Source organism: Pseudophryne corroboree, chromosome 10 (genome assembly GCF_028390025.1).
Source record: "Pseudophryne corroboree isolate aPseCor3 chromosome 10, aPseCor3.hap2, whole genome shotgun sequence".
Classification (NCBI taxonomy): domain Eukaryota; kingdom Metazoa; phylum Chordata; class Amphibia; order Anura; family Myobatrachidae; genus Pseudophryne; species Pseudophryne corroboree.
This window is the reverse complement of record NC_086453.1, coordinates 65688303-65760391: the sequence shown is the minus strand read 5'-3', so window position 1 is coordinate 65760391 and position 72089 is coordinate 65688303. Positions and strand designations below refer to the sequence as shown.

Below are 72089 nucleotides of genomic sequence, written 5' to 3'. Positions count from 1 at the left end.
CCACTCTCCCCCCTACGCGCTGGGATCCACGGCAAGTGAGACATCAGGGAAGGGGTGAGTTATCTTGGTGTGCTGGCCTGCTGTGCAGAGTGGACACTTCAGAGGCTGCTCTGAGCTCGGATGAGACGCTGCAGGAGGAGGGAGGAGGAGGCATGGTTACGTGAGTGTCTGTTTGTGTATAAGCATACACTGATGTGTGTGTGACTGTGTGTGTGCAAGTTAGCACTAACCCATATGTAGTGATATTTGGCTATAACTGTGAATATTGTGTGTGCAATCTTCATGAATTGGTGTATTATCATCTAACAGTAGATTTAGGGTTGATATATGGAATGGGCAGTATTAGGGTTGTGAGTTGAATTTTTGGGACTTCTTAGTAGTCTAGAGACTTCACATAAAGCTAGCACAGGCATATGCATCTTTTTGTGCTAGACGCAATTAAGCTACCCATAGACTGTCTAACTTGGGGCAGTAATGATTAGCATTACTGCCTCACAGCACTGAGGTCTTGGGTTCGATTCTTACCATGGTCCTACCTGTGTGGAGTTTATATATCCTCCCCGTGCCACGTGGGTTTCCTCCGGGTACTCCGGTTTCCTCCCACAAGCCAAAATATACTGGCAGGTTAATTTGGCTACCAAGTGTGTGTGTGTGCGTGCATGTGCGTGCGTGCCAGGGACGTGCAGTCAGGGGAGGCAGGGGAGGCAGTGCCTCCCCTGCCATTAGTGATTCCATTAATGATTAAAATAATATAAAGAAGATACTTATGACACATTCTGTGTCATAAGTATCTGCTTCATAGTATTTAAAGCAATTTGGCTTGTAAATTGACTTTGGGAGGCACCGATAGTGGTGCCTCCAGCAGTCAATGGCACAGGGGACAAAGCGGGGGGCGGGGCCATGCTGCGGGCTGAAGAAGCTCGTATGAAATCAATGAAGAAGCGGCACCATTAGAAGTGCCGCTGTGACACAGGGGCGTGCTTTCACCCATGAAAGTACGCCCCTGTCAGTGAGGAGAGATGTGATTGGCAAGCGGCTCCGTCACTGGAGCCGCTGTCAATCATCACTGGGTGGTTGCGGGGCGGGCATATGCGGAGGCGGTGCGGGCATAGTGGCGGTCAGGTCCGGATTGGCGAGGGGAACTCCCCAGTGGGCCGAACAGTGTCACCTCTCTGAACTGTGTAATCAGTTAATTGAGTGCGCTGTGGCCAGCGGCAGCTGTTGGGAGAGACGGCGACGCTCAGTACATCAAACCCCTCCCCCCCCGTGCGGCCGCGACCACCCACCCCCTTTTAAGCCGCTTCCGCGGTACTGTGCGCTGGTCATGCCGGCGCAGTGGAAGGCTGGCTCACTAGCCTTGGCCTCCCTGCACCGCATACATAGTGTGATGTCAGGACGTGTGACATCACTGGAGCGCCACCCCGGCACCCATGCGCACCCTGAATGAAGCCCCGAACTGAAGGAAGCCACACAGAATAGTGTCAGCAGCACCTGAGGTGAGGAGAGTCCTGCTGGCTGCTGATCCACTGCGATGATATGGTACTATGATTTAGGCACTGACTCCAACACATGGCTATTCACATATATATATATATACTAGCTCACAGCCGCCCACCGAACACCACCTTCAGCCGCCCACCACCCGCTGCTCACCGCTGCCAACCACCCACCACTCACCGCCGCCAGCCACCCACCACTCACCGCCGCCAGCCACCCACCGCCATCTGCAACAAATGGCAGTCACCGTCAGCAGGACCTCACCGCCGCTGCCCATGGGTGCCTCCGCTGACCACAGTCAGGTAATGTTCCACTGCTGTCACCCTCTCTCCCTGTCGTTACTGTCACTCTCTCTCTCCCTGCTGTCACTCTCGTCACTCTCTCCCTGCTGTCACTCTAGTCACTCTGTCCCTGCTGTCACTCTCTCCCTGCTGTCACTCTCGTCACTCTCTCTCCCTGTCGTTACTCTCTCTCCCTGCTGTCACTGCCGTCACTCTCTCTCTCCCTGTCGTCACTCTCTCTCTCTCTCTCCCTGTCGTCACTCTGGCTGTCCCTGCTGTCACAATTTCAGCTCATTCAGTGTGCTAGAATGTGAATTTCAGCTCAGTCAGTGTGTTACAATGTGAATTTCGGCTCATTCAGTGTGCTACAATGTGAATTTCGGATCATTCAGTGTGCTACAATGTGAATTTCGGCTCATTCAGTGTGCTACAATGTGAATTTCAGCTCATTCAGTGTGTTACAATGTGAATTTCAGCTCATTCAGTGTGTTACAATGTGAAGTTTGGCTCATTCAGTGTGCTACACTGTGAATTTTGGCTCATTCAGTGTGCTACACTGTGAATTTCGGCTCATTCAGTGTGCTACAATGTGAATTTCGGATCATTCAGTGTGCTATAATGTGTGTGTGTGTGTGTGTGTGTGTGTGTGTGTGTGTGTGTGTGTGTGTGTATATATATATATATATATATATATATATATAAAATATGTGCCTCCCCAGCCAATGACCTCACCGCACGTCACTGGTGCGTGCGTGTGCGTGTGTGTGTGTAGGTGTAGTCTGGCACTGACCTCTGTATGTGTGTGTGTAGTCTGGCACTGACCCGTGTGTGTGTGGGGTGGCACTTATACCTGTATGCCCATTTAGGCGTGGCATGCCGCGCAAACTCTTATGCAATCTAGGATCTCCCTGAAACTAGTTTTCCAGAGTAGGCAAGTATGGACTACAGGTGTCGGTGCAGCGCATAAAGAATTGGGCGCCAGGCCATCTCATAAACAGAATAACGGTTTGTTTTAACATCAAAGCAGGGATATAGCAGGAATAACTTCTTAACGCACCTACTCCAGCACAAAGTATAATGGTTACATTAGATCACATATCAGAGCACCTCCTCCAGCGCATCAGCATTGCGTACCAGGGCATTCTGTGACCAGTAGTGCTACACATACCAGGTTACCGTCTCTCTCTCTCTGTCATAGCTAGGACTCTTGTCCATGGGGGGCTTCTAATCATGCCGCATGGCTTCCGACCACTCCCCAGATACCTCCTCTCTCAAGACTCACACCTGTAACACACTCTTCTCCTGGCATCACCCTTTCACTGGATTCTGAGTACTGCTGCTCTCACACTACGGTATCTCCCTCTGTCAGGTGCCTTGCTGTGGCTGGCATCTCTCCCCACATAAACATGTGAGGAGCGCTCACTGAGACTACATCTTCCCAGCTCACACACCACGCTTCTCTCCTAGCTAACACACGTGCTTCTGCTCACTAACTCTCCAGGCTTCTGGGCTGCAAAGACCATGGCATGCTGCTGCTGCATGACAGCCTTTTATAACTTTTTATTCCCAGGGAGACATTCTATCTGGGATTTCCTGCCCTGAGCTCATCTGGGATTTCCCGCCCTGAGCTGCAACTTGGTTAGTCCTGCATTTGCTTTTTGCAGGCTGATCTGTTGTGCTGTGAGTTGGACTGTTAACCCCTTCTGTGCTGCAAGCTGTAGGCTGCTGGCTCAGTTTTATGCAGCTATAACAAACCTTTTACTTTTATTACAGTCATGCTGGCACCTGTAGTGCCACAGTTGATCTGCACTTGCAGGCCCTTGCAGTTCCAGGGTATTACACTTACATACAGTATACACACAAACACACTTACACTGACACCTGGAGCCCAACCTGAGGTTGGATGCTGCAGGAGGAGATCACTGCTGGCAGTTCAGGGGGCCGGGCAGGGCCTGGTGTATTTTGTCATTAGGCTTGCCCCCTTGTGGCTATATGCCGCGATTCATGGGTCTTTGGGAGAGGGGGTGGAGTCAATATGACACCATTCCATGAAAAAATGTCATATTGCTGCAAGGGGGCAGGGCTCCAATCTCTGCTGGACTTCACCAGGTTAAAAAAAAATACATTCGGTCCACCAGTGGGGGGTTTCTGGGTACTCAGAACCCCTCCCCCCCCCCCGTGTGCGCTAGTGAACACCTCTGTGTTTGTTCTTTAGCAAATTTCCATATTTGAAAAAAAGCCCAAACACTCCTGTGTTTGCCAACTCTGGCAAGCTCAGAGCTTAGTGAAATTACCCCTCAGTCTCTATTTTCCAATTAATAATGTTGGGAGATATGCAATATTTTGGGAGATATACAATATTTTAGCCTATAGAGTATAGGCTATAGAAGGTTACAGTTTCCTCAGCATGCCATGGTCCTCTTGTAGAAATAGTGGTGCAGGGACATACATAAAACAGCAGTGTCCCGCTGTGGGAGGGGGGGCAGTTAGGAGGCTCTGTCACTGCTGCTCAGTGGAGAATAGATGCCTTGCACATGGGCACAGCGTCTATTCTGTGGAGACAGAGGGAGAGGGGGAGTGCCAGCAGCTCACAGAGCGCAGGGCATGCCCCTCAGTGACGAAAACGGGGCGTGGCTCGCGTTCACGGGCCCTTTTCCTCAGGCCACGCCCCCTTTTCTGGTGGGTGCATGAGGGTGTCCCTCTTCGTGAAGTCCTAATGTTGGGAGGTATGGCAGAGCGAGGAGGTTTCTGAAAACAATCTTATTACATTGTAGTAGTCTCAGTACCTGCAGGATCTCAGTGTCGGAATCACTCCAAAATAAATTATTCCTCTGTAATTAATGACTTTGTAAAACAAAACAAAGAAAATAGATTTTCTGACAAATCAAAAATCACCCCGGGGTACGGTGTGACTCCCTGGAGACATACTTTTATTCAAACACAATGTTAACAAAAATTGAGCACATAAATATACGTTATGGTAAGAACTTACTGTTGATAACGGTATTTCTCTTAAATCCACAGGATCCACAGGATAACAATGGGATATGATGAAGCGACAGCAGATTTGCACCAATCGGTCAAAGCTTTTCCGGCCTCCCAGCATGCAACGGGCCCGTCCATATAACCCCGCCTCCTTGCTCAGGCAAATCAGTTGTATTCCAAAACTCAAGGCAGAAGCATCATAGAGAGCCCTAATCAGGCGATAAGAACACACATGCACACCTTTCCGTACAAGAAGGAAGATGTTAGTGAGTAAAAGGGTCCTCAAATCAGGGGCGTCAGGGTGGGATCCCTGTGGATCCTGTGGTCTTAGGAGAAATACCGTTATCAACGGTAAGTTCTTACCATAACGTATATTTCTCCAGAAGGGTCCACAGGTTATCCACAGGATAACAATGGGATTTCCCAAAGCAATTTAGTGGTGGGGATGCTCCTGATTGGATAGCAGAATCCTTTGCCCGAATTCAGCGTCATGAGAGGCAAAGGTATCCAAGGCATAATGTCTAATGAATGTGTTAATGGAAGATCATGTGGCTGCCTTACATATCTGTTCTGCTGAAGCACCATGTTGTGCTACCCATGATGGACCTACCTTACGAGTAGAGTGAGCACAGACATTAGCCGGAACCAGTGGCGCCAAGAGAGGGGAGGAGAGGGTACAAGTTACCTGGGCCCAGGTCTGATGGAGGGGCCCAGTGGGGGCCCAGATCCATGCCTCCTGTGATTACTCCTTGCCCCGTGAAAAGTACCTGGGCACAGCCAGGCTATCTACTGCCCTGGCTGGGAGGCATATCATGCTCCTGTGAGTGGGTGCTTCTCTTGTGCTAGACATGCTCTCAAAGAGGTGTGGCTATGCCCCCAGCATGCTGGGGCCACACCCACTCCAGGAAGTTCTTGTACCAGGGCCCAGGATTTCTCTTTTCAGTTCTGGCCGGAACAGGGAGAGAAGCCTATATGCTTCTGAAATCTTCATCCGAAGCCATCTTGCCCTTCATCAGTAGATCTGGACGTTGAGGAAGCAGAAGTGGAACATCCATCGACATCCTCTGCATATCTGTGTACCAATGTCTTCTGGTCCAAGCCGGAGCTATTAGTATCACGGCAACTTTTCCTTGCTTTATCTTTCTCACCACCCTGGGTAATAGGGTGATTGGAGGAAACACATAAACCAGATGAAAATCCCATCTCACCGACAGGGCATCCACAAAGATTGCTCTGGGATCCTTTGTTCTTGACCCGTATGCGAGCACTTTGTTGTTCAGCCAGGACGCCATGAGATCTATCTCTGGCAACCCCCACTTGTCTACTAGAGTCTGAAAGACCTTCGGGTGTAGAGCCCATTCACTTTCCTGAATGGCGTGTCGACTGAGGAGGTCCGCTTCCCAGTTTAGGACTCCCGGAACAAACACTGCGGACAAGGCTGGATGATGAAGTTCTGCCCACTTTAGTATGTGACTTACCTCCTTCATCGCTTTTCGGCTGCGAGTTCCTCCCTGATGGTTGAGGTACGCTACTGCCGTCGCATTGTCCGAGCGGATCTGGACTGGTTTTCCCCGAAAATGTCCTTTGCCTGAACCAGTGCCATGTATATGGCCCGAAGTTCCAATATATTTATTGGCAGGCAACTTTCTTCCTTGGTCCATTACCCCTGAAAACACAACCTTCCTGACACTGCTCCCCAGCCCTGGAGACTGGCGTCTGTCATCAGAATTTCCCACTCTGATATCCAAAAGGGTCTCCAGGATGGGATGTCTGTAGTCACCAGGCTAATGACCTTCTTACTTCTATCATAAGAACCATAGTCTGTGTTTTTATCGTCTGATGCAACCCATTCCATTTGGCAAGAATCAGACACTGCAGAGGCCTCGAGTGGAATTGTGCATACTCCACCATGTCGAATGTTGACACCATCAAACCCATCATGCGCATTGCTGCGTGAATGGATACCTTTTGACTGTGTTACAAGTCCTGAATCCTTGACTGAACCTTTGATATCTTGTTCAGAGGTAAAATTACTCTCTGAAGACTTGAATCCAGTACAGCCCCCAAGTGAGTCATCCGTTGTGACGGAACCAGAGATGATTTTGCCCAATTTACGAGCCACCCGTGGTTCTGCAGACACATTATTGCTTGTTGCAGATGACGTAAGAGCAATTCCTGCGTCCGTGCCAGGATTAAAAGATCATCGAGGTATGGAAATATTCTTATCCCCTGCTGGCGGAGATAAGCTGCCATTACCACCATAATCTTGGTAAATACTCTGGGAGCTGTGGCTAACCCAAAAGGTAGGGCCTGGAACTGAAAATGCTGTAGGAGGATAGGGAACCTGAGATAGCACTAATGGCACAGTGCTATAGGAACATGTAGTTAAGCATCCTGTATATCCAGGCATACCATATAATCCCCTGGCTCCATGGCCAAAATTATGGAATGTAACATCTCCATATGAAACCGAGGTACCCAAATGTATTTGTTCAGTACTTTAAGATTGAGAATGGGCCGAAATGACCCATTCGGCTTCTGAATTAAAATCAGGTTGGAGTAAAAACCCTGTCCTCATAGTGCAGGAGGAACTGGAATGACTACTCCTGAGTGAGGCAATTTCTGAACTGCCTCTAACAAAGCCCTGGCCTTCGTCTCTAACCGAGATGGGCTGGTACAAAAAAAAACCTTCGAGGAGGGTGTTTCTTGAAGGCAAAAGCATAACCTAGAGATACCGCTTCCTGCACCCAGGCATCTGTTGTAGACTGCTGCCAGATCCGTGCAAACTGAAGAAGTTGGTCCCCTACCTTGGGGTCCCCCAGGCGGAGGCCCGCACCATCAGGCTGATGGCTTATTATCTGTTTTCCCAACCGGTCGTCCTCTGGTAGCCCAATGCTTTTTAGTCTTACCAGACTTGTTGTATTGGGGCTGCTTGCCATCACTTTTTCCTTTAGCTTTTCCTTGAGACCGAAAGGGCCAAAAAGCCGGAACTTTAGGTTTGAAATTGTATGTGGAAAGAAAAGTGACCTTCTTGGAGTCTGTTTCTGACTCCAGAATATATGTCAATTCTTTACCAAAAAGAATATCTCCAGAAAAGGGCAAAGATTCCAAAACCTTCTTAGATTCTGAATCAGCTTTCCGTGTACGTAGCCAAACTGCTCTGCAAGCAGCTATTGTTGAAGCTGATGACCTGGAGGCAATAGTACCCATATCCAATGCTGTTTCTTCCAAGAACATTGTAGCCTGTTTTAGATGAGCTATATGGGATTTTTGCTCTCTAGAAGCTATTGGAAAATCCCCTTCCAATGCATCAGCCCAGGCGGCCACTGCCTTTGCCATCCAAGCTGAAGCCATGGCTGGCCTTACGACTGCCCCAGACAGGTAAAAATTGTTTTTAGAAAACCATCCACTCTCCTATCCATGACATCATTTAATGATGTTGAAGGCAAAGCTACTGTAAATTTTCGTACTAATCGAATGTGTATCAACTTGAGGAGCCACCTCTCTTTTTAAACAATCCCCAGCTGGAAGAGGATAATTGGAATTCCATTTCTTAGGAATTCTAAACTTATTGCGCGTAGCCCAAGCCTCTTCCATAATTTCCGTCAGCTGATCTGACCGTGGAAACTCAGTCTTAACTGTTTGGAGACGTTTAAACACAGGTGCCTTGGTTTTTAACACAGGCTCTGCTGAATCCTCTAGGGATAGAATGGCTTTCATTGCTTTAATTAACTCAGCTATATCCACTGAGCTGAGACCTTCCTCCTCCTCTTCGTATGCCGAAGTAGAATTTATTGAGCTTTCATCTTCCGATGAATCCTCATCTGAATCATGTGTAGCCTGTGAGGGTGAAGGTTTACTATCCCCACCATCTTATCAGCTTGTTTCTTTTGAGAAGCTGCTGCTGGAAGTGATACACCATAGGTGGGGAACTGTATGTAAGGGTTAATAGTGTAACCTATCCCTGGTACAGGAGTTGGAGGAATTATCCGTTCAGCTATACTGGATAAAATCTGTGCAAACACAGCCCAAAGTGGATCCATCTGCACCTGAATCTGCCTTGTATTTTTCATTAACCCCTGGTGAAAGCTAAAACAATTTGCACACAAACCATCCTGAACCAGATCCTGAGAGGATAACACAGCTTTGCAAGACAAACATGATATGAGTGTTGGTGTTGCTGTGAGTATACCTTCCTCACTTTTGCCGCTCTTTGACATGATAAATAATCAACACTTCCACAGTGTACTACACAATTTGTGACTATATTTACTTTAAACTTCTTAAAGTGACATACAATCCAACCCTACCCATGCACCAGCATTGGGGATCGGAATAAACAAACTGACAGAAATATAGTAAAGTCAGCAATCACACTAGCAGTCAGTCACATGTTATACATTAGTATATTAAGCAATGTGAGCACATCATCAACTACAGCTACATTTTAAGTATGTAGGAGAACATATTACTGCATCATGTTTAAACAGATCTAACGTATTCAGACACAATTACGAGAGAAACAACAGTAAATGTTTTCAGACTCATATGCAATAGGCAATTATCTAACTATTCATACTCAAAAGGGTAGATAGAGACTTAGTGCTGTATTACCCGTACTCAGTAGAGTGGGATACAGGGAGACTCACCTCGCTTCCAGGACCGATCAATACATTAGCGAACGCTGAGTGGATCCAGATGCTACTAGTTTACACTGCCGCTCCATGAACCTATAGTGAACACAGACGCTCAGTGAACACCGACGCACCAGTCACACAGCCGCCTATGCTACGACTGGGTCACCTTCGTGTACAGCGTCTGAGACGGAAGCGGGAAACAGTTCATGGCGGGAGACTCGGAGGAAACTGGTCATGAACCTGGGGCAGGGGCGGCCAGAAGAGCGTCTGACTCCCCACTGCTGACATCAACCCTAGGGACCATGCCTCATATTATTCCTGGAGCCTCTGATCCCTAAGGCCTTGCGCTGGTGCACCCGTGGTGGCAGCCGCGTCAGCGACTATTTGGTAGTCTCCCAAAACAGTGCGGCTGTGTCCGTATTCCCCTGCTAAGTTGAACCGATGCCTTACCTTCTCCCCGTGCTCCGGCCACAGCCTGGTAACGTCTGCTGGACTTGCTAGTATAACCGACACAGACGCCCGCCGAAACAGCACTGTAGAGAGTTTTTGGAGCGACTCTTTCTAAGGTACGCATAAGATGCTTTTTTAGAAAGATCACTCAAGAAAAATAGTAAGACTATAAAAATACAATAAGAAAGCTTAGGGCTGCTAAAAACCAGCAGCCCTCTGACCATGGTCCGGCTCCCGCTACACCAAACAAAAAACAGAACTGATTTGCCTGAGCAAGGAGGCGGGGATATATGGACAGGCCCGTTGCATGCTGGTAGGCCGGAAAAGCTTTGACCGATTGGTGCAAATCCGCTGTCGCTTCATCATATCCCATTGTTATCTTATGGATAACCTGTGGACCCTGCCGGAGAAAATGGCTTTGAGGTCAGACAAGATAATAAACAAAAAAAGGTAATAAATAATATGTTATTTATAAAGTACTTCTCTCCCAATAGGATTCAATGGGCCTAATTCAGACCTGATCGCAGCAGCAAATTTGTTAGCTAATATGCAAAACCATGTGCACTGGGGGGGGGGGGGGGGGGGGTGCAGATATAACGTGCAGAAAGAGTTAGACTTGGGTAGGTTATTTTGTTTCTGTGCAGGGTAAATACTGGCTGCACTTTAGATTTCAGTTTGAACACCCCCCGCCCAAATCTAACTCTCTCTGCAAATGCTACATCTGCCACACCTGCAGTGCACATGGGGCCTAATTCAGACCTGATCGCTCGCTAGCGTTTTTTGCAGCGCTGCGATCAGGTCAGAACTGTGTATGCACCGCAACGCGCAGGCGTGTCGCACAGGTACAAAGCGGATCGTTGCTGTGCAATGGGTTTTTCGAAGAATCTATTCGCACAGCCGATCGCAAGGTGATTGACAGGAAGAGGGCGTTTGTGGGTGGCAACTGACCGTTTTTAGGGAGTGTTTGGAAAAACGCAGGCGTGTCCATGCAGCTGTGTGGTGAGTTTAAAGACAGACTTTATTATCAGCACTGCGCTCCCAGATAGCAGGTATCAACCTCCCAGGTATCAACCTCTGCTTTGCCTCCCAGATGGGGGGGGATGTAGTGTAGTGATGTAGTGTAGCGATCAGGCACGTGCAGTCAGAGGAGGCAGTGCCTCCCCTGTCATTAATGATTAAAATATTATAAAGAAGATACTTATGACACATATTCTGTGTAATGAGCATCTGCTTTATATTATCCTAATCATTACTCCTGGGAAAATGTGTTTGGGAGGCACCGATCGTGTGGGGCCTAGCAATGGGCATTAAAAGCCCATTGAAATAACATGGGAAAGCGGCACCATTAGAGGTGCCGCTTTCACACAGGGACGTGCTTTCAACCTATGAAAGCACGCCCCTGTCAGTGAGGCCACAGTGATTGGCCAGCGGATCCGTCACTGGATCCGCTGTTAATCACCATTGTGGGCGCGGCGGAGGTGCGGGTGTCGGCGGAGGTGCGCTGCGTCATCACCCCGCCCCCTCCGGCTGACTTATATAAGCGGAGCGGTTGTTAGTTCGATGGCGGAGGAGGAGCGGAGAAGAGCTCCTGAAGGCAGAAGACGCTGAAAGTCCTGGATGGGCGGAGGCTATGCAAAAGAGCTTAGCAGCCGCCGCCCGCCAGGTGAAGACGCTGGAAGCCCTGGGGAAGGCGGCGGCCATGCAAAAGAGCTTTAAGGCCGCCGCCTCCCAGGTGAAGACGCCGGAGGAAGACGCTGGAAGCCCTGGGGAGGTGGCGCCCCCCCCAGGTGAAGACGCCGGAAGCCCTGGGGAGGCGGCGGCCATGCAAAAGAGCTTAAAGGCCGCCGCCCCCAGGTGAAGACCCTGTCAAATAAACTTTTTTTTTTAAAGACTGTGTGGTGTTTTTATTTTAATATTTTCTTTACAGGTGGGCAACAGGTGCCAGCAGGCCATTTATGTCCGGGCATGCTGGCACTTATGGTTCTCCAAGTGTCACTGACACTGCACAGCACTCTCACCTTTTACATTGATTCAGTGAGTCAGTCAGTTCTGCCAGCCAGTCACTATTGTTAGCACCGGTCTTCCAATGCGCCGCATTACAGAGAAGTAGAAGCACTAAATAAACCAGCTCCGGCACTTAGGCCTGCTGGGAGCTGTAGTTTATTGAGTGTATCTTCTTCCCTGTAATGCGGCGCATTGGGACACCGGCGCTAACAATAGTGACTGGCTACTTGGCTGCTGTACGAGTCTCTGGGAGAGCCACTGCCAAACGGAGGACAGCATCTTAGCTGCTTCCAGGAGGAGAAGCAGGAGAAACATTACCCGCCATTCCCCCACTCGCAGTACCTCCAGGCCCCATCTGTGGCACCACCACACCCCACACCCCTCCACCACCCGTGGTGGCTCTGGATCCTCTCCCCCACCCGCAGCACCCCGCACCAGCCCCTTCCCCACCCGCAGCAACACCGCACCCGCCCCTCCCCTACCTGCAACACCCTCGCAACCGCTCCTCCACCACCCGCAGTGGCTCCAGACCCCCTCCCCCACCCGCAGCACCCACGCACCCGCCTCTCCCCCACCCGCGCCACCACCGCAACCACCCCTCCCCCACCTGCGGCACCCCCGGACCCCCTCCCCCATCCGCGGCAACCCCGGACTCCCTCCCCCCAATATTTAACCACTCACACAATTATGATTGGAGGTAATACTCCATATAATACAAATATTGCACGCCACAAGGGCTTGCAAGGTTTAAGGGGGCGTGGCCCCTCACGACGGTGTGAAGAGCGCCCGTAGGGTGCGATAAATCACCTAGTTTGTATATATTTTGCCAGGTCTGGCTGGGGATACGGTCATTAGGTCGACCACACTTAAGTCGACAGTCATTAGGTCGACCACTATTGGTCGACATGCATTAGGTCAACATGGTCAGTAGGTCAACATGGTCAGTAGGTCAACATGTACTAGATCGACATGAAAAAAGGTCGACATGCCTTTACAATCCACGTGGACTATGATTGGGAATAGTAACCTGTACCGAGTGCAGCTGTAGAGGAGCGTGGCACCTTGCCTGAAGCACGTCACTTTACGAAGAAAACGACACCAAAAACAGTTTAAAAAAACCCTCATGTCGACCTTTTACCATGTCGACCTAGTGACCACGTGGACCTAATGCCTGTCGACCTAAGTGTGGTCGACCTAATGACCCATACCTGTACATCTGTCAGTATGATGGTATGTTTGCAGCTGTACTGTCAGTGGGTGTGTAAAGTGCTGTACACTTGCCGGTATCACGTATCTGTGTTCCGGTACCTCCAATACATGCTGACTGAACCATGAATTGGGGTGGACGAATGACCTGCACGGCGGGAATGCGCAAACGGTCTTTACTTACTGGATTCCCTTCACAAATTATAATAATCTGTGTGACTTCTGACAGGAGTTCCTCCAAGTGTTGGTTACTCCTCTGAAAAATGTTAAAAGAAAAATCCTAACCTTTAATCTGCCATTTTCTAGAATTCTTTCAGGGCAGGTTTCTGTCCCCATTCTGCAGCAGACAAAGGTAAGAAATATGCAGCCAGTGCAGAAAGGCAGCAAATATCAGGTTAGGGAGGGGATGACCCCGAGGAAGACAGGTAGGAGGATCAGGTGCAGTCACACTGGTGAGGACTGAGGAGAGAAAGTTACACGGGAAAGATACACAGAAAATTTGGAGAAAAAAAGGAAAATGAGCAAGTGGCTGGTGGTCCTGTTCTCCTGTGTGCTCCTGCCTACAGGTGAGGGGCTATACTATACATATACCTATAACTGGATTATATCTGCAGGGAGGGGTTGATGTGATTGTTTCTCTAATGCAGAATTAGATCCAATTGAATCAGACTGTATAGATGAAAATGATTTCTACAGCTGAAGTATTTCTGTTCAGCAAACCCACTGTACATGTGAGGGGTTACCACTGTGTGTAAGTCATACATGTACAGTAACTGGGCTTTGTCTGTCTGCATTGTGCAAGTGTGTACATTTGTATCTGATACCTTCTTAATTCAGTTCGTCATTGTAAAACCTCATAAAGATCAGCCCTAATAAATAACTAGTCATACGTGAGTCCAGGATCTAGTCTGCAGTATAGTAAATGTCATTAGCAATGTGTGGGTCTGACATTACTGCGGGTTTAGTGTTCAGGGCATCTTTATCACACTCAGGAGCATTATATAATGAAATAAGTGTGTATTGTACACACTGGTCACCTGGGAATGGGCTCTGTATTGTACACACTGGTCACCTGGGAGTGGGCTCTGTATTGTACACACTGGTCACCTGGGAATGGGCTCTGTATTGTACACACTGGTCACCTGGGAATGGGCTCTGTGTTGTACACACTCTTCACCTGGGAATGACCTCTGTGTTGTACACACTGGTCACCTGGGAATGGGCTCTGTGTTGTACACACTGGTCACCTGGGAGTGGGCTCTGTATTGTTCACACTGATCACCTGGGAATGGGCTCTGTGTTGTACACACTGGTCACCTGGGAATGGGCTCTGTGTTGTACACACTGGTCACCTGGGAGTGGGCTCTGTATTGTTCACACTGATCACCTGGGAATGGGCTCTGTATTGTACACACTGGTCACCTGGGCATGGGCTCTGTATTGTACACACTGGTCACCTGGGAATGGGCTCTGTGTTGTACACACTGGTCACCTGGGCATGGGCTCTGTATTGTACACACTGGTCACCTGGGAATGGGCTCTGTATTGTACACACTGGTCACCTGGGAATGGGCTCTGTATTGTGCACACTGGTCAACTGGGAATAGACTCTGTATTGTACACACTGGTCACCTGGGAATGGGCTCTGTATTGTGCACACTGGTCACCTGGGAATGGGCTCTGTATTGTGCACACTGGTCACCTGGGAATGGGCTCTGTATTGTTCACACTGATCACCTGGGAATGGGCTCTGTATTATACACACTGGTCACCTTGGAATGGGCTCTGTATTGTACACACTAGTCAACTGGGAATGGGCTCTGTATTGTACACACTGGTCACCTGGGAATGGGCTCTGTATTGTGCACAATGGTCACCTGGGAATGGGCTCTGTATTATACACACTGGTCACCTGGGAATGGGCTCTGTATTGTACACACTGGTCACCTGGGAATGGGCTCTGTATTATACACACTGGTCACTTGGGAATGGGCTCTGTATTGTACACACTGATTACCTGGGAATGGGCTCTGTATTATACACACTGGTCACTTGGGAATGGGCTCTGTATTATACACACTGGTCACTTGGGAATGGGCTCTGTATTATACACACTGGTCACCTGGGAATGGGCTCTGTATTATACACACTGGTCACCAGGGAATGGGCTCTGTATTGTAAACACTGGTCACCTGGGAATGGGCTTTGTTTTGTACACATTGGTCACCTGGGAATGGGCTCTGTATTGTGCACACTGGTCACCTGGGAATGGGCTCTGTATTGTGCACACTAGTCACCTGGGAATGGGCTTTGTATTATACACACTGGTCACCTGGGAATGGGCTTTGTTTTGTACACATTGGTCACCTGGGAATGGGCTCTGTATTGTACACACTGGTCACTTGGGAATGGGCTCTGTATTGTACACACTGGTCACCTGGGAATGGGATCTGTTTTATACACACTGGTCACCTGGAAATGGGCTCTGTATTGTGCACACTGGTCACCTGGGAATGGGCTCTGTATTGTACACACTGGTTACCTGGGAATGTGCTCTGTATTGTACACACTGGTCACCTGGGAATGGGCTCTGTATTGTTCATACTGGTCACCTGGGAATGGGCTCTGTATTGTTCACACTGGTCACCTGGGAATGGGATCTGTATTAGATGCTCTGGTCACCTGGGAATAGGCTCCATATTATGTGGGGATGCAGTTAGCTTCCCGACGGATGGGATCCCTGCGGTCAATATATTGACGCCGGGATCCCGACGGAGGCCGCAATGCCGGCGTCTACATACTAATGCCGCTCGGGATGCTGGCATCACAATACCAACAGCCAGCATCCTGATATTCCTCACAGTGGTACGCACTAACGTCCTGCCACACAGGGTGGGGGGGGAGGTTAGGTTTTGGCAGCAGAAGGCGGGTTAGGGTGCAGGGACGGGAAGGTTATGGTTAGGGACCGGGTAGGGAGGGTTAGGTTTAGGTACATAGATGGGGAGGCTAGGGTTAGGCATCATGTGTGGAGGGTTAGGTTTAGGCAGCAGGGAAGGGAGGGTTAGGGTTAGGCACCACTGAGAAGGGGTTAGGGTTAGTCACCTACAAGGGAGGTTTAGGGTTAGGGCAGGGAAAAGGTGGGGGTTAGGGAGATTAATAGGGGTCTGTCGGGATTCTGATGGATGGGATGCTGCTGTCGGTATACTGACAGCCGGCATCCCGTCCATCGGCAAATCATACTGAACCCATTGTCTGCTCTGGTCACCTGGGAATGTGCTCTGTACAAGGCCGGATTAAGCCTTGGGTTTGCCCGGGGCACTTTAGACAGGGGAGCCCCAGTGGAGGGGGGGCTGTATTTAAGATTGTGCATACCCCCAACATGACCCATTCCACGAGGGACAAAATGCTCTTTACATGGACTTCCCTCTTAATATATGATTGTAGTCACCCGTGTTTGAACTATTTAATTGATAAGAAAGGTGTTTCAACACAGGTGATTGCAATCATAACTTAAGAAGGAAGTCCAGGTAGAGAGCATTTGTCCCTCCTGGAATGGGCCATGTTGGGAGGTATGGATGGTGTATATTATAGAGATGTGCACTTGAAATTTTTCGGGTTTTGTGTTTTGGTTTTGGGTTCGGTTCCGCGGCCGTGTTTTGGGTTCGACCGCGTTTTGGCAAAACCTCACCGAATTTTTTTTGTCGGATTCGGGTGTGTTTTGGATTCGGGTGTTTTTTTCAAAAAACACTAAAAAACAGCTTAAATCATAGAATTTGGGGGTCATTTTGATCCCAAAGTATTATTAACCTCAAAAACCATAATTTCCACTCATTTTCAGTCTATTCTGAATACCTCACACCTCACAATATTATTTTTAGTCCTAAAATTTGCACCGAGGTCGCTGGATGACTAAGCTAAGCGACCCTAGTGGCCGACACAAACACCGGGCCCATCTAGGAGTGGCACTGCAGTGTCACGCAGGATGGCCCTTCCAAAAAACACTCCCCAAACAGCACATGACGCAAGAAAAAAAGAGGCGCAATGAGGTAGCTGTGTGAGTAAGATAAGCGACCCTAGTGGCCGACACAAACACCGGGCCCATCTAGGAGTGGCACTGCAGTGTCACGCAGGATGGCCCTTCCAAAAAACACTCCCCAAACAGCACATGACGCAAAGAAAAAAAGAGGCGCAATGAGGTAGCTGTGTGAGTAAGATAAGCGACCCTAGTGGCCGACACAAACACCTGGCCCATCTAGGAGTGGCACTGCAGTGTCACTCAGGATGGCCCTTCCAAAAAACACTCCCCAAACAGCACATGACGCAAAGAAAAATTAAAGAAAAAAGAGGTGCAAGATGGAATTGTCCTTGGGCCCTCCCACCCACCCTTATGTTGTATAAACAGGACATGCACACTTTAACCAACCCATCATTTCAGTGACAGGGTCTGCCACACGACTGTGACTGAAATGACGGGTTGGTTTGGACCCCCACCAAAAAAGAAGCAATTAATCTCTCCTTGCACAAACTGGCTCTACAGAGGCAAGATGTCCACCTCATCATCATCCTCCGATATATCACCGTGTACATCCCCCTCCTCACAGATTATCAATTCGTCCCCACTGGAATCCACCATCTCAGCTCCCTGTGTACTTTGTGGAGGCAATTGCTGCTGGTCAATGTCTCCACGGAGGAATTGATTATAATTCATTTTAATGAACATCATCTTCTCCACATTTTCTGGAAGTAACCTCGTACGCCGATTGCTGACAAGGTGAGCGGCGGCACTAAACACTCTTTCGGAGTACACACTTGTGGGAGGGCAACTTAGGTAGAATAAAGCCAGTTTGTGCAAGGGCCTCCAAATTGCCTCTTTTTCCTGCCAGTATAAGTACGGACTGTGTGACGTGCCTACTTGGATGCGGTCACTCATATAATCCTCCACCATTCTTTCAATGGGGAGAGAATCATATGCAGTGACAGTAGACGACATGTCCGTAATCGTTGACAGGTCCTTCAGTCCGGACCAGATGTCAGCATCAGCAGTCGCTCCAGACTGCCCTGCATCACCGCCAGCGGGTGGGCTCGGAATTCTGAGCCTTTTCCTCGCACCGCCAGTTGCGGGAGAATGTGAAGGAGGAGATGTTGACAGGTCGCGTTCCGCTTGACTTGACAATTTTCTCACCAGCAGGTCTTTGAACCCCAGCAGACTTGTGTCTGCCGGAAAGAGAGATCCAAGGTAGGTTTTAAATCTAGGATCGAGCACGGTGGCCAAAATGTAGTGCTCTGATTTCAACAGATTGACCACCCGTGAATCCTTGTTAAGCGAATGAAGGGCTCCATCCACAAGTCCCACATGCCTAGCGGAATCGCTCCGTGTTAGCTCCTCCTTCAATGTCTCCAGCTTCTTCTGCAAAAGCCTGATGAGGGGAATGACCTGACTCAGGCTGGCAGTGTCTGAACTGACTTCACGTGTGGCAAGTTCAAAGGGCAGCAGAACCTTGCACAACGTTGAAATCATTCTCCACTGCACTTGAGACAGGTGCATTCCACCTCCTATATCGTGCTGAATTGTATAGGCTTGAATGGCCTTTTGCTGCTCCTCCAACCTCTGAAGCATATATAGGGTTGAATTCCACCTCGTTACCACTTCTTGCTTCAGATGATGGCAGGGCAGGTTCAGGCGTTTTTGGTGTTGCTCCAGTCTTCTGTACGTGGTGCCTGTACGCCGAAAGTGTCCCGCAATTCTTCTGGCCACCGACAGCATCTCTTGCACGCCCCTGTCGTTTTTTAAAAAATTCTGCACCACCAAATTCAAGGTATGTATGTAATGCACACACAATATTGCTGGCGTTGTCCGATGCCACAAATCCACAGGAGAGTCCAATTGGGGTAAGCCATTCCGCGATGATCTTCCTCAGTTGCCGTAAGAGGTTTTCAGCTGTGTGCGTATTCTGGAAACCGGTGATACAAAGCGTAGCCTGCCTAGGAAAGAGTTGGCGTTTGCGAGATGCTGCTACTGGTGCCGCCGCTGCTGTTCTTGCGGCGGGAGTCCATACATCTACCCAGTGGGCTGTCACAGTCATATAGTCCTGACCCTGCCCTGCTCCACTTGTCCACATGTCCGTGGTTAAGTGGACATTGGGTACAGCTGCATTTTTTAGGACACTGGTGACTCTTTTTCTGAGGTCTGTGTACATTTTCGGTATCGCCTGCCTAGAGAAATGGAACCTAGATGGTATTTGGTACCGGGGACACAGTACCTCCAACAAGTCTCTAGTTGGCTCTGCAGTAATGATGGATACCGGAACCACGTTTCTCACCACCCAGGATGCCAAGGCCTCAGTTATCCGCTTTGCAGCAGGATGACTGCTGTGATATTTCATCTTCCTCGCAAAGGACTGTTGGACAGTCAATTGCTTGGTGGAAGTAGTAAAAGTGGTCTTACGATTTCCCCTCTGGGATGACCATCGACTCCCAGCAGCAACAACAGCAGCGCCAGCAGCAGTAGGCGTTACACGCAAGGATGCATCGGAGGAATCCCAGGCAGGAGAGGAATCGTCAGAATTGCCAGTGACATGGCCTGCAGGACTATTGGCATTCCTGGGGAAGGAGGAAATTGACACTGAGGGAGTTGGTGGGGTGGTTTGCGTGAGCTTGGTTACAAGAGGAAGGGATTTACTGGTCAGTGGACTGCTTCCGCTCTCGCCCAAAGTTTTTGAACTTGTCACTGACTTATTATGAATGCACTGCAGGTGACGTATAAGGGAGGATGTTCCGAGGTGGTTAACGTCCTTACCCCTACTTATTACAGCTTGACAAAGGCAACACACGGCTTGACAAATGTTGTCCGCATTTCTGTTGAAATACTTCCACACCGAAGAGCTGATTTTTTTGGTATTTTCACCAAGCATGTCAACGGCCATATTCCTCCCACGGACAACAGGTGTCTCCCCGGGTGCCTGACTTAAACAAACCACCTCACCATCAGAATCCTCCTTTTCAATTTCCTCCCCAGCGCCAGCAACACCCATATCCTCCTCATCCTGGTGTACTTCAACACTGACATCTTCAATCTGACTATCAGGAACTGGACTGCGGGTGCTCCTTCCAGCACTTGCAGGGGGCGTGCAAATGGTGGAAGGCGCATGCTCTTCACGTCCAGTGTTGGGAAGGTCAGGCATCGCAACCGACACAATTGGACTCTCCTTGTGGATTTGGGATTTCGAAGAACGCACAGTTCTTTGCGGTGCTTTTGCCAGCTTGAGTCTTTTCATTTTTCTAGCGAGAGGCTGAGTGCTTCCATCCTCATGTGAAGCTGAACCACTAGCCATGAACATAGGCCAGGGCCTCAGCCGTTCCTTGCCACTCCGTGTGGTAAATGGCATATTGGCAAGTTTACGCTTCTCCTCCGACAATTTTATTTTAGATTTTGGAGTCCTTTTTTTACTGATATTTGGTGTTTTGGATTTTACATGCTCTGTACTATGACATTGGGCATCGGCCTTGGCAGACGACGTTGCTGGCATTTCATCGTCTCGGCCATGACTAGTGGCAGCAGCTTCAGCACGAGGTGGAAGTGGATCTTGATCTTTCCCTAATTTTGGAACCTCAACATTTTTGTTCTCCATATTTTAATAGGCACAACTAAAAGGCACCTCAGGTAAACAATGGAGATGGATGGATACTAGTATATTTATGGATGGACGAGCGACTGCCGACACAGAGGTAGCTACAGCCGTGGACTACCGTACTGTGTCTGCTGCTAATATAGACTGGATGATAATGAGATGAAATCAATATATATATATATATAATATCACTAGTACTGCAGCCGGACAGGTATATATATTTATTATGTAATGACTGATGACGGACCTGCTGGACACTGTCAGCTCAGCAGCACTGCAGACTGCTACAGTAAGCTACTATAGTAGTATGTATAAAGAAGAAAGAAAAAAAAAACCATGGGTAGGTGGTATACAATTATGTATGGACGAGCGACTGCCGACACAGAGGTAGCTACAGCCGTGGACTACCGTACTGTGTCTGCTGCTAATATAGACTGGATGATAATGAGATGAAATCAATATATATATATATATATATAATATCACACTAGTACTGCAGCCGGACAGGTAGATATATTTATTATGCAATGACTGATGACGGACCTGCTGGACACTGTCAGCTCAGCAGCACCGCAGACTGCTACAGTAAGCTACTATAGTAGTATGTATAAAGAAGAAAAAAAAAACCACGGGTAGGTGGTATACAATTATGGATGGACGAGCGACTGCCGACACAGAGGTAGCTACAGCCGTGGACTACCGTACTGTGTCTGCTGCTAATATAGACTGGATGATAATGAGATGAAATCAATATATATATATATAATATCACTAGTACTGCAGCCGGACAGGTAGATATATTTATTATGTAATGACTGATGACGGACCTGCTGGACACTGTCAGCTCAGCAGCACCGCAGACTGCTACAGTAAGCTACTATAGTAGTATGTATAAAGAAGAAGAAAGAAAAAAAAAACGGGTAGGTGGTATACAATATTATATATATATTATATACAATTTTATATATATATATATATATATATATATTAAACTGGTGGTGATTATTAAACTGGTGGTCAGGTCACTGGTCACACTATCAGCAACTTGCAAGTAGTACTCCTAAGCAGACAATCACAATATATATTATACTGGTGGTCAGTGTGGTCACAATGGCAGTGTGGCACTCTGGCAGCAAAAGTGTGCACTGTACGTTATATGTACTCCTGAGTCCTGCTCTCAGACTCTAACTGCTCCCCACTGTCAGTGTCTCCCCCACAAGTCAGATATACATTATACAGTCACACTATCTATCTATCACTTCAGCAAGTAGTAGTACTCCTCCTAATGCTCCCCAAAATTACTACTGTGTCTCTCTCTACTCTAGTCTCACTCTCTTCTCTATAAACGGAGAGGACGCCAGCCACGTCCTCTCCCTATGAATCTCAATGCACGTGTGAAAATGGCGGCGACGCGCGGCTCCTTATATAGAATCCGAGTCTCGCGATAGAATCCGAGCCTCGCGAGAATCCGACAGCGGGATGATGACGTTCGGGCGCGCTCGGGTTAACCGAGCAAGGCGGGAAGATCCGAGTCGCTCGGCCCCGTGTAAAAAAAAATGAAGTTCGGGCGGGTTCGGATTCCGAGGAACCGAACCCGCTCATCTCTAGTATATTAGATTTAAACCAATAGTTTAATAATGCCTGGGTACTGTTAATAGCTCCACCCAGGGCTTAAAGTGGTCCTGGAGAGGTGGGGGAACTCACCTCGCCCGCAACGCCGCAGAAAGGGGTGTGGCCTCACAAGGAAGGGGCGTGGCCACACAAAAGTACCACCAATTTAAAATAATGCTTCACAGTAGCACAATCTTATTCACATTTCCCGCCCCACATACTAGTGCCCTTTACACACACAATTCCCACAAAAGCAGAGTCCCCCTTTTACACAGTACGGCAGACAGAGCCCCCTTTTACACAGTACGGCAGACAGAGCCCCCTTTTATACAGTACGGCAGACAGAGCCCCCTTTTACACAGTACGGCAGACAGAGCCCCTTTTTACACAGTACAGCAGACAGAGCCCCCTTTTACACAGTACGGCAGACAGAGCCCCCTTTTACACAGTACAGCAGACAGAGCCCCCTTTTACACAGTACGGCAGACAGAGCCCCCTTTTACACAGTACAGCAGACAGAGCCCCCTTTTACACAGTACGGCAGACAGAGCCCCCTTTTACACAGTACGGCAGGTGGAGCCCCCTCCAAGGGCAAACACAGGATTTTATGAGGGGGTTTTCCAGATAGATATACTTATATATATATATATAGGCACTCAGAGTTTTGAAAAAGTGCAAAAACAGACAAAAAGAGTGAGAGTGAGAGAGAGAGAGAATTAAAATATCACCACCAGCAGCAGCAGCAGCAGCAGAAAGATGGGCACCCAGAGCTGTGATATGTAGCAGCAGTTACCTGGAGGTCTTCATGTGGAGGGCGAGTTGTCTCTCCTGTCAGACGCCATGGGGTGTGCAACGGTTAGGGCCTCGGACTGTAATGCACAATCACTTGCAGACAGCGCTCCGGTGGAGGTGGGGAGAGCATTACAGGCCGCTGGTCACTAAGTCTAGGGGTGGGGTGGGGTGGACTTTAAGCTGCTGCGCTGGCAGGGAGATGTGGAGTGGGCACGGACATTACTGCCCACCGCGCAGCCTCACAGTAAACTCCGGCTGCGGGGGGGATCGGGCATTACAGGCCGCGGCTCACACTGCGGAGGCTGCGGAGGCAGCGGCGGAGGGGGGGGAGAGAGGCTACTTTGAATCTGGAGCCGACTGTGCGCCATTTACGGCTCCTAGACCGCCAGCTAATGAGAAGCTGCCACTTGGCAGCTTCTCATTGGCTGGCGGTCTGCGAGCCGTGATTGGCTCACAGCAGATTTTAAAAAAGCCTTCCCTTCTTCTGATTGGTGCTGCAGCCGGTCCGCGAGCCATGATTGGCTGGCGGCCACTGCCACCTTTACAATGGAACAGGGACACGATGCTGTGGCCGGGCGGAGGCGGAACTGGTTCCGCCGGCAATTAGAGGTGACGGAACGCAGTTCCGCCCCGTTCCGGCCCACTTTAACCACTGGCTCCACCTAGTTGAAAGACAACTATTTATAAAATGTTCTTGTAGTGGAACAAAGACAACTTAAACAACCTTAAAATACACCTAAAAAAATAAAATCTATAATTTATCTTGTCACATGCAAAAATAGCAGCAGCCTCTGTACTACTTACACACTGGGACAGGACTCAGGAGAACTATGTGTGTGTGGGTGGGTGTGTGTGGGTGTGTGTCTCTCTCTCTAGACCATCATTAAATAACAAGTTATACAGGACTCAGACACCCAGGTGTGGAGAGAGCTGTAAGTGACACAGGGATCCCACCCTGTGTCACTTACAGCTCACTCCATCCTCCTATCTCTCCTCTGGTTGGGAAGCTCCATCGATAGTTCATGAAACATGATACTCCTGTGTCTTTGCCTGCACTGCATACTGTCCTGCTGACATTCTGGCTGTCTGGTTCTGCTGCTGCATAAGAGGGAAAGCTAGTGATGTCAATGTGTTCTTGCCGGGGGACCAACTGACAGAGGGGGGTCCGGGGTACAGTCTGACCTGCATCCCCCCTTTAATCTGGCTATGGCTATGTAAATATACACACTGGCCACCTGGGAATGGGCTCTACATTCATCACCGGAGATGGTCTCCCAAGGCACCCTCTGCTGGCCCTGCCCATGAACACATGACATCATGTTTGGAGGTGGCTGTCAGAAGGAGTAAGTGTAGAATTGGATGGACAATCCAGGCGGCTATAAACACTTCAGGGTACCTGCCAGGAACGGTATCCGGACTCCAGGTCGACAACAAAAAGGTCGACACACCTTAGGTCGACATGGACAGAAGGTCGACATGGACAAAAGGTCGACAGGAACAAGGTTGACATGGAAAAAGGTCGACATGAGTTTTTCACGATTTTTTTTCTTTTTTTTAACCTTTTCATAGTTAACGATCCACGTGGACTACGATTGGAACGGTAACCTGTGCCGAGCAAAGCGGTAGCGGAGCGAAGGCACCATGCCCGAAGCATGGCGAGCTAAGCGAGCCATGCGAGGGGACGCGGTGCACTAATTGGGGTTCCCGGTCACTCTACGAAGAAAACGACACCAAAAAAACATAAAAAACTCATGTCGACCTTTTTCCATGTCGACCTTGTTCCTGTCGACCTTTTGTCCATGTCGACCTAAGGTGTGTCGACCAATTGGCGTCGACCTAAGGTGTGTCGACCTTTTTGTTGTCGACCCTGAGTCCCAGACCCGCCAGGAACATCCTATGGAGTTAATGTCATGTAAAAGTATTTGAGATGAGTGGTTCTGGTTTTCAGAAAACTGAGCCCACCTGAATTTTGCATATTCAATTACTTCTGAGCCCGGGCTCCGGTTTTCCCACCTCATGCAGATTCCAAAATGGGGCAAAACATAATCTTCCTGGTACTGGATCTTGAGTGTTTTGGATTCACTATAAGTTCATCCCACGGTAATTGGGGTGCCATTTGACGCTGGAGATTCAGGCGTCATGTCACGCTGCAGTTGTTCTAATTAGAAATAATATATATATATTTTTTTTTTATAAATATGTGTTTAGCGAACATCAGGCAGGCAGTGATACAGTGCTTATAATGACCAGTAGGTCCAGGGCAATGCCTTAATAGTGAGTTGCAGTTGTTATTGTTAAAAAAAAAAAAAAAACTGATAAAAAAAAAAAAATTTTTTTAAATGAGTGTGTTTAGCAAACATCAGGCAGTTAGTGAAACAGCGCAGTGAGATAATATGGTTCACAATCAGTTGATGGAAAAGCAGGAACAACCAAGTACTAGTACTCTGGCTGCTGCCAGTCATGACAGTACTACAACATCTACTAAAGATTGACCAGGGGGCAGAAAGTTTAGGAAAGGGCACATGAAATCGAAATCTTTTACAAAGTTAAAATAAATAGGAAGAGGTGTTAAAAACCAACAAATCATCAGTGCCCCCCTCCAAAAAAAGAAAACTAGGGGATGGATGTAATGAAGTCCGAGTTGGCCAGAGGTGCTGGTTTCCGGCTGTACTCGGTCATTTTTTTTAAGTGGCAATCATTTACAAGGCATGGTTTTGCCTTGTAGTTGATTGCCGCTTTAAAAAAAGTCTGAGTTCAGCTGGGTACCTGCACCTCCAGCCAACTTGGCCTTCATTACATCCACTGCTAAGGCTGAAGAACAAGCTGTGTGTTCACAAATACCTGAAGAAAGTCTAGGGGTATCCATGTTAGCTATCTGTGAGTCTAACTGTACTGTTATGAGAAGCCTCCTTACACCATTTCTACACCCTCTGCAAACGTGGGGATGAGCAGTACAAGTAAAGATGGTGATAATAACATAATAGAATTGAGGATGCTATTGTGGAAGTGCAACAGGATGATGGGGATATTTGTGTACTATCTGATGATATTGATGATAAAGATGTTGTTTGTTTAAGTCAGCCACCAGTGGCTCCAGTGGCTGCAGTTCTTGTCTGTGATAAAAAGAAAGCCATTGTGATTCCTGGGCATAATACCAAAAAAAGCCACCTCTTCGGTGTGGGATTATTTTCCCCAAATCCTAAAAACATTTATGAAGGTATCTGCTCTGTTTATGAGGACAAAATTAGGTAGGGACGTTAATGATCTAGGCACCTCCTCCATGTTACTGTACGTCATTTGCAGCGAGTTCATTAAATTTATTTTACATACTTATAATAACTTGTCAAATAATAGTCAGCTACTAGCAGTTTGGACCAGCCCATGAAATCTCCATTGCCAACATCCTCATCATCAACCTCCTCATTAGTGATCATAAGTAATCTTTCCAAAACTTTGGTTTGTGGAGGCATAAATAAACCAAGCATTTCAGCCACAAAAGTAGCAGACCTTGTCGCTAAAGTGTTTGGTTTCTTAAATTGTGCATGTCCTTTATAATAAACAACATGAGGGTGATTGGGAGGTTCCAAGGACAATTCCATCTTGAGCCACTCTTCATTTATTTATGGGCTGTTTGTGCACATTGGTGATGGTCTATGTTACAGAGACAAACATTTTTAATGGTTTGGTTATTGCTCTAAAATCTGTACTAATTTGCAACACATTTTTAAAAGGAATTATGTAGTGCCTCACACGATTATTTTAAATAAATAATCAATCAATCATTCTGGTATTCTATGACCCTTTTCTCTTCTAGTTTGCTACAGAACAGGTACAGCTCTTAATCTAGGCCTCACACACTTTAATTTTAATGAATGAATGAATCAAGCAATCAATCGATCATTTTTGTTTTTTTTATTTTATGGACTTTCTCTCCTAATTTGCTGCTGAACATGTACAGCTCTTGATCTAGGCCTAACATATATTAATTTTAATCAATCAATCAATCAATCAATCAATCAATCAATTTTGTATTATTTTTTTATGGCCTTTTCTCTCCTAATTTGCTGCAGAACAGGTATAACTCTTGATCTAGGCCTAACACATGTTAATTTTAATGAATGAATCAATCAATTAATCAATTATTTTTGTATTCTTCTTTTATGGCCTTTCCTCTTCTAATTTGATGCATAATAGATGTCGATATAGTTATGACTCAATTTTTTTTATAAGATAATCTATTCGATCAATCTATCATTCTTTTACCTGCCTCCCACTATATATTCCACCTCCATTCCCCTGTACCTTCCTCGGGTCTTTGAACTAGTTCTTGATTAATAAAAACATTCTTGGTTACTTTCTACAGGGTCGTATAGTTTATTAAACTGCCATCCTCCTGTCTGCCACTGCTGTGTGGCAATGTTTCATAGATGTGCTATAAAATGCCATGTTTGTGCTCTGTTGCTTAGTTTAGCCAGGCAGTTTTTGGCCAATATTGGTAAAAAAAACAATATTGTGACCTGTGAGGTGGTCAAAATGGACTGGAAATGTCTGAAAATTAATGTTATTGAGGTTAATAATTAGAGATGTGCGGGTTCGCGTCTCAGAGGGTATGCGGTCAAGATGCCGCCGGACGGAATCCCGGCGGTCGAAATACCGACGCCGGAATCCCGACCACCACAATCCCGACATATTCTCCCTCCGTGGGTGTCCACGACACCCATAGAGGGAGAATATAATAGTGTGCCGAGCGTGGCGAGCGAAGCGAGCCCGCAAGGGGCTGCGTTCCGCTCGCCACCCCTGTCGGGATTGTGTGGTCGGGATTCCGGCGTCTGTATTTCGACCGCCGGGATTCTGGCCGGCGGCATTTAGTACTGATCCCTCTCAGAGAACCGAACCGCACCGAACCTCACGCTCTGAACCCGGTTCCGAGCCCGGCTCGGGTTTTCCCGCCTGATTCGGAAACCCGAATGAGGCAAAATGTCATCATCCCGCTGTTGGATTCTCGCAGGATTTGGATTCCATATAAGGAGCCACGCGTCGCGGCCATTTTCTCTCCAGTCTCAGAGAGTGTAGTGAGAGGACATGTCTCCGTCCTCAGTGTCTGTGTGGGGGCGGGAAAGTGGGGTGGCGAGTCTTGTTGTGCTGCTCAGTCCAGTCCTGTGTAGTCAGTGTATTGTGCTGCATCAGTCCAGCCAGTCACAGTGTTGGTGTCCTCTGCTGCTATATGTTCCCAGTGCTGCTGGCTGCTGTATAAGTCCCTTGCATTTTTGCCGTGTTGTCTTGCATCAGACCACGGGTAGTGTCTTGTGCAGCATCAGTCCAGTGACCAATCACAGTGGTGGTGTCCTCTGCTGCCATATATCCAGTGTAGCTGTATAAGTCCCTTTCAGTGGTGCTGTGTTGTCCTGAATCAGACCAGTGGTAGTGTCCTGGCCATCAGTCATTCCAGTGACCAGGCAATCACAGTGGTATACGCTGCTGCTATAAGTCCACTGCTGACGTATAATAATAACAAGTCCCTCACAGTGTTGCTGTGTTGTGCTGCATCAGACCAGTGGTAGTGTCCTGGCCATCAGTCATTCCAGTGACCAGGCAGTCATAGTGGTATACGCTGCTGCTATATGTCCACTGCTGATGTATAATAATAATAATAATAACAACAACAACAACAACAACAACAAGTCCCTCACTGCGTTGCTGTGTTGTGCTGCTTCAGACCAGTGGTAAGTGTCCTGTGCATCAGCCATCAGTCATTCCTGTGTCGCATATTGTGTTATATAACTCCAGAAAAATAATGGAGAACAAAAATTTAGAGGATAAAATAGGGAAAGATCAAGAACCACTTCCTCCTAGTGCTGAAGCTGCTGCCACTAGCCATGACATAGACGATGAAATGCCATCGTCGTCTGCCAAGGCCGATGCCCAATGTGATAGTAGAGGGCAAGTAAGATCCAAAAAGCCAAAGTTCAGTAAAAAAGCCCAAAAAAAGAAATTTAAATGGTCTGAGGAGAAATGTAAACTTGCCAATATGCTATTTACGACACGGAGTGGCAAGGAATGGCTGAGGCCCTGGCCTATGTTCATGACTAGTGGTTCAGCTTCACATGACGATGGAAGCCCTCATCCTCCTGCTAGAAAAATTAAAAGAGATAAGCTGGAAAGAGCACAGAAAAGTACTGTGCGTTCTGAGATGGTATCACAAGTCCCCAAGGATAGTCCAAGTGTGTCGGCGGTTGCGATGCCTGACCTTCCCAACGCTGGACAGGAAGAGGTGGCTCCTTCCATCATTTGCACTCCCCCTGCAAGTGCTGGAAGGAGCACCCACAGTCCAGTTCCTGATACTGAAATTGAAGATGTCACTGTTGAAGTACACCAGGATGAGGATATGGGTGTTGATGTCGCTGAGGAGGAAGTTGACGATGAGGATTCTGATGTGGTTTGTTTAAGTCAGGCACCGGGGGAGTCACCTATTGTCCGTGGATGAAGAAGCCCATTGTGATGCCTGGGCAAGCTACCAAAAAAGCCACCTCTTCAGTGTGGAATTATTTCTCCACAAATCCGGACAACAGGTGTCAAGCAATCTGTTGCCTCTGTCAATCTGTAATAAGTAGGGGTAAGGATGTTAACCACCTTCGGTCCTCCAGCTGTTGTTGAACTACACATACCAGCATGCCTTGCTACAGGTTTGCTATTTGGCCATGCTAAAACTGTTGCAGGGCATGCTGGGATGTGTAGTTCAACAACAGCTGGAGGGCCGAAGGTTCCCCATCCCTGACCTAGGAACATCCTCCCTTATACATCACCTGCTGCGCATTCATCAGAAGTCAGTGTCAAGTTGTGAAACTTTGGGTAAGAGCGTAAGCAGTCCACAGACACCTAAATCCCTTCTTCCTCTTGTACCCAAGCTCTTGCAAGCCACACTACCAACTCCCTCAACGTCAACTTCCTCCTCAGTCAGGAACATCAGTAGTCCTGCAGGCCATGTCACTGTCAAGACTGAGGAGTCTTCTCCTAACTGGGATTCCTCTGGAGGATTCTTGAGTGTAACGCCTGCTGTTGCTGCTGCTGCTGTTGTTGCTGCTGGGAGTCGATCGTCATCCCAGAGGGGAAGTTGGAAGACCACTTGTACTACTTCCAGTAAGCAATTGACTGTCCAACAGTCCTTTGTGAGGAAGATGAAATATGACAGCAGTCATCCTGTTGCAAAGTGGATAACTGAGGCCTTGACACTTATGTTGGTGTTAGACGTGCGTCCGGTATCCACCATTAGTTCAGTGGGACTTAAAGAACTGATAGAGATAGTGTGTCCCCGGTATCAAATCCCATCTAGGTTCCACTTCTCTAGGCAGGCGATACCGAGAAAGTACAAAGATATCTGAAAAAGAGTCACCAGTGTACTACAAAATGTGGTTGTATCCAGTGTCCACTTAACCACGGACATGTGGACATGTGGAACAGGGCAGATGAAGGACTATATGACTGTGACAGCCCACTGGGTAGATGTATGGCCTCCCGCAGCAACAACAGCTGCGGCAACAGTAGCAGCATCTCGCAAATGCCAACTCGTTCCTAGGCAGGGTACGCTATGTATCACAGCTTTCCGTAAGAGGCACACAGCTGACAACCTCTTACGGAAACTGAGGGACATCACAGAATGGCTTACCCAAATTGGACTCTCCTGGTGATTTGTGATATCTGACAACGGCACCAATATTGTGCATGCATTACATCTGGGCAAATTCCAGCACGTCCCATATTTTGCACATACAATTAATTTGGTGGTGCAGAATTTTTTGAAAAATGACACGGGTGTACAGGAGATACTGTCGGTGGCCCGAAGAATTGCGGGTTACTTTCGACATTCTGCCACCGCGTGCAGAAGACTGGAGCAACAGCAAACACTCCTGAACCTGCCCTGCCATCAACTGAAGCAAGAAGTGGTAATGAGGTGGAATTCAACACTCTATGGGGTTCATTCCGACCCGAACGCTCACTGCAGTTTATCGCGGGGCGGACTAACCCTGTGCTGGGCATCCCCCCGCATGTCTGGGTGCCTGATCGTAGCTGTGCTAAATTTAGCACAGCTACGATCAACTCGGAATGACCCCTTCTATGCTTCAGAGGAAGGAGGAGCAGCAAAAGGCCATTAAAGCCTATACATCCACCTATGATATAGGCAAAGGAGGGGGATGCACCTGACTCAAGTGCAGTGGAGAATGATTTCTGTCTTGTTCAAGGTTCTCCAACCCTTCTAACTTGCCACACGTGAAATCAGTTCAGACATTGCCAGATTGAGTCAGGTCATTCCACTCATTAGGCATTTGCAGAAGTAGCTAGATAAATTGAAGGAGGAGCTAAGACGGAGCGATTCAGCAAAGTTTGTGGGACTTGTGGATGGAGCCCTTCATTCGCTTTGCCAGGATTCAAGGGTGGTCAATCTGTTGAAATCAGAGCACTACATTTTGGCCACCGTGCTCGATCCTAGGTTTAAAGCCTACGTTGTATTTCTCTTTCCGGCAGACACAAGTCTGCAGAGGTGCAAAGACCTGCTGGTGAGTAAATTGTCAACTCAAGCGGAATGTGACCCATCAACAGCTCCTCCTTCAATTTCTCCCGCCACTGGGGCTGCAAGGAAAAGAATAAGATTTCCTAGCCCACCCACTGACGGTGATGCAGGGCAGTCAGGAGCGAAAACTGACATCTGTTCTGGACTGAAGGACCTGCCAACGATTACTGACATGTCTACTGTCACTTAGTGATGAGCGGGTTCGGTTCCTCAAGATCCCAACCCCCCCGAACTTCACCCATTTTACACGGTTCCGAGGCAGACTCGGATCTTCCCGCCTTGCTCGGTTAACCCGAGCGCGCCCGTATATATAGTAGGAGGACAGTGCAGAATTTTGCTGACCACCAGTATATATATAGCAGTACGGTACAGTAGTCCACTGCTCTACCTACCTCTGTGTCATCAATTATAATATCCATCCATTCCATACCTGTGCTGCATTTTAGTTGTGCGCAGTATATATAGTAGGAGGACAGTGCAGAATTTTGCTGACCACCAGTATATATATAGCAGTATATATAGCAGTATGGTACAGTAGTCCACTGCTCTACCTACCTCTGTGTCGTCAAGTATACTATCCATCCATACCTGTGCTGCATTTTAGTTGTGCGCAGTATATATAGTAGGAGGACAGTGCAGAATTTTGCTGACCACCAGTATATATATATATATAGCAGTACGGTACAGTAGTCCACTGCTCTACCTACCTCTGTGTCGTCAAGTATACTATCCATCTATTCCATACCTGTGCTGCATTTTAGTTGTGCGCAGTATATATAGTAGGAGGACAGTGCAGAAATTTGCTGACCACCAGTATATATATAGCAGTACGGTACAGTAGTCCACTGCTCTACCTACCTCTGTGTCATCAAATATACTACCCATCCATACCTGTGCTGCATTTTAGTTGTGTGCAGTATATACAGTAGGAGGACAGTGCAGAATTTTGCTGACCACCAGTATATATATAGCAGTACGGTACAGTAGTCCACTGCTCTACCTACCTCTGTGTCATCAAGTATACTATCCATCCATACCTGTGCTGCATTTTAGTTGTGCGCAGTATATATAGTAGGAGGACAGTGCAGAATTTTGCTGACCACTAGTATATATATATAGCAGTACGGTACAGTAGTCCACTGCTCTACTTACCTCTGTGTCGTCAAGTATACTTTCCAACCATTCCATACCTGTGCTGCATTTTAGTTGTGCGCAGTATATATAGTAGGAGGACAGTGCAGAATTTTGCTGACCACCAGTATATATATATATATATATAGCAGTACGGTACAGTAGTCCACTGCTCTACCTACCTCTGTGTCGTCAAGTATACTATCCATCTATTCCATACCTGTGCTGCATTTTAGTTGTGCGCAGTATATATAGTAGGAGGACAGTGCAGAATTTTGCTGACCACCAGTATATATATATAGCAGTACGGTACAGTAGTCCACTGCTCTACCTACCTCTGTGTCATCAAGTATACTACCCATCCATACCTGTGCTGCATTTTAGTTGTGCGCAGTATATACAGTAGGAGGACAGTGCAGAATTTTGCTGACCACCAGTATATATATAGCAGTACGGTACAGTAGTCCACTGCTCTACCTACCTCTGTGTCATCAAGTATACTATCCATCCATACCTGTGCTGCATTTTAGTTGTGTGCAGTATATATAGTAGGAGGACAGTGCAGAATTTTGCTGACCACTAGTATATATATAGCAGTACGGTACAGTAGTCCACTGCTCTACTTACCTCTGTGTCGTCAAGTATACTTTCCAACCATTCCATACCTGTGCTGCATTTTAGTTGTGCACAGTATATATAGTAGGAGGACAGTGCAGAATTTTGCTGACCACCAGTATATATATAGCAGTACGGTACAGTAGTCCACTGCTCTACCTACCTCTGTGTCATCAAGTATACTATCCATCCATACCTGTGCTGCATTTTAGTTGTGCGCAGTATATATAGTAGGAGGACAGTGCAGAATTTTGCTGACCACTAGTATATATATAGCAGTACGGTACAGTAGTCCACTGCTCTACCTACCTCTGTGTCGTCAAGTATAATATCCATCCATTCCATACCTGTGCTGCATTTTAGTTGTGTGCAGTATACATAGTAGGAGGACAGTGCAGAATTTTGCTGACCACCAGTATATATATTAGGGATGTGCACCTGAAATTTTTCGGGTTTTGTGTTTTGGTTTTGGGTTCGGTTCCGTGGCCGTGTTTTGGGTTCGAACGCGTTTTGGCAAAACCTCACCGAATTTTTTTTGTCGGATTCGGGTGTGTTTTGGATTCGGGTGTTTTTTACAAAAAACCCTAATAAACAGCTTTAATCTTAGAATTTGGGGGTCATTTTGATCCCATAGTATTATTAACCTCAATAACCATAATTTCCACTCATTTTCAGTCTATTCTGAACACCTCACACCTCACAATATTATTTTTAGTCCTAAAATTTGCACCGAGGTCGCTGGATGGCTAAGCTAAGCGACACAAGTGGCCGACACAAACACCTGGCCCATCTAGGAGTGGCACTGCAGTGTCAGGCAGGATGGCCCTTCCAAAAAATACTCCCAAACAGCACATGACGCAAAGAAAAAAAGAGGCGCAATGAGGTAGCTGTGTGAGTAAGCTAAGCGACCCTAGTGGCCGACACAAACACCTGGCCCATCTAGGAGTGGCACTGCAGTGTCACGCAGGATGGCCCTTCCAAAAAATACTCCCCAAACAGCACATGACGCAAAGAAGAAAAAAAAGAGGCGCAATGAGGTAGCTGTGTGAGTAAGATAAGCGACCCAAGTGGCCGACACAAAGACCTGGCCCATCTAGGAGTGGCACTGCAGTGTCAGGCAGGATGGCCCTTCCAAAAACTACTCCCCAAACAGCACATGACGCAAAGAAGAAAAAAAAGAGGCGCAATGAGGTAGCTGTGTGAGTAAGATAAGCGACCCAAGTGGCCGACACAAACACCTGGCCCATCTGGGAGTGGCACTGCAGTGTCAGGCAGGATGGCCCTTCTAAAAAATACTCCCCAAACAGCACATGACGCAAAGAAAAATGAAAGAAAAAAGAGGTGCAAGATGGAATTGTCCTTGGGCCCTCCCACCCACCCTTATGTTGTATAAACAGGACATGCACACTTTAACCAACCCATCATTTCAGCGACAGGGTCTGTCACACGACTGTGACTGAAATGACTGGTTGGTTTGGGCCCCCACCAAAAAAGAAGCAATCAATCTCTCCTTGCACAAACTGGCTCTACAGAGGCAAGATGTCCACCTCATCATCATCGTCCGATTCATCACCCCTTTCACTGTGTACATCCCCCTCCTCACAGATTATTAATTCGTCCCCACTGGAATCCACCATCTCAGATCCCCGTGTACTTTCTGGAGGCAATTGCTGCTGGTGAATGTCTCCATGGAGTAATTGATTATAATTCATTTTAGTGAACATCATCTTCTCCACATTTTCTGGAAGTAACCTCGTACTCCGATTGCTGACAAGGTGAGCGGCGGCACTAAACACTCTTTCGGAGTACACACTGGAGGAAGGGCAACTTAGGTAGAATAAAGCCAGTTTGTGCAAGGGCCTCCAAATTGCCTCTTTTCCCTGCCAGTATACGTACGGACTGTCTGACGTGCCTACTTGGATGCGGTCACTCATATAATCCTCCACCATTCTTTCAATGGTGAGAGAATCATATGCAGTGACAGTAGACGACATGTCAGTAATCGTTGGCAGGTCCTTCAGTCCGGACCAGATGTCAGCATCAGCAGTCGCTCCAGACTGCCCTGCATCACCGCCAGCGGGTGGGCTCGGAATTCGTAGCCTTTTCCTCGCACCCCCAGTTGCGGGAGAATGTGAAGGAGGAGATGTTGACAGGTCGCGTTCCACTTGACTTGACAATTTTCTCACCAGCAGTTCTTTGAACCCCTGCAGACTTGTGTCTGCCGGAAAGAGAGATCCAACGTAGGTTTTAAATCTAGGATCGAGCACGGTGGCCAAAATGTAGTGCTCTGATTTCAACAGATTGACCACACGTGAATCCTGGTTAAGCAAATGAAGGGCTCCATCCACAAGTCCCACATGCCTAGCGGAATCGCTCTGTTTTAGCTCCTCCTTCAATGCCTCCAGCTTCTTCTGCAAAAGCCTGATGAGGGGAATGACCTGACTCAGGCTGGCAGTGTCTGAACTGACTTCACGTGTGGCAAGTTCAAAGGGCAGCAGAACCTTGCACAACGTTGAAATCATTCTCCACTGCGCTTGAGACAGGTGCATTCCACCTCCTTTGCCTATATCGTGGCCAGATGTATAGTCTTGAATGGCCTTTTGCTGCTCCTCCATCCTCTGAAGCATATAGAGGGTTGAATTCCACCTCGTTACCACCTCTTGATTCAGATGATGGCAGGGCAGGTTCAGGTTTTTTTGGTGGTGCTCCAGTCTTCTGTACGCGGTGCCTGCATGCCGAAAGTGGCCTGCAATTCTTCTGGCCACCAACAGCATCTCTTGCACGCCCCTGTCGTTTTTTAAATAATTCTGCACCACCAAATTCAAGGTATGTGCAAAACATGGGACGTGCTGGAATTTGCCCAGATGTAATGCGCGCACAATATTGCTGGCGTTGTCCGATGTCACAAATCCCCAGGAGAGTCCAATTGGGGTAAGCCATTCTGCGATGATCTTCCTCAGTTGCCGTAAGAGATTTTCAGCTGTGTGCGTATTCTGGAAAGCGGTGATACAAAGCGTAGCCTGCCTAGGAATGAGTTGGCGTTTGCGAGATCCTGCTACTGGTGCCGCCGCTGCTGTTCTTGCAGCGGGAGGCAATACATCTACCCAGTGGGCTGTCACAGTCATGTAGTCCTGAGTCTGCCCTGCTCCACTTGTCCACATGTCCGTGGTTAAGTGGACATTGGGTACAACTGCATTTTTTAGGACACTGGTGAGTCTTTTTCTGACGTCCGTGTACATTCTCGGTATCGCCTGCCTAGAGAAGTGGAACCTAGATGGTATTTGGTAACGGGGGCACACTGCCTCAATAAATTGTCTAGTTCCCTGTGAACTAACGGCGGATACCGGACGCACGTCTAACACCAACATAGTTGTCAAGGCCTCAGTTATCCGCTTTGCAGCAGGATGACTGCTGTGATATTTCATCTTCCTCGCAAAGGACTGTTGGACAGTCAATTGCTTACTGGAAGTAGTACAAGTGGTCTTCCGACTTCCCCTCTGGGATGACGATCGACTCCCAGCAGCAACAACAGCAGCGCCAGCAGCAGTAGGCATTACACTCAAGGATGCATCGGAGGAATCCCAGGCAGGAGAGGACTCGTCAGACTTGCCAGTGACATGGCCTGCAGGACTATTGGCTTTCCTGGGTAAGGAGGAAATTGACACTGAGGGAGTTGGTGGTGTGGTTTGCGCGAGCTTGGTTACAAGAGGAAGGGATTTACTGGTCAGTGGACTGCTTCCGCTGTTGCCCAAAGTTTTTGAACTTGTCACTGACTTATTATGAATGCGCTGCAGGTGACGTATAAGGGAGGATGTTCCGAGGTGGTTAACGTCCTTACCCCTACTTATTACAGCTTGACAAAGGCAACACACGGCTTGACACCTGTTGTCCGCATTTCTGTTGAAATACTTCCACACTGAAGAGCTGATTTTTTTGGTATTTTCACCAGGCATGTCAATGGCCATATTCCTCCCACGGACAACAGGTGTCTCCCCGGGTGCCTGACTTAAACAAACCACCTCACCATTAGAATCCTCCTTGTCAATTTCCTCCCCAGCCCAAGCAACACCCATATCCTCATCCTGGTGTACTTCAACACTGACATCTTCAATTTCACTATCAGGAACTGGACTGCGGGTGCTCCTTTTAACACTTGCAGGGGGCGTGCAAATGGTGGAAGGCGCAAGCTCTTCCCGTCCAGTGTTGGGAAGGTCAGGCATCGCAACCGACACAATTGGACTCTCCTTTGGGATTTGTGATTTCGAAGAACGCACAGTTCTTTGCTGTGCTTTTGCCGCAAGTCTTTTCTTTTTTCTAGCGAGAGGATGAGTGCTTCCATCTTCATGTGAATCTGAACCACTAGCCATGAACATAGGCCAGGGCCTCAGCCGTTCCTTGCCACTCTGTGTCGTAAATGGCATATTGGCAAGTTTACGCTTCTCCTCAGACGCTTTTAATTTTGATTTTTGGGTCATTTTTTTTACTGATCTTTTGTGTTTTGGATTTTACATGCTCTGTACTATGACATTGGGCATCGGCCTTGGCAGACGACATTGATGGCATTTCATCGTCTCGGCCATGACTAGTGGCAGCAGCTTCAGCACGAGGTGGAAGTGGATCTTGATCTTTCCCTATTTTTTTAACCTCCACATTTTTGTTCTCCATATTTTGCGCACAACTAAAAGCCACCACAGGTATACAATGTAGATGGATGGATAGTATAGTATTACTTATATTTATGGACGACGAGTGACGACACAGAGGTAGGTACAGCCGTGGCCTACCGTACTGCTGCTTAGTGCTTATATATATGATATACTGTATAACGGACCTGGTGGACACTGTCAGCAGACTGCTAAACAAACTAGTATGAAGAAAGAAAAAAAAAACACCACAGGTATACAATGTAGATGGATGGATAGTATAGTATTACTTATACTTATGGACGACGAGTGCACTGACGACACATAGGTAGGTACAGCCGTGGCCTACCATACTGCTGCTTAGTGCTTATATATATGATATACTGTATAACGGACCTGGTGAACACTGTCAGCAGACTGCTAAACAAACTAGTATGAAGAAAGAAAAAAAAAACACCACAGGTATACAATGTAGATGGATGGATAGTATAGTATTACTTATACTTATGGACGACGAGTGACGACACAGAGGTAGGTACAGCCGTGGCCTACCGTACTGCTGCTTAGTGCTTATATATATGATATTATACTGTATAACGGACCTGGTGGACAGTGTCAGCAGACTGCTAAACTAGTATGAAGAAAGAAAAAAAAACACCACAGGTATACAATGTAGATGGATGGATAGTATAGTATTACATATACTTATGGACGACGAGTGACGACACAGAGGTAGGTACAGCCGTAGCCTAGCGTACTGCTGCTTAGTGGTTATATATATATTATACTGTATAACGGACCTGGTGGACACTGTCAGCAGACTGCTAAACAAACTAGTATGACTATGAAGAAAGAAAAAAAAAACACCACAGGTATACAATGTAGATGGATGGATAGTATAGTATTACTTATACTTATGGACGACGAGTGCACTGACGACACAGAGGTAGGTACAGCCGTGGCCTACCGTACTGCTGCTTAGTGCTTAATTATATATATAATATACTGTATAACGGACATGGTGGACACTGTCAGCAGACTGATAAACAAACTAGCATGAAGAAAGAAAAAAAACACCACAGTGTTTTTCAGGCAGACAAACATATACTGGACTGGTGGTCACTGTCAGCAAAACTGTGCACTGTACTCCTGCTATAACTGCTCCCCAGTCCCCACAATTAGGCAGTGTGAGCAGTGCACTCAGCACAGATATATCATGCAGCAGTGCAGCACACTGAGTGAGCACAGATATGGTGGAGCGTTTTTTTTCAGGCAGAGAAACAACGGATTAAACTCAAAACCCTGCACTGTACTCCCTAACAGCTGCTCCCCGTCCACAATCCTCCCCACAATTAAAACTAAGTCACTCAGTTGTTGTTTTTTCTAATACAACGGAGAGGACGCCAGCCACGTCCTCTCCCTATCAATCTCAATCCACGTGTGAAAAATGGCTGCGACGCGCGGCTCCTTATATAGAATCCGAGTCTCGCGAGAATCCGACAGCGGGATGATGACGTTCGGGCGCGCTCGGGTTAACCGAGCAAGGCGGGAGGATCCGAGTCGCTCGGACCCGTGTAAAAAAAAGGTGAAGTTCGGGCGGGTTCGGATTCCGAGGAACCGAACCCGCTCATCACTAATATATATATATAGCAGTACGGTACAGTAGTCCACTGCTCTACCTACCTCTGTGTCATCAAGTATACTATCCATCAATACCTGTGCTGCATTTTAGTTGTGTGCAGTATATATAGTAGGAGGACAGTGCAAAATTTTGCTGACCACCAGTATATATATAGCAGTACGGTACAGTAGTCCACTGCTCTACCTACCTCTGTGTCGTCAAGTATACTATCCATCCATTCCATACCTGTGCTGCATTTTAGTTGTGCGCAGTATATATAGTAGGAGGACAGTGCAGAATTTTGCTAACCACCAGTATATATATAGCAGTACGGCACAGTAGTCCACTGCTCTACCTACCTCTGCGTCGTCAAGTATACTATCCATCCATACCTGTGCTGCATTTTAGTTGTGCGCAGTATATATAGTAGGAGGACAGTGCAGAATTTTGCTGACCACCAGTATATATATAGCAGTACGGTACAGTAGTCCACTGCTCTACCTCTGTGTCGTCAAGTATACTACAAAAGTTCAGTAAAATGACCCAAAAATCAAAATTAAAAGCGTCTGATGAGAAGCGTAAACTTGCCAATATGCCATTTACGACACGGAGTGGCAAGGAACGGCTGAGGCCCTGGCCTATGTTCATAGTGGTTCAGATTCACATGAGGATGGAAGCACGCATCCTCTCGCTAGAAAACTGCGGTGCCACTCCTAGATGGGCCAGGTGTTTGTGTCGGCCACTTGGGTCGCTTAGCTTAGTCACACAGCTACCTCATTGCACCTCTTTTTCTTTGCATCATGTGCTGTTTGGGGACTATTTTTTAAATCTGCCATCCTGTCTGACACTGCAGTGCCACTCCTAGATGGGCCAGGTGTTTGTGTAGGCCACTTGGGTCGCTTAGCTAGGTCACACAGCTACCTCATTGCCCCTCTTTTTCTTTGCATCATGTGCTGTTTGGGGACTATTTTTTAAATCTGCCATCCTGTCTGACACTGCAGTGCCACTCCTAGTTGGGCCAGGTGTTTGTGTCGGCCACATGGGTCGCTTAGCTTAGCCATCCAGCGACCTTGGTGCACCTCTTTTTTTCTTTGCATCATGTGCTGTTTGGGGACTATATTTTAAATCTGCCATCCTGTCTGACTCTGCAGTGCCACTCCTAGATGGGCCAGGTGTTTGTGTCGGCCACTTGGGTCGCTTAGCTTAGCCATCCAGTGACCTCGGTGCAAATTTTAGGACTAAAAATAATAATGTGAGGTGTTCAGAATAGACTGGAAATGAGTGGAAATTATGGTTATTGAGGTTGATAATACTATGGGATCAAAATTACCCCCAAATTCTATGATTTAAGCTGTTTTTGAGGGGTTTTTGTAAAAAAACACCCGAATCCAAAACACAACCGAATCCGACAAAAAAATTTCAGGTAGGTTTTGCTAAAACACGTCCGAATCCAAAACACGGCCGCAGAACCTAATCCAAAACCAAAACACAAAACCTGAAAAATTTTCGGTGCACATCACTATCACTGCATATGATTCTGTCACCATTGAAAGAATGGTGGAGGATTATATGAGTGACAGCATCCAAGTAAGCATGTCAGACAGTCCTTATGTATACTGGCAGGTAAAAGAGGCAATTTGGATGCCCTTGCACAAACTGGCTTTATTTTACCTAAGTTGCCCCCCCTCCAGTGTGTACTCCGAAAGAGGGTTTAGTGCAGCCAGTAACCTTGTCAGCGATCGGCGTAGGAGGTTACTTCCACAAAATGTGGTGAAGATGATGTTCATCAAAATGAATTATAAATTCCTCCGGGAAGACCTTTACCAGCAATTGCCTCCAGACAGTACAGAGGGACCTGTGATGGTGGATTCCAGTGGGGACGAATTAATACTCTGTGAGGAGGAAGAGGATGTACACAGTGAAAGGGGTGAGGAATCGGAGGATGAGGTCATCATTTCAGCCACAGTCGTGTGGCAGACCCTGTCACTGAAATGATTGGTTTGTTAAAGTGTGCATGTCCTGTTTATACAACATAAGGGTGGATGGGAGGGCCAAAGGACAATTCCATCTTGCACCTCTTTTTCTTGTTATCATCATTTGCTGTTTGGGGACTATTTTTTTAAAGTGCCATCCTGTCTGACACTACCGTATATGTGGAGTGGTACTGCCATTTAATTCCAGTGATTTGGATGTATAATTCTAGTGATTTTGCCATTTATTCCAGTGATTTGGACATATAATTCCAGTGATTTTGCCATTTAATTCCAGTGATTTGGACGTATAATTCCCGTTGGAATTGTTTGTGTCGCTTGGCTTAGTCATACAGCTCTCTCATTGCACCTCTTCAACATCTTTGCATGAGGTGCTGTTTGGGGCCTAGTTTTTGAAAAGTGCCATCCTGGCTGATACTACCTTAGGAGTCCAGGTTTACTGCTGCATTAGTCTTGGGGTACTGCCGTATAAGTCCACCAATTGCAGAATTTTTTAAAAATGACAGGGGCGTGCTGGAGATGCTGTCAGTGGACCGAACAATTGCGGCCCACTCTCGACATTCAGCCACTGCGTGACACTACTAGATGTGCCAGGTGGTTGTGTCGCTTAGCTTAGTCATACACCAACCTCGGTGCACCCTTTTTTCTTTGCATTATGTGCTATTTAGGGACTACTTTTTGAATAGTGCCATCTTGTCTGCAACTGCAGTGCCACTCCTATATGGGCCAGTTGTTTGTGTCGCACACTTGTGTCGCTTAGCTTGGTCATACAGCCAAATCGGTGCAACTTTTAGGCCTAAAAACAATATTGTGAGGTGTTCAGAATAGACGGGAAATGAGTGGAAATTAATGTTATTGAGGTTAATCATACCGTAGGAGCAAAATTACCCACAAATTCTGTGATTTTATGTTTTTTTCTAAAATCATCCAGATCCAAAACCAAAACACGAAAGTGGAATTAGCACCAAAACCAAAACACGAAAGGGTGGTTTTGGCAAAACCAAGCCAAAACCAAAACACGAAAGTGGAATAAGAACCAAAACACAAAACACGAAAAGTGCCAGCCGCACATCTCTAAAATAATACTGTAAGCAGTAGCGGTTCTTGCCACGGGCAAGCGGTACTTTTGCCCGGGGCGCCGCCTTCCGGAGGGCGCCGGCGCCATCCGGAGGGTGCCGCACCAGGGCAAGATCCGCCACTGTGTCCCCCGCAGTGCCCTGCTGTGCCCCCCCGCTTTGAAGGGAACTAGACGCGTAGCGTCTAGTTTCCCTTCATTGAGAGGACCTTAGTTGTGCGGTGCACGATGACGTCATCGCGCACCGCACAGCAAAGGTCCTCTCCATGAAGGGAAACTAGACGCTACGGTCTAGTTTCCCTTCGTCTAGAGGACCTTTGCTGTGCGATGCGCGATGACGTCATCGCGCACCGCACAGCATAGTGGCACAGACACTAGGGGTCATAATTGACCTCTAGTGTCTATGCTGTTCTATGGGAGAGACGTAATAACGTCTCTCCCATAGATTGAAGAGAAGAGAAGAGAGGAGAGGAGAGGAGAAGAGCGGCGCCGCCGGCGGAGGGGGTCTGGATCAGGAACGGGGATGGTAAGTATACTTTTTATTTATTTTTATTTTTTCTTTCAGCGCGTTGACCACGCCCCCAATTGAAGCCACGCCCCCCATATTTTGCCCGGGGTGCCACAAATCTTAGAACCGGCCCTGACTGTAAGCCCAATTTATGTGATCTTAGCAACAACAACAAAACAGATCCAAAACCAAAACACGAGGGTGGTTTTGCAAAACCAAAACTTTAAATTTAAATCTAGATTCAAATCCAAAAGCAGCCCATGGGGGTCCACACATAACCTTAATAAGAATGGAAACTTTATATTGGTGTAATATTATAACCCTACTCTTTCTTAGGTCTGACACTGAAATGTAACCAGTGCTATGGATACCCATATTACTGCCCGGAATCTACCCAGCTGTGTACCCTCGACCAGACCGTCTGTATGATGCAGGCATTCACTGTTGTAGGTAAGCTGCGAGATGACTCTCCTTTACCCATTGTACCACCCAATACCACCATCTTTACTTTACTATAGTTCACCTACTTGATTATCTAAGAGAACACTGCTATCATCAATGGATTCTTGTAGGAATCAAGCTCCTGCTCATAGAGGCGTCACTAGTACTGGTGTGGTTCGGGGAAGGTGTGAAGGGGGTACTGAAAATAGGAGGAAATGTTGTTATTAAAGTAAGTAAAAGCACCTGTTAAGGCCAGTACTCACTGGCCGATGTGGAAGAGATGTGTGCTGAGAGAACCGCTCAGCACACATCTCTCCCGCCGCTCAACACAGCGCGATGTGTGCTGAGCGTGCGGGGGAGACGGGGGGGGGGGGGCCACTCATTTCACCCAGCGGGTGAAATGAGCGACCTGCTAGATTGGACTGCATAGCAAGCCAATCTAGCGATAGCGATGCGCGGGGCTGCGCATCGCTATCGCTGTAGGGGGTACACACGGAGCGACCATGATTAAAATCTAAGCAATCTAGTTAGATTGCTTAGATTATCACTCCGTGAGTACCCCCCTTTAAACACACAGAAAAGCTGCCACTTAGTAAATCTACCCCCAGGTAAAGTGAGATCCGCTAGAAGTCTACAAGGAAGATTCGCTCTCAGGTACTGAAGGATCTTCTGGTTGTGTGTTTTGTGTGCATTCTAGATCCTCCCTGGGGCAAGGATTCATCGAGAAGAGCTTTTTGTGCTGATCAGGGACATTTTTTATTATCATTTATGCAAAACAAGTAGTTACTAGAAGAGCGACACTCAGAGCTCTGCTGATAACACTTGCAAAGAGGTATTGGGTGTGGTTCGTTGGGTCGACAGTAACTAGGTTGACAGTCATTAGGTCGACCATTATTGGTCAACAGTGACTAGGTTGACACGGTCATTAGGTCGACATGGATATGGTCGACATGGAAAAAAGGCTGACGTGAGTTTAAAAAAAATAAATTGGTGTTGTTTTCTTTGTAAAGTGACCGGGAACTCCAATTAGTGCACCGTGTCCCCTCGCATAGCTCGCTTTGCTCGCCATGCTTCGGGCAAGGTGCCTCGCTCCGCTACCACTGCGCTCGGCACAGGTTACTATTCCCAATCGTAGTCCACGTGGATCGTATAGTATTAAAAAGTTTAAAAAATTTGACCATGTCGACCTAATGACCATGTTGTCCTAATGACCATGTCAACCTTTAGTAGTCGACCTAATGAATGTCAACATAAGTGTTGTCGACCTAAAGACCGGCCACCGAGGTATTACCCAATATTGCAAGACTTTTCCCCCCTGAGGAAAGGACCAATAAAGTCCTGAAATGTTGGATTATACCTCTGTTCCTGCATTATCTATAGAGCTCTGTGTAACGCCCTACAAGTCTGTGATTTTTATCATACAGCCTTGCAGCTGTGAAAGCATGCCAACGGCTGAAGAATATTTTACTAGCTAGGTAGTATATAGGTACCCAGAAGGCACTCACCTAATGTATTGCTGAGTTGGACCATTGCAGTCCTTTAACTGTTATACTGTAAGCAATGGTGGCAGTTCCAGCCGTCCCTTTAGCAATGTCTCTGGCCACATGTGACTGTATTATCTTTCCCTTGCAGAGAATGGCCAAATCACTGAATGGACGTACAAGGGCTGCTCTCAGGGGCTAGTGTGCAATGAAACAGTATATGTGGATCAGGGCATCAAGAAAACCTATATAAGCTCTCAGTGCTGCAACTCTGACCTATGCAACATCGGCACATACTACGGTAAGAACCAAGTATACTGTGTCTGATGCTCAAGATTACTAATCTTCAACCAGGGCCATTCTTTAGGGTGGCCAAGCCAGGTATTCTCCTGGGGCAATGCCAATGTTTGGTAGTTCCCGAAATTTGTGCTTCCATATATACTCCGAGTCTCCAGAGCTGTTTGTCTAAGGAGGCACCTACTGTAGGCACTTCTGAAATCTTCACCTTGCGCCAGCAGATGACATGGGGGAGATGTATCAAAGCTTGGCGAGTGATAAAGTGGAGATAAAATACCAGGCAAGCAGATCCTAATGGCCATGTTGCAGGCTGTGTTTGCAGATGACACAAAGGAATACAACAGGTTAGACACACCAGGTGGGGTAAAACAAATGATTGAGGATCTAGGTAGACTAGAGGAATGGTCAAGAGTGTATCAATTACAGTTTAATGCCATATAAAGCAAAATCATGCACTCGGGTCTCAAAAATCCAAAGGCTAAATATAGTATTAATAGCACTATACTGGAAACTACTGAGGAGGAAAGGGATCTAGGAGTCACTATTTCAGGTGACTTAAAGGCAGGTAAGCAATGTAACAAAGCAATGAGGATGGCTAGTCAGATGCTTGGTTGCCTAGGGAGAGGAATCAGGAGCGGAAAGAAAGAAGTAATAATGCCACTGTATAAGTCATTGATACGGCCTCATCTAGAATACTGTGTTCAATTTTGGAGGCCATATCTTCAAAAGGATATTAATACATTAGAGACTGTACAAAGAAGGGCAACTAAAATGGTGCATGGCCTACATAACAAAACATACCCACAAAGACTAAAACATCTCAATATATATAGTTTGGAGCAGAGAAGGGAAAGGGAGGACATGATAGAAACTTTCAAATATTTAACAAAGTCCAGGAGGGAAACATTCTCCAAATGAAGAGAAGCAATAGGACACGAGGACATGCACTGACACTGGAGTGGGGGGGGGGGGGGTTCAGGAGAAATATGAGAAAAAATTACTTCGCAGAAAGGGTAGTGCACAGGTGGAATAGCCTCCCATCAGATAGACATAAGGATATCCATACAAAGAAATAAGGATCAAATAAGGTTTGAGGTAAAAATATGGTAAAAAAGGGGCAGATTAGATGGGCCAAGTGGTTCTTCTCTGCCATCAAATTCTATGTTTCTATGTAAAAACGACAGTAGCTGATTGGTTGGTACTTTATCTCTCTCCAAGCTTTGATACATCTCCCCCACGTTCTCCCAAGACTACCGCCATAATCGGATTGAGAAGTTGACCTATGAATTGCTGTGGTTGCATTCCCAATGATTTGAGATTTCTGATTACCATGTAGGGAACTTGGGGAGGCAAGTGGGTCAGGGAGGGAAAAAGGGTTGATGTGGAGAAGTAAGCACTGGTATTTGTCTAATTATTTGTTCCAATGGTACACCATGACATCTATCCCGGCACAGAAGAAGTCAATGTCAAGCGCCTGAAGCCAGAACATTATGGCTTCGTGAACTTCACCATCAATTGTGAATCGCCTTCCACCCTGGTGCTTCTTCAATGGTCCAAAGAGATGGAACTCACTCGGTGCCAGGTCAAGGCTGCAGGGCAGATGGTCCAGTACCTCCCAATGATAGCGCCATACATCTTAAACGTCTGTCCTGCCTTTATCAAAAGCAGTATACCAAACCCAAACCTGTTTCCATGGCATGACATTATCACCATATACCTTGAAAAGTTGACAGTGTATTTCAGATGCTGATGTGCCCTTAGAAATCTGATCACAGTACGCACCTCAATGGTTGAGCATCTTTCCGTCAGCCCTGCTAGTTACAACTGATGCTGGGACAGTAAGGGTCCTATGAGGCACAGTCTAATGGCCATGAGGGAAAGCAACGGCCTACCTGCTCTGGCCTGGTGGGTAATTAGAATGAAAATGAATGAAACAGGGAACATTGCACATGTGAGAGGTCTTGTTACCTTATGTATTGAACCAGTCTCGTGCCTGATATTGTGTCCTGGAATTCTGGCTCAATCTCAACCCCTGACAGCAATAAATGGCGGCACCATGCAAAGTATGGGGTATGATTCTGGCACAAACCCTGTATACAGTAATATGCTGCTATTATAGTGGTGGACACTGGAGCTGCTTTCTATTCTGGTCACTATTTCAAATGTGACACTTCCCTGCTGCGTGTACATGGATCTGATGCAACGGTTCCCATGTAGGTCATGTACTGTTGTAATGATTCTTCTGCAGAGCCATCCAGACCTGTAGAACTCATTCTCTCTGGTGAGTTATCATCCACTGAGAAGTATATGCAAATTGGGTCTTACAATCATTACCAATTCTTTTGATGGAAAAAGTTCACGAGTCATGTGACATAAGTGGGCGGGGCATGTTTACTGAGTGTGTAGAAAGGGAAGGCATAATGTCCACGCTCTGAGTTTTTGGGGTTCACTCTGTTTTTAGGGGCCTATTTATCATGACTAATTGCTAATTACACATGGGGAAATGTAATTGGCCTGTTCATTATTAGGGACCCACTGCAGCCATCTAGTATTCAGCAAACTCCAAATACTGAGAGTTTTCGGAGTTGCCTGCAAGAATTTACTCCATCTTCAGATGGCACTGGTTCCTGGAGCCCTGCTCCTTCCTATGGGTTGGAAGTCGAGGTGACGATGAGGGATCTCGCGTGTACTTAGTTCATGGATGTGCACTAACACTGTTGTGTAAAGTTCCACCACTTTTCGGAGTAGCAGTCCCCGAACATTAGCAATTCAATAATAGTGTCTCCGATCCTGTAGATACGAACACGTGAGATACCAAAGTATCGTGGCACCTTAGGGACATATTGATGAATACAGAGCTGGACTGCCCATCTGGCACTTCTGGCAAATGCCAGAAGGTCCAATGGTTTAATGGTCCTTTCTGGCCACTCAGAGAAACCTGGGTTCGCCGAGCAGCGCAATCTCCCGGTGCTCTGCTCGGCTGCCTACATACAGAGAGACACGGGGCGTGCCGCGACTCATGGCATGTCCACTTAAGTCGTGACCCCAGCCTGCAGCGCAGGCGTGAAGTACACCCGGCCCGGATGTTTAAGAGCCCCAGTCCATCTCTGGATGAATATGACCTTTAGTGGGTTCAGTATATTGTGTTGACTTGTGCTATGTGAACATTCACAATGCAGACATGGTGATAATGTCAGCTGGCAACATGTTGACATGTTCATCATGTCGGCAATCTCCATGCCAGCATTCAGCAAGTCTATTCTGAGGAAATGTTGACATGGTTGTAATGTCAACAATGCTTTATAAGCCTAACCCTAGCCATAATAGTAATGTGGACATTTTCCCTTTGTTGGCAATGTCATATGTTGACATTTTGTCTATGTCGATATGTTAGATGTAGACATTTTAAACATGTCGGCAACATAACTAGCCACATTCTAGTGTTGACATTATGAGTAGTGACTGTGGACTTGCTGACTGCATACAGTAGTAACAATTGCAGCCTTGTAGGGCAATATTGACATGAATCAGTGATAATTACAAAAGGTCATTTAACATGTAGATCAGTGGTTCTCAAACTCGGTCCTCAGGACCCCACACGGTTCACATTTTCCATGTCACCCAGGAGCTGCCCTGTATCACCAACTGTCACATTTCAAAAATCTACAGGTGACCTGCAAAACATGAACCGTGTGGGGTCCTGAGGACCAAGTTTGAGAACCTGTGATGTAGATGAATAACACACCATAGAGTCTGTGTCTAATGTACATTCAGGTCCATCCCTACGGATAACATAATGAGAAATGAAAGTGAGATGAAATACAATAATAATAAATGTCTCTCTGGTCTCCTTTCCAGCTCGAGTTCCTGTTGCTGCTCTCACTTGTCGGGCGTGTGAGGGGAACAGTGTTTCCTGCGCAAGCCCCAACCTGACGACACTGCAGTGCGCTGGAGTGCAGGACCGATGCATGACCTCCACCACCTTGTTTGTTAATGGTGAGATACAATACAGAGCCTAGACCAGCATATACACATGTATGTACCATATGCACATATACTGACAACACCATCGTACCTCCTGTTCCTGTAGTCTCCAGTTCAAACGTGGTGATGAAAGGCTGTGGGACAGGTAACCTGTGTGGTCGAAGGCTGGAATATAACACCGGCAAAGGAAGGGTGTACACAGAGGTGTCGTGCTGTGGGAGCAACAACTGCAACCAGGGTGTAAAGACAGGTAACGCCAACATCTCACCTAAACTGGGGGTGTTCATACTAGTGGAGGTGTAGCACATAGCAACCAATTAGATTCCACCTATAATGTTACTGATTGTACTAGATAAATGATAGCAAGAATCAGATTGGCTGCTACAGGCAGCTACTTTATTTGTCCTCTTTGGAAGGTTTGATAAATCTCCCCCTATGTGCTTATATTAATCACACAACTGAACTAGCCATTTGTTGCTACACCTTTTCTTTTTCTTGTCCACTGTTGATGCAATGTACTTAGCGCTGTACACTGGAAGCCACCATTTCACAGGCATCTCAACCAGAATTCATCAGACTATAGCTATCAATTCACTAAGAAGAGTGATATCAGTGTCTCATTCCTCAATGTTGTAGATGTATGCTGTATGTAGATGGGCGGAGTTGCATTATTGCCACCCACTCTGTCATGCAGAAAGTGTTTGTTACACAGGAAGTGCCTGTGCAGCCATTTGTTCGGCATGACTGCTGTTATTAAAGACACACTTCTGCAGTTCTCCAGAGTCCTTTGGTTACTTGCACACAGGCCACTTACAGATGTGTCCATGTATTAATGAATTGTTTGCATTTGAACGTAGGCACTTTGCACATTAGGGCTACATCCCCTGGGTGCACACTTTAATATCTTTACTATATATTATATTTATAGAAAATGGGATAGAAAAGGTGAGTGGCTGTATCATCACTCATACTTGGTAGGTACTGATGCCAAAGATAGCCCTGTCCTCCTTCATCTTTGCCCAGTCTAACAGAGCAACAGAAGGTGTTACTGTGACGCCACAAAGCTCATCTGGTTCTATGAAATCTTTGTCTTCAACAGTAACGGTGAACGAGACGGCAAATGGCATACAGTGTTATGCGTGTAATGAGACAGGCGCTGGAGAATGTAATACCCCCACCGTGGTCTCGTGTACAGGAAACATGACCACGTGCTTGGATATAGTAGGTAATACTGCTTGCTTAAGCTATATTCTATGTCAGACATCTCTCATGGCAGCCTCTGAATATTATAATATTACTTTGTATGTCGTTTTTGGTTGATCTGTTTTATTGTTTTACAGTATAAAGGCCTTAATGGCTATTGATGGCTTCATACGTCTTAAGAACAAATGTAATATTAGGAATAACTTTACAACTAAAATAAACCGACCCAAAGTATGGCGGTTTAAATGTTCATCTTGATTGATAACAAACTATTAAATAATGGTGTCTGGTAACGGACAGTATCAAAGAACACCAATGTATTCATCATATATGATGGGGAGGCTTTAAGTTGAGGTAGGCTTAATTGGGGAGGCAAAACCAATGCCTAACTCAATGCAATGGGGGTATAAGACACAGTAGTAAGATGGGGAGGAAGCAATAGCCCACCCAAAAATGGCTGCTATCTGGGCTTCCAGCTTTCCTTCCTATCACGCCACCTCATGCCACCTGGAATAGATGATACTGTATGGCTGACCCTACCATCAGGGTGGTATCAGCAGTGGTCTTACTGGGCCCAAATAATACACTAACACAACTGGTCAGCTGCCCCCGCCACAATGAAGAGAATTCTCCAAAACAAACACCAGTAGCAGTGGAATGCTAGCATACAGCACACACACCTCCCACTGGACCACTACAGGGCAGCCCTAATGACATAAGCCCAATGTCACTAAGCCCAACCCATCTACAGCCTCTGGGTTTAACTCCCTTCAGGCTAATGGGCCACCAATGGACATCCCTACCTGCAATCTACTTGTATTGCTCTACTTACCTTAATTCTTCAATTAATAATGTTAGTGATAGAGGACATGGATGAAAACAGCCACATACTGTATATTCATTCATTTATTTAAAAAATAATAATATGTAATTAAACATTAGAAATACATTATCATTATGCTTACTATCCCAGCTTTTAGAAGATCCCAGCATTAAATATACATGCCAGACATAAAACACACACACACACACTGCCCCCTAGCTACGTGGCACCGTAACCACTTAGGGAGTAGGATAATTGCTGCCTCTGTGAGATAGTGCTATTGGGGAGAGATCTTCAAATTAATACAGGCTCTCTTAAATTCAAAGTGTTATCACATAGTGTTATATGAGCCGGTGGGCAGGAATGTTGACATTTATTCTCTGTGATAGTTTTGGTGAGATTCCCAATTCTTAATGCTGTTTTCTGAACCCCTCCAATTTACTCTCATTTCCCATACACCCAACTAACGAGATCTGTGACTCTGGGACAGATGTACTAATGGGACCTACACACCGCGCGACCCGCTGGCGAGCTGACTGACCGCAGATACGGCAGACGGGCGACCCGGTGGCGGGGGGGAGGTGACGGGGGGAGTGAAGTTTATTAACTCCCCCCGTCACCCGGCTCCATAGCAGTGCATGCAAATATGGCCGAGATCGTCCATATTGGCCTGCACGCACAAGTGACAGGGCATCAACGATGAACGTGCGCGGGGCCACGCATCATTCATCGTTGCTGCCTCCACACTGTAAGATATGAACGGTATCTCATTCATTAATGAGATTGTTCATATCTTTCAGTAATATCGCCCAGTGTGTAGGGCCCATAAGCCTTAAAAAGTTATAAAGTGGAGAGTGATAAACTACCAGCCAATCAGCGCCTGTCATTTTTCAAACACAGCCTATAACATGACAGTTAGGAGCTGACTGGCTGGTACTTTATCTTTCACCACTTTAGCTCTCTCCAGGGCTTAGTAAATCTCCCTCTCTCCCTCCTAACATTCAGAATCAGAATCAGCTAACATTTTATACTACTGCTTCATTCCTTAAACCTTTAATTTGCCTCTTCCAGTTCTACCTAGCCCACCTGAACCACCTTTACTAAGTCTTCCTACTACAGGTGGTTCAATAAATCAAAATGTTGGCCATTCCGTATGAGTTCCATGCATCATGGTCTGAATGTCCAGTATGCATAAAGTTGCAGATTTAAAAAAAAAAAAAAAACAACAAAAATATAGTGATATTTGTTTTAATAATTCCCTTTTTCTCATGCAGTAACTGTGTTTATTTGTACAGGCTTTCCTCGGGGAAACACTCTGATGCGGGGTTGCTGCTCCAAGGACGTGTGTTTGGGCCTCTCAGCATCCATTTTAATCCAGGCCAGTCAGAAGCTTTACTGCTGTACGGGCAATCTATGTAACACCGGCTCTGTTACATCATATTACAACGCCGGCTCCATCTCTGCGGACAGCAGTGTATTCTTTATCGTGGCCACTCTACTGGTGCTTATGGGAGAGCTGTTAACATTATTATGATTGGCCAGAACATGAGACAGATGAAAACATTGCCAGGGCATGACGTTTTAAGTGTATCCATCGCCTGCAAACGCAGTGGAAGCTGCCATTTTGTCAGTCGATAAGTTATGATAAAACTAAAATGAGACTTGGATGGGAAGGGGTTTCATGGGTTAAATTCCGCCCTTGGCCTTCTGTAAATAAATGTAACCGTCTATATCTATCCATACAATTCATGTTTTGCTTAATTTATTTTGTAATAAAAGACAAATATCAGAACATTTTTGCTATGATTTAGTGTTTTATGTGTTGTATTGTCGTGTTTTTGTGTTTGTTTTATAATAACTATGTATATTATCTGCTGCTAGACTCCTATACGAGCCACTATAGATTTCTCACACTTGGCAGAACTCAAATTAATTATAATTTTGGGACAGTATTTTTTTTAAGTTTTTGTGCAACCTTTTAATTTCCTATTCATATCTGGTATCTATAATAGATAAGCCCCGAGCATATTTCCTTATTATGCCCCGCCCACTATGCATAATGATGAGATTTATGTCATCATACATCGGTGGGTGGGGAGCGTTGTAGGGGTCGGCCAGGATGCTGTGAATCGCCTCATCTGACCCAGCGTAACCTGATGGTGTTGTCCACTCCTCTGAACGTCCCAGAGGGGAGCTTTACAAAGTTGGCAAGTATGGTTATGCCCAGTGGTGTCACAAGGGGGGCGTGGGGTGTGTGGCCTGACGAGAGGTGACACCAAAGTGCCGGCTCCCTGCTCAGTGATAGGAGCTGGTGCTGAATTGTAACATTACATGCAGAAACCCGGCTCCTGTCATCCTGCAGAAGCCGGCACTGCAGTCTCCAGGGTCAGCCAGCATCTCCCGTACCCCCAGAGTGCCGAAAATGGGGAATGGAACGCCTAGCCTTGCCCCCTCCCCTTTAGCAGCCACGGTAACACCGAGTGCACTATAGACTAGTGACGCCCCTGGTTATGCCCATAGTTTAATACGCTGTAATCTCCTTAACATGTTATCACAAAAAAATGTTTATAGCATGTAAAAAAATCTAAACTGATTTAAGTCACCAAAGTGGACTGGCCGGCATACATTAGGCAGGGCCAGATTAAGGGCCACATGGGCCTAGGACTGGAAATGTTAAATAGCCTATACTGAGAAGGGGGGCTGTGTGGGTGTGGCCAGTGCCATGTAGGTGTGACCAGGGCTGTGTGGGAGTGACCAGTGAGGTGTGGGTGTGGCCACTGCCTTACGGGTGTGTACTCACCCTATACTATCAGCCCCAATGTCTCAAAAATTACAAAAAAATATAAATATTTCATCATTTTGTGTGGAAACTACAAATACAATTTTAATACATATGATGATGGGCCTATTTCTGTCTGGAGGCCTGGAGCTGTAATGTAGCTCTATCCGCACCATTGGTAATTGGTGGATAGATGGACTCTGCTGACTTTAAACAGCATTATTTTGTATATGTACATTAATTTCCTATTATTTAAGCAGAATAATCTAGTGGGTTTTGTTTGGGCTGAATCATTTTCATATGTATTATATATATAAGATCTAGTGGGTTGTGAAACCATGGGGATCTAACCTGGTAGTAACAGTGTGGCCGATGACAGCAAAACATTTTTATTTTGTGCAACAATAAAGACCATTTCTAGCCCTTTAGGCAGCAGACCATATGTTGCTGTAATGTAAGCATCCAGGATATCTCTGTTTTCTGGGACCCCATGTGGCAGATTCAATTACATGCAAATCGCCACTGGTACACAAAGTGGCGTAACTTCATCCCAGGCACCCAGAGGCAACAAAGATCTTTCCCCCCCACTCCCATGCCAACCTATTATCGCTCACGTTCGTTAATGGTTACAGATCCATGTGAATTTGACAATGTCGAATGCGCATTAGCGGAATCGCTGATTCCATCTGCAATCTTTGTAATTGCAGGACAATGTAGAGGGCATTTTAGTGACCGCCAGAAAATACTGAGAGCAAGTTTGTGACCTCCAGACAATACTGAGAGCAAGTTTGTGACCTCTAGACAATACTGAGAGCAATTTAATGACCACAAAAGAGTACTGATAGCATTTTAGTGACTTAAAGAGGCCATCACTGCCCACCATATAATGCAGAGCATTGTAGCGCCCACCATATAATGCAAAGTGTTGCAGTGTCCGTCATATAATGCAGTGTTGCAGTTACACAGACACACATATAGTTACACAGACACATACTGTATTAACACAGGCATATTATATACATAGACACATATACACAGAGTTCCATAGATACACATATACAGTTACACACACATACAGTATAAAGTTACTCAGAAACATATATACACAGATACATATATACAGACACAGAGTTACACAGACACATATATACACAGAAACCTATAAACAAACATACACATACTGTAGATAGTTACATAGACACACATATACATAGAAGCATATATACAGATATATAGTTACATAGACACAACATAGTTTAATGTTCCTCATAACTTAAATATCCTGACAATTGTTACTGAAGTAGGACTGTGGCAGCTCCATCACTCCTATATCCGTCAGGGAAGGGTAGCCGCGCCCCCTGCTGTGACACTGCCACCTTCTGCTGTTCCGTCTTATCATCCAGGATGGCCCCTTGAAGGTGGGGGGGCTGGGACACATGCCCCTAGTGACCCCCGTTCTGTGAGCCACCATGCTCACTGTGTCTGCAAGCAGCTGCCCCCTCCTCGTGTGGGAGGCGGAGCTTCTGCCTGCCCTAGTACCTGGCAGGGAGGATAGGTGAGATAGCAGGAAGAGGAGGAGGTACACTAGCTGGCCAGACTGTAGTCCGATACGCCGAAATTCACCACTGGGAAGGGGAGCACAGCAGGGGAGATATGTGTGTTCAGAGAGAAAGCGCTGGTTGCAGCTAATAAGAGCAGCAGCCGTTGCAGGCATTAGATGACTGATGCTTAGTGAACAGCCCAGCGCCGTCGCTGTTGGTGACCTGGGCTGGGAGATGACTGAGACAATACAGGTGCCCCTTTCATGGCTGGAGCCCGGCGGCTACTGACTCCATTGTTTCTGGCAATTCCGCCCCTGGGTTCACGACATATGTTTCCTTTCTGCTTGCAGTCCATGGAGCTGTGAGCAGAAGTGAGCAATGCATACAATTGCTTATCGGAATTGCTATGGTATGTGCAACACAAATGTTGTATAGGTCCGCACAGGGCTGTAACTAGGTGTGTGCAGAGTGTGCCACCGCACATAGCGCTGCAAGGAAGGGGGCACTATTGGCAGCACTTATCAATTATGAATTATCTAATTACTTTCACTTGTAGCTTCGCCCTTTTTTAAAGCCCAGCATCTCCTGACCTCACCAGTCTCCTACCCCCACCACTTCCGTCACTAATACCTATACAACATCCATGAAATTAACTTGAGACCTCTTTGTTATTCAGTAACACTGTCTTTTATTACATTTCAAAATGCTGACATACCTGGCTTTCAAACCCATTGCCTGGATACCCAATTTACTCTGTCACTGAGCTATCTGCCCTTACATAGAAAGCTAGAGAATTCTAAGCTAGAGAATTCTAACTATTTGAAGCTTACCTTGTAAACAATGATCATCATTGCAGCTGAGCAGATCTATGTAGTGTGTGGCTGCAAGGGGTTGGATGTGTGGCTGCACACTACATACTGTAGATCTGCTCAACTACAATGCTGATTTTTTTTTTTTTTTACAAAGACAAGTAGCTTCATATAGTTCTCATAGTTTTTTTTATACAGGATCAAATATCTCTATAAGTAGGGTGCTTGGCTGGAATGCAACAGGTTACAGGTTTGAATTCTGGGTATGGCAGTATATTGAAATGTGTTATTTAATAATGGGTATTGTAACTGAATAACAGAGAGCTCTCAAGTTAAGTGTAGGAAAGTGGTAAAAATTAGTGATGTGCACCGGAAATTTTTCGGGTTTTGTGTTTTGGTTTTGGATTCGGTTCCACGGCCGTGTTTTGGATTCGGACGCGTTTTGGCAAAACCTCACTGAAAATTTTTTGTCGGATTCGGGTGTGTTTTGGACTCGGGTGTTTTTTTTACAAAAAAAACTCAAAAACAGCTTAAATCATAAAATTTGGGGGTCATTTTGATCCCATAGTATTATTATCCTCAACCATCATTTCCACTCATTTCCAGTCTATTCTGAACACCTCACAATATTATTTTTAGTCCTAAAATTTGCACCGAGGTCGCTGGATGACTAAGCTAAGCTACCCAAGTGGCCGACACAAACACCTGCTCCATCTAGGAGTGGCACTGCAGTGTCAGACAGGATGGCACTTCAAAAAATAGTCCCCAAACATCACATGATGCAAAGAAAAATGAAAGAAAAAAGAGGTGCAAGATGGAATTGTCCTTGGGCCCTCCCATCCACCCTTATGTTGTATAAACAGGACATGCACACTTTAACAAACCCATCATTTCAGCGACAGGGTCTGACATACGACTGTGACTGAAATGACTGGTTGGTTTGGGCCCCCACCAAAAAAGAAGCAATCAATCTCTCCTTGCACAAACTGGCTCTACAGAGGCAAGATGTCCACCTCCTCCTCATCGTCCGATTCCTCACCCCTTTCACTGTGTACATCCCCCTCCTCACAGATTATTAATTCGTCCCCACTGGAATCCACCATCTCAGGTCCCTGTGTACTTTCTGGAGGCAATTGCTGGTGAATGTCTCCACGGAGGAATTGATTATAATTCATTTTGATGAACATCATCTTCTCCACATTTTCTGGAAGTAACCTCGTACGCCGACTGCTGACAAGGTGAGCGGCTGCACTAAACACTCTTTCGGAGTACACACTGGAGGAGGGGGGGGGGGCAACTTAGGTAAAATAAAGCCAGTATCTGCAAGGGCCTCCAAATTGCCTCTTTTTCCTGCCATTATACGTACGGACTGTCTGACATGCCTTCTTGGATGCGGTCACTCATATAATCCTCCACCATTCTTTCAATGGTGACAGAATCATATGCAGTGACAGTAGACGACATGTCCGTAATCGTTGGCAGGTCCTTCAGTCTGGACCAGATGTCAGCACTCGCTCCAGACTGCCCGGCATCACCGCCAGCAGGTGGGCTCGGAATTCTTAGCCTTTTCCTCGCTGCCCCAGTTGCGGGAGAATGTGAAGGAGGAGCTGTTGATGGGTCACGTTCCGCTTGACTTGACAATTTTGTTACCAGCAGGTCTTTGAACCTCTGCAGACTTGTGTCTGCCGGAAAGAGAGATACAACGTAGGTTTTAAATCTAGGATCGAGCACGGTGGGCAAAATGTAGTGCTCTGATTTCAACAGATTGACCACCCGTGAATCCTGGTTAAGCGAATTAAGGGCTCCATCCACAAGTCCCACATGCCTAGCGGAATCGCTCTGTTTTAGCTCCTCCTTCAATCTCTCCAGCTTCTTCTGCAAAAGCCTGATGAGGGGAATTACCTGACTCAGGCTGGCAATGTCTGAAGTGACTTCACGTGTGGCAAGTTCAAAGGGTTGCAGAACCTTGCACAACGTTGAAATCATTCTCCACTGCGCTTGAGTCAGGTGCATTCCCCCTCCTTTGCCTATATCGTAGGTAGCTGTATAGGCTTGAATGGACTTTTGCTGCTCCTCCATCCTCTGAAGCATATAGAGGGTTGAATTCTACCTTGTTACCACCTCTTGTTTCAGATGATGGCAGGGCAGGTTCAGGAGTGTTTGCTGGTGCTCCAATATTCGGCACGCGGTGGCTGAATGCTGAAAGTGGCCCACAATTCTTCGGGCCACCGACAGCATCTCTTGCACGCCCCTGTCGTTTCTTAAATAATTCTGCACCACCAAATTCAATGTATGTGCAAAACATGGGACATGCTGGAATTTGCCCACATGTAATGCACGCACAATATTGATGGCGTTGTCCGATGTCACAAATCCCCAGGAGAGTCCAATTGGGGTAAGCCATTCTGCGATGATCTTCCTCAGTTTCCGTAAGAGGTTGTCAGCTGTGTGCCTCTTATGGAAAGCGGTGATACAAAGCATAGCCTGCCTAGGAACGAGTTGGTGTTTGCGATATGCTGCTACTGGTGCCGCCGCTGCTGTTCTTGTTGCGGGAGGCAATACATCTACCCAGTGGGCTGTCACAGTCATATAGTCCTTAGTCTGCCCTGCTCCACTTGTCCACATGTCCGTGGTTAAGTGGACATTGGGTACAACTGCATTTTTTAGGACACTGGTGACTGTTTATCTGACGTCTGTGTACATTCTTGGTATCGCCTGCCTAGAGAAATGGAACCTAGATGGTATTTGGTACCGGGGACACAGTACCTCAAGCAATTCTCTAGTTTCCTGTGAATTAACGGTGGATACCGGAAACACGTTTTAACACCACCCAGGCTGCCAAGGCCTGAGTTATCCGCTTTGCAGCAGGATGACTGCTGTGATATTTAATCTTCCTCGCAAAGGACTGTTGGACAGTCAATTGCTTACTGAGTAGTACAAGTGGTCTTCCGACTAACCCTCTGGGATGACGATCGACTCCCAGCAGCAACAACAGCAGCGCCAGCAGCAGTAGGCGTTACACTCAAATTTGTTGCTGTGATCAGGTCTGAATTAGGCCCTAGGCATACCTCCTAACTTTCTTTAATGTGCAAGAGGGACACACGCGTGACCTCTGGAAATGGGCGTGGCTTCATGGTGATGCCACTATTTAGGCCACGCCTCCCTTCTCCATCACTAAATGGGGCATGCCCAGTGCTCTGTGAGCTGCTGGCATGCCCACCTTCTCCCTCTGTCACTCATGAATAGACACTGTGCGCATGCGCACAGCGTCTATTCTCAGTTGCTCTGCTAAGCAGGGCAGCAAGAGACAGAGCCTCCCAACTGCCCCCCCCACCACCACCACCACCGCGGGACCAAAAAACGGGACTGTCCCGTGAAAATCGGGACAGTTGGGAGGTATGCCCTAGGTTTGGTGCCTTGTGTATATAGAGTACAATCAATCCCCATACAAGAAGGCTCACCACTATCCCTTTAAGCAATCCCTAGGTGTTGCGATCTTATTTTCACATCGGTTCCCGATTACGGATATTTCTCATGTCGTTCTGGAAGATGGTCGATGTCAGGTTCTCAAATGTACTATTTATAACCAGGTTTATACGCTTGTTAAGGTATATGCGCCTAATCAAATCCAAAGACAGTTTTTTACCAAGATATTGCGACTATTAGAACCTATTAAAGAGGGCTGTTTGATCCTGGGCGGTGACTTTAACTGGTCGATAGACCCCGGGATTGTTTCCCTTTCTCGACTAGACGACAGACCTGTGACCACCGCCGGGTTAGCCGACTTCTTCGTGAGTTTCAGTAGATGAAGTTGTGGAGAACTCAACATCCGACAGAAAAGGATTACACCTTCTTTTCCTCCCCTCACACTATGTACTCCCGTCCGGACTATTTTCTAGTTGAGCATAGATTTCTTCACCTCTTTCCTTCAAGCGTGATTGGTCATATCACATGGTCAGACCATGCTTCAGTATATGTGTCTGTTTATATAGGTGCGGCCCCTAAAAACCCATGGTCATGGCGGTTTAATGACTCATTGATCCAGGATCCTCGCTTAAAGGACGTTCTTGCTTCCGCCACCTCTGATTATATTGTAACTAATGACACTCCAGATGTTAGTGCAGGCACGATCTGGGAAGCACATAAATGTGTGATCGAGGTAGATGTATACAGCTTGGCTCTCAACTTAAAAAGGAGCGAATGGCGCAGAGACTGTGGCTCATCGAATGAATAGCGACCTTGGAGGCCTCACATCAATCTTCCCTTGATGCTGGGGTCTATCTAAAATTAACTGAAGCCCGCCAGGCCCTTAATAAATTCTTATGGGATAAAACTAAGTTGGGAATGGCTAAATGTCATCATAAATTTTACCTTTGGGGTAACCAACCCGGCGCTATGGGCTTTGAGGGCCCAGAGATTACAGTCCTATGTTCATTCTATCCATGAGGCGGGGGGACGTATTGCATATACACTACCTTGGATTGTTCATTATTTTCAAAGATATTATGATTCCCTTTATAATCTAAGACATAGGTTCTCAAACTCGGTCCTCGGGGGCCCACACAGTGCATGTTTTGCAGGTAACCCAGCAGGTGCACAGGTGTATTAATTACTCACTGACACATTTTAAAAGGTCCACAGGTGGAGCCAATTATTTCACTTGCGATTCTTTGAGGAGACTTGCAAAACATGCACTGTGTGGGCCCCCGAGGACCGAGTTTGAGAACCTCTGATCTAAGAAATGATCAATCTCCCCAAACTACCAGTGATTCAAAGGTACTGATACAGAGATATCTATTATCTTGTAGAGGTTAATTTTGCAAGATTTACTGACGCTGATCTACAGTAGATGCTCTGGATCAGCCCTTTACCATTGAAGAACTAGAAATAGCACTGGCAGCAACGCCAACGGGTAAAAGCCTGGGCCCGGATGGTTTCTCCGTTGGCTACTATAAAGCCTTTAAACAATCTTTACTTCCTCTTTTTTTGAAAGCGTGTAATTCTATTTATGCCGAGACAGGATTCTCTCTGCAGGCCCTTAAAGCGCATATAACCGTGATTCCGAAGGAGGGTAAGGACCTCACCCAGTGCTCGAGTTACAGGCCTAGTTCCCTTCTGAACTGCGATATCAAACTTTTTGCTAAACTGCTTGCCGGTCGCTTGGGCCACCTTCTCCCGTCGGTGGTACATGGGAACCAGGTGGGATTTGTATTGGGTAGAGAGGTTAAGATAATGCATCCAAAGTTATTGATCTTATTCATCTTGCTCGTACCAGATCCTCCCATATGGTCCTTATGTCCACCGACACAGAGAAGGCTTTTGATAGGATCGATTGGCAGTTCATGGAGGGCCTTCTCGGGCACATGGGTCTGGGTCCAACCTTCCTTAGTCATATTTTAACTCTCTATAGATCTCCATCAGCTAGGGTCCGAGTGAACGGTGCCCTCTCAGATCCCTTTCTGAAACGAAATGGCACGAGACAGGGATGTCCCTAGTCCCCGCTTATATTTTTCCTCTGTATGGAGGCACTGGCGAGAGCTATTCAGGCCAATCCGAATATTCATGGGGTGCGGGTTGGAAACCGGGAACATAAATTGGCATTATATGCAGATGACCTTTTGGCCACCCTAACGGACCCAGTAACTTCCCTCCCGGCTCTCATGCTAGAATTCCATAGGTTTAATTTGCTATCCAATTTTAAGATTAACTTCACCAAATCGGTTGCCTTGAACATTTCCACCCCTACTCATGTAATTGAAGAAATCCGGGACTCGTTCCCGTTTCAGTGGCATCCTACCCAGCTAACGTATTTGGGAGTTATTTTGACTAAATAAATCACTGATTTATATCATTTAAATTTTCTCCCTTTGCTACATGGGATTACCACAGACTTTAATAAATGGTCTACACTTCAACTTACCACGTTGCAGTCCTCTGTTGGTCGTTTTATTTGGGGAAGACAGGGACACTGACTTTCTCAATCCACATTGACCCATACTTGCACTGACGGTGGACTGCAACTGCCTCATTTTATCAGTTATTACCCGGCAGTACATTTGTCCAGAATTATTGAAATGTCTAGATTCCCCTCCCCTAAGCAATGGCCACTAATTGCAGAAGCAGCTGCAGGTACCCCCTCACACATTCTCCCCTGGCTTCAAAAAATTCCACGTGTGAAACATCCTACTCTTGACCCGACACTTAAGTTATGCAAGAAATATAGACATATGGTCCTCTAAAGCCCGAGCCCTTCACTGCGCACACCTTTACTATTTAACCCGGACTTACCGTCTAGCCCCCTTTCCTTGTCTCCTTTATCAGCTTGGGCTAAAGCCGGGATTTCTCGTCTGAGCCATCTGATTGGTTCAGTTGGACTCCACTCCTTCGCAGACTTGCAACATACCTATGGTTTACCGCTCAACTCTTCCTGGGCCTATCTACAAATTCTGCATTACTTAGCTGCATTGCCGGTTCGTGCGGTGGGGTTACGGCTTGGCATGAGGATATGGGTAAACACAGAGGCGTCACCGGGTGTGGTGACACCAGGTGCGCACCCCTGATCTCCTGCAACGATCGCGGCAAAAGGGGCGTGGTCTTACACTTAGGGGCGTGGCTTCACGGGGATCCCGGAATCGTCACTCCGGGGGCGTGCCCAACAACTCCGGAGATGCTGGGCTTCCCCCAGAGACAGTCTCCATGCGCTGTCAGGTCCTCTTCTATGACAGGAGCCAGGTGCTGTAGGAGACTTTCTCACTGCAGCACCTGGCTCCTGTCACTGCGGAGGAGCTGACATTTGGTGTCACCCCCCTCCAGGTGTCACACCCGCCCGCACCCGCCTTGTAACACCGCTGGGTAAACAGTTGACCTCGGAACAATGGTCCCGTGTCTTTCAGTTTACTTCTGCTAGCTCACCTTCACTCCAAGTACTAGAAACACAGTATATGATTGTTTCGAGATGGTATCGATGTCCGGACCGGGTTCACCAAATGTTTCCGAGTGTATCGGAGCTTTGTTGGAGGTGTGGCCAATCTCAGGGCACTCCTTGCCATATTTGGTGGCTGTGCCCGGGGTTTACTGCCTTCTGGCAGCAAGTCCAATCTATTACTAGGCAAATTACAGGATTCCCAGTGCCAGAGACTCTTGAGTTCTAGTTACTTAATTTAATAGAGTTCCCCCTATACCAATTTAAACACTCTCTATTGCAGCACTTTATGAACGCTGTTAGGGCCACCATTCTGTGCTTTTGGAGGCAGGGGTGTAGCGAGGGTGGGCTCCGGTGGAGCACGAGCTCCAGGTGCCGGAAAAGTTAGAGGGCGTGAAGCTTGCCCTGCCACTTCAACCGCTATACCATGTGCCGCTGTACAGGCAACCACAGAGCAGGAGGAGGAGAAGCAAAGGGGCGCACACTGACTTGGACTCAGAAACTAGGTAGGGAACCGGGCAGGCCAGAGGCGACACTGACAGCCAGCACATGCTGAAGCTTAGCCCGCCCTCTTAATATGTCCCACTGTCTGCTTGTAGCTGTGCTGCAGGGTTACTTCTGTCCTACTACACCACTCTCTGCCCCGCTGCTGCAGCACCTCTTTCTGCCCTGGCTGCTGCAGCACCTCTCTCTGTCCCAGCAGCTGCAGCACCACTATTTGCCCCAGCTGCTGCAGCACCTCTTTATGCCTCAGCTGCTGCAGCACCTCTTTCTGCCCCGGCTGCTGCAGCACCTCTTTCTGCCCCGGCTACTGCAGCACCCCTCTCTACACCTGCTGTTGCAGCACCTCTCTCTGCACTGGTTGTTACAGCAGCTCTCTCTACATAGATGCTACAGCACCTTTCTCTGTCCCAGCTGCTGTTGCAGCAACTCTCTCTGCATTAGAAGCTGCAGAGTAACATTAATAAGTGGCTCTACTGTGGCATAACTTGTATTTATAAGCGTCTCTACTGTGGTATAATGTGTATAAACGGCTCTACTGTGGTGTAACATATATTAGCGGCTCTACTGTGTTGTATAACATGTATAAGGGGCTCTACTGTGTTGTGTAACGTGTATAAATAGGATTTTGGTACCTACCGGTAAATCCTTTTCTCATAGTCCGTAGAGGATGCTGGGGTCCACATTAGTACCATGGGGTATAGACGGGTCCACCAGGAGCCATTGGCACTTTAAGAGTTTAAGAGTGTGGGCTGGCTCCTCCCTCTATGCCGCTCCTACTAGACTCAGTCTAGAAACTGTGCCCGAGGAGACGACATACTTCGAGAGAAGGACTTAACACAGATAGTGATGAGATTCATACCAGCTCACACATACAAGGCACGTCAAGACAACTAGCTTGAACTAATCAGTAACGGCTGAAACATTACTTACCAAGTAACAATTCACTACTCAACTAAACGAAGTGGTACTGAACCAAATAACAATAGCAGGAAACGAAGCGCTGGGCGGGTGTCCAGCATCCTCTACGGACTACGAGAAAAGGATTTACCGGTAGGTACCAAAATCCTATTTTCTCTAACGTCCTAGAGGATGCTGGGGTCCACGTTAGTACTATGGGGATGTACCAAAGCTCCCAGAACGGGAGGGAGAGCGTGGAGGTTCCTGCAGAACGGATTTACTGAACTTCAGATTATCAGAGGCCAAAGTATCAAACCTGTAGAACTTTGCAAATGTGTTCGACCCTGACCAAGATGCAGCTCGGCAAAGTTGAACTGCTGAGACACAACCCGGGCAGCCGCCCAGGATGACCCCACCTTACGAGTAGAGTTGGCCTAAACAGATTTTGGACACGGCAGTCCTGCCGTAGAATAGGCATGCTGGATAGTGAACCTAATCCAGCGAGAAATAGACTGCTTAGTAGCAGGACACCCAATTTTCTTGGGATCGTATAGGACAAACAGAGAGTCCGACTTCATGTGACGAGAAGTTCTCTTCACATAAATCTTCAGAGCCCTCACGACATCCAAGGACTTTGAAGTAATCGAGGAGTCAGTAGCCACTGGCACCACAATAGGTTGGTTGATATGAAATGCCGACATAACCTTTGAAAGGAACTGCTGACGAGTCCGGAGCTCAGCTCTATCCTCATGGAAGATCAAGTAAGGGCTTTTGCATGACAAAGCCCGCAGCTCAGAAACACGCCTAGCAGAAGCTAAGGCCAACAAAGTGACCGCCTTCCATGTAAGAAATTTCAGCTCCACCTCCTGTAGAGGCTCAAACCAATCCGACTGGAGAAACTGCAACACCACGTTAAGGTCCCAAGGCGCCGTAGGCGGCCCAAAGGGAGGTTGGATATGCAGAACTCCCTTCAAAAAGGTCTGAACCTCAGGGAGGGCAGCCAATTGCTTCTGAAAGAAAATGGACAGAGCTGAAATCTGGACCTTCACAGATCCCAATCTCAGTCCCATATCCACTCCTGCCTGCAGGAAGAGGAGGAAACGTCCTAGTTGAAATTCCACTGCAGGAAACTTTTTGGACTCACACCAAGAGACATATTTCTTCCAAATACGATGGTAATGTTTAGATGTTACACCTATCCCAGCCTGTACGAGGGTAGGAATCACTGCTTTCGGAATACCCTTCTGAGCAAGAATCAGGTGCTCAACTTCCATGCCGTCAAACGTAGCCGCGGTAAGTCTTGATAGGCGAATGGACCCTGCTGCAGCAGGTCCTCCCGAAGAGGAAGAGGCCTCGGCTCTTCTTGCAGTAGATCCAGAAGGTCCGCATACCAAGCCCTTCTTGGCCAGTCTGGGGCAATGAGGATTGCATGAACCCTTGTTCTCCTTATGAGCTTTAGGATTCTTGGTATGAGTGGGAGTGGTGGAAACACGTACACTGACTGGAACACCCACGGAGACACCAGGGCGTCCACCGCCACTGCCTGAGGGTCCCTTGACCTGGAACAATAACGAGGAAGCTTCTTGTTGAGACGAGAGGCCATCATGTCTATTTGGGGTAGACCCCAAATATCTGTTACCTCCTTGAACACCTTCGGATGGAGACCCCACTCTTCCGGATGGATATCATGTCTGCTGAGGAAGTCTGCTTCCCAGTTGTCTACTCCCGGAATGAAGATGGCCAACAGCACCCACGCGTGCTTTTCCGTCCAGAGTAGTATTCTTGTGACCTCTGACATTGCCGCTCTGCTCTTCATTCCGCCCTGTCGGTTTATGTAAGCCACTGTTGTTACGTTGTCCGACTGTACTTGAATGGCCCTGTTTCTTAGAAGAGGGGCCGCCGGAAGAAGACCATTGTAGACGGCTCTCAGTTCCAGAATGTTGATGGGCAGGCTGGCTTCCAGGCTTGACCATCTTCCCTGGAATGTCACCCCTTGAGTGACTGCTCCCCAGCCCCGGAGGCTCGCATACGTCGTTAGCAGGACCCAGTCCTTAATCCCGAACCTGCGGCCCTCCGGCAGGTGAGGCAATTAGAGACACCAGAGGAGTGAAATCCTCGCCCTTGGCGGCAGACGAATTCTCTGATGCATGTGGAGGTGAGATCCCGACCACTTGTACAGGAGGTCCAGTTGAAAGGTCCGAGCATGAAACCTCCCATACTGGAGAGCCTCGTAGGAGGCCACCATCTTTCCCAAAAGGCGAATGCATTGATGAACTGACACCCGGGGTGGCTTCAAGACATCCCGGACCATGGATTGGATCACCAAAGCCTTGTCCCGTGGAAGGAACACCCGCTGTACTTCCGTATCCAGGATCATTCCCAGAAACGACAATCTCCGGGTCAGTTTCAAATGTGACTTTGGAAAATTCAGAATCCACCCGTGACTCTGAAGCAGCCATGTTGTGAGAACAATGGATTGCAGCAACCTTTCCCTGGATGATGCCTTTATCAGGAGATTAAAATGGCCTAGAACAATAACAGCCCCTTTAACATATTTCTGGAGAACCGTACAAAATTTCCTGCAAAAGGGGAGCTGTCTGGAATTAAGGCCATAATAGAAGGCTATAGTGACGTCAGTGTCCTCAAGTCACCCAGCTAATATCAGAAATCTCCCCTCAGGGTCAGCGTATTGAGAGGAAACTACAAATGGGCATTGTTGTGAGACTAGAATAGCAACTCCTGCTTTCTTGGTGGGACCATTGGCCATATAACAGGTTAGGAATCTATTGTCAAAGAAGCGGGTGGGTCTACTTTGCGGAAATGCGTCTTCTGAACCGCTACAATCTGCGCTCTCATCTTATGGAAGGAAGACAAAGCTACTTTCCTCTTCTGAGGCGAGTGCAGACCTTTGGCATTGATCGAGATACAGTTAACCATAGTGTAGGAGTAAAGAAGCTGCTAAAGCAAAGCTATTTTTGTGTGTGCACTTCACCGACCGACACGTAATCCACATGGGGGAAGGGGAGGACAAGACATCAGACACATCAGGGGAGACATATATATAAACAAAACAAATATAGAAAGTAAAAGAACAGACTCCAACGGGAGTCATAGCGAGGCGTCTAGTAGTAAAACGCCTCACCCAGAAAGTATTAGGGGGGGTAGTGACCCACCTCCCCCACACTCATCCAATGAACTTCAATAACACACATTAGCCCATAACTGAGAACAGTAGAAACTTTGACGTACGCTCCACAGCCCTATCAGTAGGGAAAGAAGAAAAGAAGTTCGCTAAAGAAGAAAAGAAAAAAAACAACCAACCAACAGTGATCAATGCAGAAAACATTACAAGAGTAACTCCCTGGAAGCATTAAAAAAAAAAGAAAATTTGACAGACATTACTGAATAGGAACTAAAATAATCACATCATTCTGAAGAGATAGCATATATAGAAAAGAAAATAATAATTTTTACTAATCCACGGGAGTATTCAGGTATGCTTCCCAACCATCGCCCAGTCCTGCTGAAGGCGGCGGTCAGGTGGAGAAGTCCCCAAATTACTGGAGAGGCCCCATCTGGTAAGAAGCTTCATGCCATCATCCACCGTAGCAACGACCACATTGGAGCTTTCCCGGGAGATTAGGAGCTTAGTCGGGAAGCCCCACCTATAAGGAATGCCTTCTTTCCTAAGAACAGATGTAACGTGCTGAAATGAGCGTCTTTTTTGAAGTGTGGCATGGGAGAAGTCCCCAAAAAGTTGGTAGTGTCCCAATATTTCTTCCGAATGCGACGATGGTCTGGCAGCCTTAAGCAGAGCTTCCTTAATATGGAAAAAATGTATCCTTATTAAGACATCACGAGGGACCCCGTCCGGGGCAGTTCTCGCTTTGGGCAATCTGTGGATGCGATCAATAAGGAGATCTGATGCAGAGGCCGACGGCAATAGTTTCCGAAATAGCTCAAGGGCGGCATCATCTAGACTACTGTTTGAGATGGTTTCCGGAACACCCCGCAACTTGAGGTTGTTTCGGCGCCATCTGTCCTCGATATCAGCCATTTTGTCACGAAGAAGGGACACTTCACTTTCCAGCATCTCATGGGAAACAATTAGATCGTTATGAGATCCTACCACTTCTCCCATTTTAGATTCTAAATGATTGGTGCGTTCTCCTAGATCATCTATGGCATGTTGACATGCTTGGAACATCGCACGGAACTCTGCCGCAACTTCGTCCTTGAACTGCGCAAGTAGGAGTTTCATAGTGCCGACTGTTAAGGCATCACCCTCGCTCAGCTGAGAAGATTCAGCGGCGCTGTGGGCAGGGGACAGTGACATAGCTGTAGCCGGGGGAGGGGTGGACACTGCGCCAGTATCCATTGCATTCTTCGTCGCAGCAGCAGAACGAAGAGGCGTAGGTTTGAAAAATGCCACTTGAGACACAGTTTTGGACACTTTATGTTTCTTCGGAGGCATAATGACTGAAGATAACGTTAGACACAAAAACAATATTTAGAAAGAAAAAAAAATTAAAAAATGTAAAGGTAGAAGGCGCAAATGTAAATCTTCTCCCAGGCAACACTGTTAAGGCATCAGTCAGAGCAGGTCAGAGCATGAATGAGTGCAGGGGACGGAGAGGAGAGCCAACATGAGAAATCACATCTGAAGCTGCGGTGATTTCAACGCTCCAGCCCACTCATTCGGTGCCGCCTGGGTCGGGCGTAATAGTATTCCCCCCGGGGCCAGTCGCAGGGCAGTAGCAAATGGGCATAGATCGGACCAATCAGATATAGTCAAGATGGCCGCCGTACCTTTTTGCCCGATCCATGTCCTCCAGCAGGCCCCACAGCGAGCAGTAATGAGCCCAACCGACTGAGGTGATAGGGCAGGCAGGTGCTCTGGCTGCCGTCTGCTCCCTGTGAAGGAGCCCACCACAAGCCGCGACGGGAGCCCACTATCAGATGCACACAGGAGACCCCCGGTGGACAAGGGCGGAACACACTCTGACCCCTTAGAAAACTTACTTGTGGAGCCGTGCTGAGAGACCTCCAAGTGGGTGGACAGCGGCAGGAGAGTCAGCGATGTACCAGGGGAAATTCCGCGGTCTCCAGGTCCCCTGCAGCAGCCCTCGATCTCAGATGGGCTCTGGGCACCGTCCGCCAATGCCAGCCGGGACTCCCACTGCACGCAGCGTGCACAGGCTCCCGGCGCACAGACCCCCGGTGAGTGTTCAGCTAAGCGGGGAAGATGAAGCCGGGTCAGGCGGGCACTAGCCGCGGACAGCAGGCATCCGTTCGCGGACTTCCGGCGGGCCAAGGTAGTGACAGGGGAACCCGAGGTCCCGGCTGCAGTGGGGTGGGGAGGCCACAACCCGCAGGGTCGGAAGTAACTGGCCCCTGGCTCCGCAGCTCAGCCCCACTGACACAGGATGACCAGGGCAGCTTGTGGCAGGGGGTATGGAGCGCTTGTGAGGGTAATAACCCGGTGTCCTGCTTCTAAGCAGACGACTGCTCGCTGGATCAGGTTTACTATCCAGCATGCTTATTTCACGGCAGGTTTGCCGGTTCCATAATCTATACAGGCCCACTCTACTCGTAAGGTGGGTTCTTCCTGGGCAGCTGCCTGGGGTGTCTTGGCTCTTCAGCTTTGCCAAGCAACTACTTGGTCAGGGTCAAACACGTTTGCTAAGTTCTACAAGTTTGACACTTTGGCCTCTGAAGACCTTAAGTTTGGTCAATCAGTTCTGCAGGAACCTCAGCACTCTCCCTCCCGTACTGGGAGCTTTGGTACATCCCCATGGTACTAAAATGGACCCCAGCACCCTCTAGGACGTAAGAGAAAACAGGATTTTAATACCTACCGGTAAATCCTTTTCTCCTAGTCCGTAGCAGATGCTGGGCGCATGCCCAGTGCTTCATTTTCTTGCATTGTTACTTGATAATTATTGGTTCAGCTGTTGCTGTACTTTTTCATGCTGGTTAGCATGTGTTTGCTTCATGTTCATGCTTGTTGGCATGGTTTCTTTGGTTATGTGTGAGCTGGTGTGAATCTCACCACTATCTGTGTATTTCCTTCTCTCGAAGTATGTCCATCTCCTCGGCCACAGTTTCTAGACTGAGTCTGGTAGGAGGTGCATAGAGGGAGGAGCCAGCCCACACTATGAAACTCCCAAAGTGTCATTGGCTCCCAAAGATCCAGTCTATACGCCATGGTACTAAAATGGACCCCAGCATCCCCTACGGACTAGTTGAAAAGGATTTACCGGTGAGTATTAAAATCCTGTTATCAAACCAGCGCTCCAAATCAATAGTGCTGCAACAACTGCTGAAGTGGTCACACCCACTTCTATTAAGTCCACAATACAGCCACAATTTGCTGATGTGCACACCCTCTGGGATCTAATGTATGGTCTCACACGGAGCCTTCTTCCTGGATAAACCAATATTAGAAGATTCAGTTCTACCAGAGAATTTTCACTACAGTCACTATTCCACTTCTTTCCCTCCAAAAGAACAGAGATGAGGGAATATATATGGTGAATTACAGTTTTATTTCCATTATAAAAACAGCATTGATTCCACTAAAATAAAAATCTACCAAATTTTTGGGGGGCAAGTGTGCGTACCAAATCTAGTGGGGGGACAAGAGGTGTCCACCCTTAAGTGCATGTGTGATGTTAGTACTAGTGATGTGCACCGTAAATTTTTCGGGTTTTGTGTTTTGGTTTTGGGTTCGGTTCCGCGGCCGTGTTTTGGATTCGGACGCGTTTTGGCAAAACCTTACCGAAAATTTTTTGTCGGATTCGGGTGTGTTTTGGATTCGGGTGTTTTTTTCAAAAAACCCTCAAAAACAGCTTAAATCATAGAATTTGGGGGTCATTTTGATCCCACAGTATTATTAACCTCAATAACCATAATTACCACTCATTTTCAGTCTATTCTGAACACCTCACACCTCACAATATTATTTTTAGTCCTAAAATTTGCCCCGAGGTCGCTGGATGGCTAAGCTAAGCGACCTAAGTGGCCGACACAAACACCTGGCCCATCTAGGAGTGGCACTGCAGTGTCAATCAAGACAGGATGGCCCTTCCAAAAAATACCCCCCAAACAGCACATGATGCAAAGAAAAAAAAAGAGGCGCACCAAGGTCGCTGTGTGACTAAGCTA

The 72089-nt window shown here is 47.1% G+C and overlaps 1 protein-coding gene across 1 annotated transcript; it reads left to right on the top strand.

Moving 5' to 3' along the window:
- Nucleotides 1–25121: 25121 nt before the first annotated feature.
- Nucleotides 25122–53204, top strand: LOC134965193 (urokinase plasminogen activator surface receptor-like). Its single transcript, XM_063941705.1, has 7 exons — nucleotides 25122–25191; nucleotides 43578–43691; nucleotides 45315–45464; nucleotides 49319–49456; nucleotides 49551–49694; nucleotides 50544–50669; nucleotides 52766–53204. The coding sequence occupies exons 1-7, from the start codon at nucleotides 25122–25124 to the stop codon at nucleotides 53002–53004; spliced, it is 981 nt and encodes a 326-aa protein (XP_063797775.1). The 3' UTR covers nucleotides 53005–53204.
- Nucleotides 53205–72089: the final 18885 nt, after the last annotated feature.

Coding starts and splice junctions, on each gene's coding strand:
- LOC134965193 (XM_063941705.1), top strand. CDS start 25,122: ATGGGGCAAAACATAATCTTCCTGGTACTGGATCTTGAGTGTTTTGGA. Junction 43,692..45,314: donor GCAGGCATTCACTGTTGTAG/GTAAGCTGCGAG, acceptor TTTCCCTTGCAG/AGAATGGCCAAATCACTGAA. Junction 50,670..52,765: donor CACGTGCTTGGATATAGTAG/GTAATACTGCTT, acceptor TTATTTGTACAG/GCTTTCCTCGGGGAAACACT.